General features: G+C 44.1%; 5 protein-coding genes and 1 long non-coding RNA gene across 15 annotated transcripts; all 6 read right to left on the reverse strand.

Annotated features, from left to right (window-relative positions):
• Positions 1-15,693: 15,693 nt before the first annotated feature.
• On the reverse strand, positions 15,694-21,365 carry LOC121712116. 8 transcript variants are annotated; one of them, XM_042096114.1, is made up of 6 exons: positions 20,812-21,365; positions 20,544-20,712; positions 19,415-19,639; positions 18,914-18,969; positions 18,640-18,770; positions 17,579-17,744 (listed from the first exon to the last, which is right to left on the reverse strand). In XM_042096114.1, exons 1-3 carry the CDS (start codon positions 21,305-21,307, stop codon positions 19,480-19,482), a joined length of 825 nt encoding a protein of 274 aa, XP_041952048.1. In that variant the 5' UTR covers positions 21,308-21,365; the 3' UTR covers positions 17,579-17,744; positions 18,640-18,770; positions 18,914-18,969; positions 19,415-19,479. The 8 variants fall into 8 exon arrangements, with proteins under 8 accessions (XP_041952050.1, XP_041952048.1, XP_041952046.1 ...); XM_042096112.1 differs by having other exon boundaries at positions 18,904-18,969; XM_042096109.1 differs by having other exon boundaries at positions 18,843-18,969.
• Position 21,366: 1 nt separating this feature from the next.
• On the reverse strand, positions 21,367-25,524 carry LOC121712115. 3 transcript variants are annotated; one of them, XM_042096107.1, is made up of 10 exons: positions 25,455-25,524; positions 24,989-25,054; positions 24,728-24,858; positions 24,558-24,650; positions 23,225-23,757; positions 23,011-23,141; positions 22,856-22,928; positions 22,675-22,779; positions 22,221-22,588; positions 21,367-21,554 (listed from the first exon to the last, which is right to left on the reverse strand). In XM_042096107.1, exons 5-9 carry the CDS (start codon positions 23,752-23,754, stop codon positions 22,228-22,230), a joined length of 1,200 nt encoding a protein of 399 aa, XP_041952041.1. In that variant the 5' UTR covers positions 23,755-23,757; positions 24,558-24,650; positions 24,728-24,858; positions 24,989-25,054; positions 25,455-25,524; the 3' UTR covers positions 21,367-21,554; positions 22,221-22,227. The 3 variants fall into 3 exon arrangements, with proteins under 3 accessions (XP_041952041.1, XP_041952039.1, XP_041952040.1); XM_042096105.1 differs by having other exon boundaries at positions 24,999-25,064; XM_042096106.1 differs by having other exon boundaries at positions 24,989-25,064; positions 25,455-25,489.
• On the reverse strand, positions 24,792-28,297 carry LOC121711203. Its single transcript, XM_042094564.1, has 6 exons — positions 28,266-28,297; positions 26,855-27,597; positions 26,587-26,755; positions 25,529-25,679; positions 24,928-25,064; positions 24,792-24,858 (listed from the first exon to the last, which is right to left on the reverse strand). Exons 2-6 carry the CDS (start codon positions 27,402-27,404, stop codon positions 24,792-24,794), a joined length of 1,074 nt encoding a protein of 357 aa, XP_041950498.1. The 5' UTR covers positions 27,405-27,597; positions 28,266-28,297.
• LOC121711204 lies at positions 27,456-29,406 on the reverse strand. Its single transcript, XM_042094565.1, has 6 exons — positions 29,333-29,406; positions 29,096-29,226; positions 28,941-29,013; positions 28,760-28,864; positions 28,266-28,655; positions 27,456-27,597 (listed from the first exon to the last, which is right to left on the reverse strand). The coding sequence occupies exons 1-6, from the start codon at positions 29,404-29,406 to the stop codon at positions 27,456-27,458; spliced, it is 915 nt and encodes a 304-aa protein (XP_041950499.1).
• Positions 29,407-29,711: 305 nt separating this feature from the next.
• Positions 29,712-38,210, reverse strand: LOC121712117. The gene is made up of 5 exons (XR_006032516.1): positions 38,043-38,210; positions 31,557-31,775; positions 30,736-31,082; positions 30,566-30,658; positions 29,712-29,745 (listed from the first exon to the last, which is right to left on the reverse strand). It is a non-coding gene; the product is annotated as an uncharacterized LOC121712117 (long non-coding RNA).
• A 1,678-nt stretch (positions 38,211-39,888) lies between these two features.
• Positions 39,889-41,116, reverse strand: LOC121711205. Its single transcript, XM_042094566.1, has 4 exons — positions 40,587-41,116; positions 40,390-40,520; positions 40,074-40,108; positions 39,889-39,960 (listed from the first exon to the last, which is right to left on the reverse strand). The coding sequence occupies exons 1-4, from the start codon at positions 41,114-41,116 to the stop codon at positions 39,901-39,903; spliced, it is 756 nt and encodes a 251-aa protein (XP_041950500.1). The 3' UTR covers positions 39,889-39,900.
• Positions 41,117-70,258: the final 29,142 nt, after the last annotated feature.

Raw genomic sequence — 70,258 nt, forward strand, 5'->3', positions numbered from 1 at the left:
AAACAGTTCATTAAAGGTTAGTATCAAGAACACCGCAGCGCAATGCATTCAATACTAATGCATATTAAACTGTTCTTATCACAAATCAAACGCCGAGATAAGACTCTTTAAACAGGCAAAGTGGTAGCAGTCAGGAAAATGTGGCTGCCTTAGCTGTAGAACCCAGCTGGGTTGTTAGCCGTTTGTTATGTAGGTCTACTACTTATCTTTAATGAGCTAGAAACTCGTCACAGCAATTGAGACTTTAAAGCTATTATTGAAATCGTGTAGCAGGAAATAGCCTACAAGCTAAGTTAGAACCCACTGCATAGCCCCTGGTGACGCACACACACTGACTAGCAGGAGTAGGCTAGTCAGTAGCCTACTAAAATCAAAACAGTAGGCTAGGTAATTTAGCTATATAATTACCCTTGGCAAACAGCAGCAGTTTGTAGCCTAGTACCAACTTCATGTGTAGGCTAGCCTTTAGCCATCTGCAATGAGGGAAACTAGTTGCTTGCTAAAACAAACGAAGTGGCAAGGGATGTAACGTGTCAGACTTTACAAGCTGGGGCCCACGCAAATCACGGAATACAGGCACATTGGCTACTGAAACAAATTTGAATGACAAACAACTTAGGATAGACAACACGTTGGTTAACATGATTCCAAGCAAACTTTACCAAAGAACCACGAAGGACTGGAAGCCTGATTTATCAGAAATGTCACGTCTATATAACATACAATGTTCAGGTGTGATTCACGGGATATTTAGCCTACACTGACTTCAGTTCACCCTATGCCTCCAGACAACCAGTAGGCTAGTGGCTACTCCGTGAGCCTGTAACTATTAACACAGCCAATGCGACCGAAAAGTCGTTAGCTAAAAACAGGCAAATAGCAAACAAGTGCCTTCATCTAGTAAGCTATACATGTTTGTGACATGTATCTCAACATTTAGCAGGAACGAGTGGGCTTTACAAACAGCTCTAATACAAAGCAACAAGATAAGAACTACCTCCCTCCAGTAGTTTCCCATGCAACCTAGACCATGAAAGTCTGTAACAGATAATAGGCAGCAAGTTCTGCTTAACACAATCGAGCAAACCGGTAGTCACTGCGAGCGGAGTAACACCGATGCTGCAACTTCGGCAGGTAGACTGTGAATAAATAACCTGACTGATTGAAGAAGGAGGCGTGGCAAATTCCGTCACGCTCCTCCCGAACTTCCGTTTGTAAAACGCCATTAAGATTCCTATAGTAGGCTACTTTTTCTGTCATACGTGACAGAAAACAACTTGAGTAGGCTAACCAGGGCTCTACAGTGCGCCCATTTCACTCGCACATGCGAGTAAAAATGATGCCGTGCGAGTGCAAAAAAATATTTAGGCGCACTGGTGCGAATGACTTCTAACCATGTCAATGTTTGTCTACAAAATACACCGCAACATCGAGAAACATTACTGGTGCAAACCATAGAATCACGTCGCGAATGCAGCATAAAAACCTCCCATCACCTCCTTACACCTCCCATCAACGTTAGCAGTTTCGCGTTGTGACTCGCTAGTAGTCGCTTCTATCAAATCCAAGAGGGCGCAGAAAAAGCGGAAAGTTAGACTAGCTAGCCAAGATGCAAAGATTGAAGAAATTAGTTCCTCTATCCACCGAATTAATTGGATATAGGAGGAACAGGATGAGATTCTGAGAATGCAGTGAGAGAAGGAAAGGTAACCTAACATGCCTTTTAGCCCAGTTGACGTATTGGCTGCAATATGCAAAATATAGCTGTAGCGAACGAACCGGCATAAAAGGACCCTCCCGTAATACTCCCATTTTATTCAAAGGTAGAACGCTACTGACAACTCCAGGCTTATACGCATGTATGTTTGTTTACACCGAATACAAGCTGAAGTGCAAAACGAAAGTAGGCCTAACGTTTGCCTACTGCCCCCATCAATGCAGATATTTCAAATAAAAACTAAAAGTATAAAACATACATCCTTGATTAGCCTATGTTGGGTTTTGTGGAAGAGAAAATGGACTGTTTTAGTAGTAGTAGTCTATTAGGCAGTATGCAGTCAGATAGGTCACCATGGGCATATTTGGATTAGCTATAGATGGATTCACAAATAAATAAATTAGCCTACATTTGGCAGGATACTTGATATACAGACTAAATGCAAATATGGCAATGCATTATATTATTTTACATTAACAAAATGTAGGAAAATAGAACAGACTGAAAATAAAGTAGGCACTGATCTTTAAAATCCTGTTTCCTGTAGCCTAAATGTTGTCAGTCATTCTTAATATTTGCAATTGGTGCACTGGCATGTTTAACTGTTAGCTGCAGTATAATGTTAGATTATGTGTAAGTTAAGTACAGAACTGACTGTGCTCCCAAATTTTTGTCTGTGCTCCTAAATTTTTTAACTTGGGCGCACAAGTGCTCCTGAATTTTTTTTTTAGTGTAGAGCCCTGCTAACCTCTGCCAATGTCAGGCTATCAAAGCCATAGTTCTCATTACCAGAGAAGTCTTGCAGCACACATTCTCTGCTTCTGTAGGCATTCTGGTACAATTTCAGCAAAATATAGCTAGGTAGGCATGTTTGCATTTAGATCTATATATATATTGGGCTATGACCAAGTGGTCTTTCAATGATAGTATCATGGAATTCAAACCATAACTATCTAGCTATTACGATACCATTAGCAGGCTAGGTCAGTGGCTGAACTGCATTTAGGGTGCTTACCTGTGTTGTGAAGTAAAATATCTACTAGGAAGATTGCAAAGACTTTTGACTGTGTAAAGAAATAGGTCTTTATTTTGAAACGTTTCCAACTGTTTATTACTTTTGTTTGATTGTCACAAACGTTTACCTCTTTTAGGAGAAATTTTAAGCTGACAGGCAATTGTTACCATTCTATTAAACCAACGTTCACCGACAAACGATCAGGAAGCGGTTCTTCTTCCTACTCGAATACTAGGATCAAACACATGAAGTTGTATCTCCGAAGACATTTTGTGCAACAGTTTTGACTCTAGTTTTAGCCAGGTTTTAGCACTGTAAAGTTGAATATGGAGCATAGCACAGGCAGAATCGGATGAGGACGCACTGGAGGAAGCGTCACAGTACTGTTAGCCAATCAGAGGTGAATTCATTAACATGTCATTAATATTCATGACTAGAGGCGAAATCCAGTCGTTCCTCCCCGCCCACCTTCCCCACCAAACTAGAACAGCATGAAACAGACGCAGGACAGCATTTTTTTCACCAAAACCGGCTCACAGGGCATTCATCAATACTACAGACCACTGCAAAATTAATGAAAAAACGATGAGATGAGACCTTTAAACTGCCATATTGTGGCGAAAAGTTGTAATAAAATTCACGCAGCTCCATGAGTCAAGGAAAGCGCGAATGAAGTAGCCACTTCTAAATAGGACCCACTACACAGTAGATTAAGGTATGTTGCTAAAGCAGCCATAATGGAATGAAGGTGTCATTGTTTGGATACTTCACACACAAGTGCTTTTTAATTTCACAGACTACAACTACCAAGCTGGAATCAAAGCACATAGATTCCCCTCTCACACCCTACACGCACTTAAAACAAAATAAACAGGCGTCTCAGTCTCACGCATGTATAGGCAAAACTACGACGGAGTATTAGGGCCACACATGAAAAAAAAAAAAAATTTGCCATGGCGAGATTAAACTCGACATGTTGACTTTAAAGTCGACATTAAACTCGACATTTCGAGAATAAAGTTGAAATATAATGTCAACTTTAATCTCGACGTGTCGACTTTAAAGTCGCCATGTTGACATTAAACGACATTTCGAGAATAAAGTTGAAATATCATATCTACTTTAATCGAAGTGTCGACTTTAAAGTCGACATGCTGACATTAAACTCGCAATACTGTTTAAACATAGCCTACACTAACACACAATATGTTACATGAAAAATGGGCTTGAAATAGGTGTTATTTCAGATAAATTGCTAGATTGCAGATATTTAGATAGATTGCGTCTTGTCTGTTAACTACTCATTGCCGTCATCGTGAAGTGCTGTCTCGCGGTTATGGAAATACCATGCACTATGCCGTTTAGAATAATGATATAATGTTTCTATACAAAATGTTATTTCACTCTGTTTTACGTGGGTAAGGCCACTGCACATCCAAATTACTGCCCTTCATAAATAACTGCCCTTTCACAGGCCGTCACTCTCCATAGGATAACATGGCAAAACTCATTTTTCTAAAACTGCTTTTCCATGTCTCACCTGCAATACATATAGGAGGCTAGAAACACAGGTATAGCCTAAGCATATATTTTGATCCCGTGAGGGAATATCTGTGCATGCACTTCATTTATGCACTATGTGTGCATGTAGGTAGGCTACTAGCCTACATGGGGTCGGGAGGACAGCTTCATTCGTCCCAGTCATTCAGCAATAGGCTGTTTTGCATCCATTACAAACAAGCAACGTGAAAGTCTAGGATTGGGGAGAGCGCCTAGTATGCCTAGTCTAGTGCATAAGCATGAAGTTGAACCTTTTAGATGAAAAAAACTCTTTAATAATATGCCTACAATAAATAAATAAACCGCTAATGACGTTTAGGCTACTTTTGACCATCGCATTTATCGCCTGTAACTCCGTGATAGGACCTAACAGCAAAGGCTGAGCAACGGAGGTTAATATGTTCTATGTTTTGTCCACATGATATAGGCCTATGTCTAATCATTGTTGCACTCGAACACTCTGAATCATTGCTGCACTTTTTGCATTGTTTCATTCGTCCTCCTTTCAATCGTCCCGAGCGGTTGTTCTCTCTCCAAACTAACTTTATTCTCAAAATGTTGAGTTTAATGTCGACACGTTGAGACTAAAGTTGATACGTCGAGATTAAAGTCGATATTACATTTCAACTTTATTCTCGAAATGTAGAGTTTAATGTTGACATGGCGACTTTAAAGTCGACATGTTGAGTTTAATCTCGTCATGGCAAAAATATTTTTTCCTTCATGTGTGGCCTTAATACTCCGTCGTACAAAACTGTATCAGACCGGTGTAACGTTGGTAAATCTTCCATTGCACAGAATGATTTTTGTAGCACGTGCAACAAATGACAGTGGAAAGATACAATTACAGTGCTGCTATCAATTTGCTTAGTATAACCGCATTTATAGTTTTCTACAAATGCAATCAATGAAATTGGCCTCAATCACTCAACCAACGCTAACGGTAACATTACGTAGGTCCTTATTGATATTATAAGATTAACGTACCTGCAGTAAAAACCAAGCATGTCCATAAACATCCTCAGATTTATTTCGGCTTCCAAGAAGAAATGGGAATTACATTTCATGTGAACATCGTCCTATCCTTATTAGACGTTCTCTGCGGTAAACTACAGTCCTTGTAGGAAGCGTCCATTGTTTTTCCAACCCACTTTTAACTTCCAACAAAATGATGTCTCACTGCAACGATGCGCCATCTAGTGGACAAATGACTACTTATCGCCAATACTGGAAATGCAGCCATGATGATGATGAATATTTTTGGCTTTCTTTTAATCCTACTGAATTTGTAATTATGTATCGGCCGTTCTAATACCGATAGTATGTGGGTGCATGTGTATATGTGTGCACCGCCATCTACAGGCCAATGAGTGTACATTCACTAAATGTACACATAACCTAATTTTTTTAGACCCCCCATGGATGAAATTCTACGAAACTTGGCATACCCCCAGAAAATGCCAGGTCAATCATACACATACAATTTGGTGCAGTTCTGAACATCTTAACTGAAGATAGGGGCGATTAAAGCAAAATAATATTGCATTTTCATTTTTTACCGGGGGGGGTGCAAATAACAAATGAGTGATTATGGGCCAGGTTGATGTGGGCCCTTGAGAGCAACATACCATAAAAGATTCTTCATCCTCAGTGCCACGGTTCAGGTAGTTATTTAGGAAAAACTGCTTTTTTTGCGGTTCGGGGGGCCCAGCACGGGGGGAGTGGCCCCCGGGGACGAAACAAAATTTTTCCGTAAAAGTCTAGTGGGACTACATACCCACCAAATTTCATGTGCACCGGTGTTTCGGTGTCCCTGGTATCGTTGACCAAAATTTCAGGAAGTAGATGACGGGAAAAAACGTTGACAATCATTATATGACCGCTTTGCTAGCGGCCGTCATAATAAGACGATATAATTTGTATTAACCCCCACAGTCATAGTTTTTGTCTAAGGTTATTTTCAAGGTCAAGGTGAACTTTATTATCCCACAGGGGGGAAATTCATGTGGTCATTCAATGCGCCCTCCTCACAACATATTCTCTAAGACATATACACCATAGACAAACCAATAGACATGTGTAAGGGAAAGAAAAGAATAACAATGCTGCAGAAATTGACAGTGACAAAACAAAAATGACAATTGGCCTACTGCAGAAATGACAATGACAATCCAACATCAGACATTGACATAGCATGAGAAAGACTAATATTGTAGCTAAAAATGTAAAAGAGTCATACAAAAATAGCTAGGAAGCTAGCTAGGAATGGTTGTCAAGGAAATTGTGGAATTAAAGTGCATGCAATGTGCTTGGCTATTATAGAGTCTGAACGCTGTGGGCACAAACTAATTCTCTGTTGTAAAATTCTACCAGTTGACCTATTGCTTCTCACAAATTTATGATAGAGATGGTGAGTGGGGTCATTGAGGATTTGGTCAGTCTTTTTTAGGATAAGCTCATTGTACAGCTGAGCTGCCAACACCTGGTCAAGTCTGATGATGTTGCTGGCCACCTTGATCATACGCCACAGTCTCGTTTGGTCCTTAACATGCAGATAAGGCCAAAGGACAGAACACTCAGAACTCTATTTTGTATCGTCTTAATCTGCCATTGTTATTATTTATAAAAGGTTGTGTCTCTGTCTTGGAATTCTTGGAGGCCAAGATCCAGTGGCAAGAAAAGATGATAAAGGATCTTGAGGAAGAGCGAAATTTTCTTCGTTCACAAATCCAGGGGGATAAGAAGAAATTAAGTGAGTAATACTGTTGCAGTTGGTCACCGAATTTAGTGCAGTCTGCAGTGCGTCCCCTCCCCACCTCCCTACAGGTGTAGTCCTGAAAGGTCTCGTCATACTGAATATGAATTTGGATGACATTGACAGAATTATGGGCTGCAGTAGGCTATCCGACAAACACGGGACGTCTCTCGGACTTTAAGCGGACATTCAAAACGTTGATTGGTCCCCAACGTCACGTTCTCTAGCAGACGTCACCAGAACGATATTGACGTCCGGAGCAAGTTCTCCTTTTGGTCCTTATGTGATGTCCGGTGTCTGACCGTTTGGGGACGTCCCTGTTAAGTCTCTCGGGGACATCAAGGGGACGTTTGTTTGCTAAGTGCACACGAAGCAACGGAGTTGAGAGAGCTCTGGCTGCAGCCTGCAGGACGGAGACATCCACGTCCATGTGCGACTTCATGTTATGGCGGCCTTACATTGTACGATTTTGGTCTGTTTTCACAGTCGGCGACTAAATTTCCAAAGTCGGACAGAAATCATGGGAGTTGTACTGGAATCGCGGCGCGCTCCCGTCAACTAGATCGTTAAGTGTAAGGTACCAATCTTTGCGATTTTAGTCAGTCGGAGTCAGTCCTTTTCTAGTTTTGCCGTTACGACAATATCAAACATGTTTGATATTATCGCAAGTCTTTCTAGTCGTGGCACATACTGTGATGTGAACTATAAAAACCAATAGTGACCTCTCTCCAACACCAAACAGGAAGGGGCAAAGTAGGCGACAGCTGTAGCCTATATGATTATTTGTTATTCTTATAATATTTGTCATTTCTTATACATATTTAGTCGGCTCTTCCATGTGACAGAACAACTCTATATCGGTTAGGGATTTCACGAATGAAACAATGCTGCAGAAACATGAAAATACAGTATTACTTTGAGTTTAGTAGGCTATCATTTCAGTTTCTGTTTATCTATTGCACGATGGGTAATAATTTAAAGGAATCTAGTTGCAGTCTTGTAAATACCTGCAAGATCCGTAGTCATTGTAAAATCAGTCTGTGACTTAAAACTCTACTACTTGTGTTTAGATGTGAGAGGGTCTGAGACTGTAGTCTTTCAAAAATCTTTTTCAATCTTTCCAAAGTCTGTCAGTGTAAGGAGGGCTTTAGGGTGTTGGCCATTTTTCCATCACTAATGGTTTTATGTGGTGACTATGGTAAAGGTGGTAGTACTTAGGCCCATCAATGCCTTGGTAATTAGTTTGAATGAGCTCAGCTGTTGCATGATCAGCTGACCATGCCTGTGTCCTATGTATATGCTTGAGCCACTATTGAATGCCATTTGCCTGAGGAAGACCCACAGTTACATTGCAGCACATTAAACGTATGGGAGAAATAGCATGCAGACACCTCATTCTTTTAAAGGAACACCAGGCAACATTTTTGTGTTAATTACTTATCTTCGTTAGTCGGTATATGGTTAAATGACTCATTACAGGGCGAATGAAGACTCTCGCTCTCTCTTCTGTATCTTTGACATAAATGTCATTAAATAAAATAAAATTGAATGGTACAGGGTATTGGATATGGCATTTTCAAACCTGAAAAAGAAAACATAAATCACTGGTTTCAGTGCTTTGAATGAGAAATGTTTCTCTTCTCTGCTTTAGTTTAAATAGAGCAGTAACAGCCAACTTTTTCCAGCAGTGACCATAAGTGTTATTGTGCACACAGTAAAATAGCAGCTCTGAGACAGGGCACTTCCTGAACTCCTGTGCAAACATTAATCAGTAATCACAGTCACACTATTGAACAACCACCCAGGCGCCCAGCAATAAAAATAAAACTGCACACTGCACACACAGTAACGAAGCCAACTCAGACAACTGCTGAATCGTGCATGCCCCACATTGCATCGCCGAATCGATTATTGTTGACACCAATAGTGTAAAATAGCGATGTGGCATCTTGCCCTGTTAGCATCACTGTAAGCCCATTCAGTGATGATGCAAATAACAGTCTTGCTGGAAACACCACCAAGTTGATTTCGAAAGATCGCTTTCAATCAAAAGTTTGATGTTAGGTTGTTTTAAAGAACTATGCAGGTCTGGTTATTCCTTCGCTGTTTCTGGGTTTTCGCTGGATTTGGGATTGTATTTTTCACGACATAGCTCCCCCTGCAGCTTCGGTAGCAAGTGACTGCTACGCTAAACCCCCACTATAGCTAGCGAGCTAGCCATCAAGAAACCAAGCTAAACACATACAGGACTCGCAATAAAACGGTCGAACAAACACATTGTTCAAGAGACTATCAAATCACATTACAAAAACGAGGTTCACCCAAGGGTAGGCTACTTACAATTTCAACAGCAACAAAGCCAAGTCGGAGTCCGTTTTGCAATCTGACTACATTTTCGAGGCGCGACTGGATACTTCTGCTAAAGGGCCTCCTTACACCAAACTACTATGACAGAGATTTGGGAAAGACTCTTGAAAAATTGTAGTCTTTTGAATAAAGCTTGAATGAGAAGCATTCGTTAAAAGACTCCAATCTTTCAAGAATCTTTCCCAAATCTTGTCAAAGTTGTTTGGTGTAAGGAGGCCCTAAGTCACATCCGGTTTTGTTCGGACCGGGAACAGAAATTTGCATATTCAGTTTTTCAGCAGAGAAGCGACAGGGGGAGACTAAGCGCCCACCAAACGACCCAGAAAGTGTTGTAGAACCATCGGAACGATTCTCAACCTGCATAATTAAGGTCATTTTTGCTAAAATTGTTGCAAAGTGCTTCTTTAACTACGGAGTCACACTTTAATTTGTAAAACAGGCCCTTATTTTACCTTAAAATGACATTTTAAGGTAGCCTGGGAAAACCCAGACGAACATCCGGCAAATTTGGGATTTACTCTGCAGATCTGTCTGGCCATAAACCCATTCAAGCCCATTTCCAATGTCCCTAAATCCAGGCACCAATCACAACCGTTGAGGCGGGCATTACACAATGACGAAAAAACAAAGACCTGTAGACCGTTTAACACATTTCATCCAGTCCTTCTAGGTGCAGCGTTCGCAGGTGCTAGGCTAGCGCAAGTCATCAGTATGTGTTAGCCTGCCACTACACCCGAGGCAGACTATCGATATAAATGTCAATAGATATATTGTTTTCTCTAATACAGCCCAATCAACCATGATATGGATCGGGCGACATACTATCTTAGTCTTGGTTAAGTTATGCAGTGAGCTGTAGCAAAAGTCTGGCTTATTTTCTCAGAGTTAGACTTATATTTAATTTGTTGGTCCTATTTGACAACACACAATGGTCATATGGATTACAAACCTTCGATGTAGCTATAGAGTTTGATGACATTCAGACGTTGCTGTTTCAGATTCACACGTAGCCTAACTTAGGAAATAGCCTACTGCTTGTGTAACGGAGGCGAACTGAGCTAGCATGCTAGTTGCCCATGTAAATCCTCACACCCCTAACCTTAAGAATGCTTCTAACTGCGGAGTTGGAAGCCTGGGCGCTCAGTGGTTAGAGCGTTCAACTCCCATGCCGGTATGTGTTGAGGTGGCGGGTTCGAGGGCCGTGAGTGGCAGACGAATTACGATCTCTGTTACACTTGTTCAGCAGCCTGTTGCAACAGATGTATTGCTATAATGATTATCTTGATTGATTGACAAAGAAGCTGTCACAAGACAACATACGCATTGATTTAATGGGAAGACCGAAGGCTATTGTACATATACAAAATGACATTAGACATGAATCTCAAATTGGTGGCTTGATAGTCAGGGTATGTTTTGATTCTAGCTTGTCATTTTAGTGAGCAATTTGAGGCCCACAAGTGATCGTCATCACTTTTGCCCATTATAATCACGATGTGTTTCTGCTCACAAAAACAAACAACGTCTGAAGTGGGGTCATGCCAGTTTGTTACTGATTGTGATGCAAAATTACTGGTGAGGCAAAATTCTGTATTATTCAAAGCTTGCATTTGAATAATGTGATTTTTATTTTATTTTTTTAGGTGTGCTTGTATGCTGTGCATACTGTATACAACTTTCTTACTCTCTATTTAAATACTACTGGGCTGTTGTGACAAGTATTGTGGGATCAATAAAGTCTTATCTTATTCACTGTGTTTGCTCATGGCATGGGCTATCACCAGTTATTAACATGGACATCAGGATAGCTAGTAAGTGTCGCTCTCTGTGTAGTGGTATTAGTAGTTACTACATTGAACATTTTGCCTGTGAGATTCATGTTGGAAACCCAACAATCTTGCTTTTACTTTGAGACTTTCCTGTCTGCACATCATTATGTGTGGATGCTTCAGCAAACATGGGTCTTGTTGAATATTCACATTTTTATTCAGGGCTAAAAAGGGAAAAGGGGGCAGGGACGTGTAGGAAAGTCCCCAGATGTGCCAGATGGTACTCAAACCCGCAAACCTCAGTTCCCGATCCCGAACTGCATGACTCAGCCCTGCACACACCCAGACTCGAGCCTGCAAACAGCAGCACCTCAGATCTGAAGTCGAGGATGCTAGAAATCAAGCTAACAAGCCTAGGCTGCTAGCTCTCTTGCCAGCACTTAGGTGTCGGGAGGGAAGTTTACCAACGTACATACTGCACAGCTACGGACCAACTGGGTACCGTTACACGTGCTCTCAGGTAGGATGTTTTTCCACATTGAAATTGATCAAGAATTGGTTGAGGGGCCCAATGTCACAAGAAAATGTGGAGGCCATGCTGGTGTTGTCAGAGAGATCCTAATGAACCAGGGGTTGGTTTCCCAAAGCCGCCTCAATGCTATGTTTACCTTAACATTTTCACGTACTTTGCTACAAATGTCTTCAGAACGTCATTCCTTGATAAGAATGGTCTGGAACACTCTTGAAACTCTTAGCTGCACCTTAGCGATGTTTTGGCTTGTGATGCTAGTCACCACCACTGTAGCCTACAGCAATCTTTAGAAATCTCCATTGCACGTGCAACTCAAATGGATTATGATGATGTGATAGACAGGGTTGTGGAGAACACATAGCTGTCAACATTGAGCATTGAAAATAAGGGAGATTTCCCGGGTTTCTCACCCAAAATACGCGAAAATGTCAACATACGTCCCCCAACATTGGAAGGGTTGCAGTATTACTCCGTTTCACAATTGCAAGCCTGTGCATTAGTCAGCTAATAATGTAGCCAACAAAGTACCGGTACTTTATTCATGCCTAACATTTTGGGCAACTTTATACAGCTCTAAAAAGGCTAAAGTTTTGTATCGATTCCTATGTGTGCTGTCATTTGCTCTCCTGTGCAAACAAAATGTTTGCGTTGTAAGTAGCCTACTGCGTAATAATTCTTCATAAAGTTGAACAAATGGTTATACTTGGTATTGGCATTTGGTTATATTCTAAAAACATAAATACCCTGTCATGCAGTTTATGGGCTACAGTGCAGAGAAGCCAACTTGGAGTGAATATACAAACGGGGAATTCTTTCTCTACTTGCGAGAAAGCACAGTGCGTACGGCCGTATACTATGGAGGCGCAACTGAATCCTGCTCTCATGACAACCACGGCGTCATCTAAGGTCGCCTTCAAGCAAGCAAAACGATGCTTTGAAAACATCTGTTTTGCTGGAAGGGCAAGGGGTTAGCAACAGCACAACAGTACAGAGACTGACAGGTCTGATGGTAGAGCTAATGTTATGAGATTGTTAAAATACGGAATAATTTACGGGAAAATATTAAAACAGGAAAAGAGCGGGAAAAAGGTTAAAATATGTAACAAACACGGAAAAAACGGAAGGGTTGACGGCTATGGGAGAACAACTTGCTAAAAGTGAGTTGTTCAGAACCTCTTATTAGTAAACTCTGTTCTTAATGCAATGTTCTTAATGCTCGAATTCGTGTGTAAAACAGACCCTGGTGATTTTCATGTTGAGACTTCCTAGTGTTTTAAAAATACCGATTTTTAAAGGGTTCATAATATTCACAACAAGACAGGTTGCATTTTTGTTACGTTTTCGTAGCGGACACTTGCCATAGGCTCCAATGTAAAACCATTAACTTGCTAAGTACCTACCTGTGTGGATCTATATGTTGATCAAATTGTCCAGATGCTCCTACTTTTGTCCCACAAACAAATGGTGGCTCAGATGTTGTGTAGATATCAGTCACAGGTGGGCAATAACTAGCTAAGCTAACTAGTTAAGCATTAATATGGAAACTGAAATGGCTGTTTTCTTGCTGATCTGCACTGGAAAATCAACTGTTAACACTCTTATAGTAAAAAGATTCTGAGCATTCTCATGCAAACTTAGCCAAAAAAGTGTTAATTTATTTATTGCTTATTTTGACCCACTTTTATAGTTTTTTTTTTTTTTTTGGTGTGTTCTTAGAAAAAAGTTATATGCACCTCTGGGAGACAGTCTGGCGTGTGGCTGCCCTGTCTTAGCTTGATAAGCCATCATGATGGACAAAAAGAGTAGCCTGGATGGCCAACATGAAAAAACAACAGAGGACAGGTATCTGGCTGCAGTAGCAGTACAGAGTTCTGAACGGGCCTAAAAATTACAAACTGACCCGGCTTGTGGCTTTTAAAGCCCGGACCCGTTGTAACCTGACACATCAACATGAATTATCTGCCCGACCTAAAAGATACGTTTTGACTAGGGATGTAGCGATTACCGGTATAATGGTAAACCGCGATAAAAACGTTGGCGACAACAATTACCGTTTTCTTTTGAAATATCATAATTATCATGGTTGATTACCGCGGTGTTGAAACCGTGTGTTTAATCCTTCCCAGCTTCATCCGAGCCTGCTTTTGACATACAGTAGGCCTGGTACAATGAAACAAAACTTGTACTACTGATTCTGTTGTCTAATTGATGGTTTTAACTGTGATTCGAATTAGGCTAAACCTGATTTTAAAAGGCGGAACATTTTCACCACAAAACGTGCACTGTATCATTTAGCCACTCTGCGTCTTTTTATGTTCGCGCCCACATTAAAGGTGCGATTTGTAGGATTGTTACCGAACGTTCTGTAGGCCAAAATCAAAACACTGGTGAACGTTCTCAAGACTACCAGACGCGAGCCTCTTCTGGGTTGCTAGATGTAATGAAGACTTAGCTAATAACGTTAGTTGACCTGCAGCTGCTTTAACGTTTCTCCAACTATGACCCAGCTACACATTACGGAAACAGTGAAAACAAAATACCTCTCTAACCAACGTAACATATTTATCTGAAGTTAGCGATGCAGATGAAGTTTAGCCTAGGCTACCTGTTGTGGAGAAATATGGCCAGCTCTGCGTCAGACTTGATATTCTTCGTTTGACGAAGACGTCACCATCTCAGGAAGCTCCTCAGATGTCCACTTAGGCCCTAATTTGTTTCTTGTTTTAATTTTGAAAATGTTCCTGCCTCTCGTAGGCGTTCATGACTACAACTGACAGCTGTTGACAGTTGGCCTTTGCTAATTTGGCAACCCAAATAGGAGGACGCGCTAGCCCATTATTAATACGCTATTCTAGAATTAATCGTTCAAAACATAAATGAAAATTCCAAGAGATTCCGCCCCGTAACTCATTTTTTTTCATGGGTTTTTACGGGTTAGAGTAATGTTGTCAAATAAGCCATTACTTCAATTCATCGTGTTTCCTTACTCTCTGACAACATATGGTGATCATTTTTGGAATGGTTACAGTTTATTTTCCATTTTTTCCTACATACTGGACCTTTAAATCCATTCCACTCACGTTATCAGGAGAACACAGTAGCCTAAAGTTTTATTTTGAACACTTACTTTGGTCTCACTCATTGAATCCAAATAACAGAAATAGCAAACTCCAAGTCATGGTAGGGTAAAACCGTAATCCTGACTCAGTGAGCTGCCTGCTACAGTGGTGCTCGGGGAAACTGACCTAAAGGCATGAGATATAAATAAAGTGGAGACGTTGGGTTTTTGAACAATAAAATGATTTATAAAAAATAATTAACTATGTACACACAATTTACGATGTACAATGTCCAGTCAGGGTGGTGGGAGTGTCTCATAATTTATGAACAATAAAATGAATTAAAATAATAACTATATAAAAAAAAAAATATATATACAGTGTCCACTCAGGGTGGTGAGAGTGGCCCCTCGTGTTCACAGGTAATAAATTACTCTTTTAGTCTAGGTAAAATTAAATGGATGCACACACTGGTACACACAGATTAAAACAATTTAACGAGATTGATACACACCCTCTGGCTCCAGCTCCACACCCTCTGGCTCAGGCTCACAGTTCTTGGTCTTCTGCGTTGCCTTCATATTGTCTCAGTGTGGTTAAAAGAAATGTTGCACCTGTATTTGTACTTTGTCAGTGAAGGGAGCTGGACACACCTCTGGGAGACCGTCTGGCGTGTGGCTACTCTGCCTTATTGTTTTAGCTTGATGGGCCATCATGATGGACAAAAGGCCTGGACGGCCATCGCGAGAGACAAGAGGCCAAGTGTGTAAGTGTGAAGTGTGTGGCTGCAGTAGCAGTAAAGTTATGTTGTAACTGACTTAAAGCCATAAAATATAAAGAGGAGAAGTTTGGTTTAAGAACAATAAAATGATTTATTAAAATAATAATAACTATATAACAGACTATATACAGTGTCAGGGTGGTGGGAGTGGCCCCTCGCGCTCTCGCCGCTTTAGTTCTTGGAGCCACTGTTGCCCTGTCGGCCCGGGCGCAAAAGGTCTCCCGTTTGTAGCGGCTGTGGCCGTACTCCCTGGTCTTAGGCTGGCCACAGTGCCTACATTCCTGCATTGGAATCGGGAGACCTTTTTGAAGGGCTTGAGGAGGAGCCATTCTTGTGTCTCCAGGCAGTAGAGCGGGGGATGGCTCCAGCGATGGGTGGAACGGTGGCTGCAGCGGTGCTGGTCGAGGGAGCCGGCGTGCCACTGGTGGACGAGATGGTGTCCATTGCGGAGGAGGAGGATGTGGCACTTTGGAGGGCGGCGATGACGTACAGCTCAGGGGCCAGACCAGAGGCGTCTGCGGGCAGGCGGTGCTGGAGGGGGGTGGTCTGGCTGTTGGGGCAGGCAGGCGCTCCGCTGCAGTCTGGGGAGCGCTGGGCCCTGGGACTGCAATGGTAATGGTGTCCCACATCATCGCCTTGCTCCTCTGGTTGTGCCTTACAAGAAATAAAAAAAAGACAGAAAAAAATACATTATTAATCACGACATAAAAATCATTATCAACATCAGTGCTGTGAGCCAAAGTATATTGACTTACCACATCGACAGGATCTGCTGATTAACAAACAGCTGGATCCGGGTGCTCGCCATGAGGGCAGGTCAGTTGACCACGTTGTCCTGGATCTGTTTGTAGTCCCTCATGACGGCACCTCTGCAGTTGGGCACTGTAGCAACGCAGCGCTGCTCGTAGTCCCCTCTCGACTGCCGCTCCGGGTCCCAACCCGGCACAAACCAGGCGCGTCCGCCCAGGCTTCCGCTCCACCTCGCCGCCTCTATCTCTCCAGCAGCAACAGGGCCCCGTCTCGGGCAGACCAGCAGCCTGGGCGAGGGCCAGAGGTGAGCCGCCAACTCACGCGCGTATTCCCCCGGTATGGGCAGCCGCTCCGGGCCCTCCCCAACTTGCACTGCTGCCCGCGCGGCTCCCACACTGCTACAGTCCTCGCTGCTGCCGAGTTCGTCGGCGCTCTCGTCTGTCGCCGGCCTTAACTCGTATCACGTAGCTGTAACAGAGGGGGAAAAACACACAAAATCAGCAAAAACACACACACTACTTACGTTCGACTCTCTTGGTCCCGCGCGGCAGACGGGGAGCCCTCGCAACCTGCGATGGGCACAGAAAAATCAGCAAAAACACACACACACAATCAAAATCAACACACACACTACTTACGTTTGACTCTCTTGGTCCCGCGCGTCATACAGCCGGGCGTAGGAGGCAAGGGCGTCCTTGTTCAGCATCTGGGGCGTAGTTGTGGTGTCCCCTCCCTCTCTCTCCTTCTGGTGGGACGCCAAGATCTTCAGCGAACCCCACGTTGTTACTCAGCAGCCACTGGAAGGTTTGGCCGCGGTACTGGCCGATCTGGAGCTCACTTTCGGCCAGCACCGCTTGTTTTTCAGGGCCTCCATCCTGGACCGAGCTCCCACCTTCTGCTTGCGTATCCATGCCACGTAGCTCTAACAGAGCAAAGGGGGGAAAACACACAAAATCAGCAAAAACACACACACTACTTACGTTCGACTCTCTTGGTCCCGCGCGGCAGACAGGGAGCCCTCGCAACCTACGCCTGGCGACGGGCGTCACTATGGGTGGGTACAGCCCGGCGTAGGAGGCAAGGGCGTCCTTGTTCAGCATCTGGGGCGTAGTTGTGGTGTCCCCTCCCTCTCTCTCCTTCTGGTGGGACGCCAAGATTTTGACGGCGTACCCCACATTGTTACTCAGCAGCCACTGGAAGGTTTGGCCGCGGTACTGGCCGATCTGGAGCTCACTTTCGGCCAGCACCGCTTGTTCGCTGAGGTCCCCGTGTTTGCTCCAGGCTCTTGCCCTCGCCTCGGCTCGAACCACATCGGCCCTCTTCACCTGCCCGCCACTGGCAGAGCCCTGCTTGACAAAAATTTCAGCGGCTGCAGAGGGCCGAAGGGTGAGCTCAGAGGACGAGGGCTCAAAGCGGAATACGGGGTGGAAAGACATTGTCTGAAAGATAAGAAGAAACAAAACACTTCACTGACTAATTGTACTGTTAATACACATTACCTGTTTGCCTCCCCTGGGGTGTTGGGATAACCCTGTTAATATCAATGTTAATGTCAGGATATCAGCCCATTAGGTTTTACAGTAGCTGGACAGTGACCTATTGCCCTGCCCCCCACCCATTAACGTTAACTTAACATACTGCCAAAGGAACATAGCGGTTGCGTTTTAATCACAAAATACACAGGTTTACAGCATTTATATAACAGCTACCCAAGGGTCTAAGAAAGTTAAAAACGTCGTCCCATTGTAGTTTTATGGTTTATTCCGAACTGTACATGTCTCGTTACGAGGCTTTGTTTTCCATTCATTCCTATTGGAAACGTTTGCGGTTACACTTTAAACATAAAATGTGTGTATTTAAGCTTTGAATTTCGTTATACCATTTATATCACAGCTACCCAAGGGTCTTACAAAGACAACCACCTTTTCAGATCTTAGTTTTATGGATATTTTGCTTTTTTTTCTTTGATTTGACAGGTACATTAAAGTACATTACAGCACATTAAAGTCATTTAAATGGTAATGACATACCTAATTGCTAATCGCAATATAAAGTTTGTTTAAACTTTGCAGAATATTAAGCTGTTTTAATACTGATTGTAATTGCTGTTAAGACATAACATAGGCACAATTTTTAAAACCCAATGTGGCCCTTGAGCCAAAAAGTTCGCCCACCCCTGAACGTCCGTGAACGAAATTCAGTCGGAGCAGAATTTAGTAGACGAAGGCCACGGCTGGTGGGGTGCCCCTGTACGTGCCTGACGACACATGTCAGCGTTAGCACGGTGTAGTACACATGCATTACAAGTGTATTCACATCAACATGTATACTTACGGGGAGAGTTGACCTCAGCACTCAGGCACTACAGCGTCAGGTGGTGGATCCGAGGAGGAGGCACCTAGCTCCTCAGACGGCCTATCCTGGACTCAGCCATCACCGTCAGCTGCCGTACCCAATCCAGATAGCTGTAAAAGAGCAAAGGGGGAAAACACACAAACACACATTAAATCAACAAACACACACACACTACTACTTACATTCGACTCTCTTCGTCCTGCACGTTGTACAGGGACCTAAAGGTGTGGTGTGAATATGCACCAAACCCCACCACCGTGTTGCCCAGCTCTTCCATAGACTGGGAGCCAGAGGGCACCACCTGATCACCTGACATTTTCTGAAAGACAAAAAGAAACAAAACATTGTAATACACTGCACTGACTAATTGCACTGTTAATACACATTATCTGTTAGCCTCACCTGGGGTGTTGGGATAACACTGTTAATATAATAATGTCAGGATATCAGACCATTAGGTTTCACAATAGCTGGACAGTGACCTATTGCCCTCCCCCCCACCCAGTAACGTTAACATAACATAACATACTGCCACAAACACCCATTAACGTTAACTTAACATAACATACTGCCACAAACACAAAATACACAGATTTACACTTGGGATTTCGCTACAGCATTTACATCACAGCTACCCAAGGGTCTTACGAAGATAACTACGTCTTCAGATTTTAATATTATGCATTATTCCGACAAAGGTATAAATCATAACATTATCAACATCAGTGCTGTGAGCCAAAGTATATTGACTTACCACATCGACAGGGTCCGCTGATTAACATCAAACAGCTGGATCCGGGTGCTCGCCATGAGGGCAGGTCAGTTGACCACGTTGTCCTGGATCTGTTTGTAGTCCCTCATGACGGCACCCCAGCGGTTGATGCGGACCCCGGCGAGCGTCTTGCCCTCGTGGCTGTGTGCGCGGCAGACTGCGATGGCGATGGTGTCCCTTATCATCGCCTTGCTCCTCTGGTTGTGCCTTATAAGAAAAAAAAAACAGAAAACAATACATTATTACACTGCATTCCAAATTATTATGCACACATACATTTTTGCTCAGATTTTCCGAAAAAGTTGATGCAAATGACAGTCAGTATAATGTTCAAGTCATCAACCGTTATATAATAATTCAAATTTTATTGAACAAACCTCCCAATGAACCCGTCTGCTCTGAATCAGTGACAATTTTCACAGTACGATCATCATGTATGTTTTCGAGAAATATCCAATGTTTTCATACCTTGTCCAAGGTAGTGCACAATTTCACGCTTTTCAGCAGCAGAGAGATCCTTTTTCTTTCCCATACTGCTTGAAACCTGTGGCATGCTTAAGGCCATCCTTAAAAATATTTTTGTTTGCAGTAACAGCCAAACATTTTTTAAAATGGGTCGGTAGGTAGGTCAATATTTTTTTTTTTTTCAAGATTCAAAGTAAAAAAAAAAGTTCAATTTTGGTCATGGTGATAACCTAGGAATGAATTTACACAAATGTGCATATCGTGACGTAACTGACTGGGTCTTCAACCCGTGCCTTCAGGCGAACCATTGCAAACCTCATTCTGATGCAGGTTATATAGACCAGCCTTTCTCAAACTTCTTTGACCTGAGGCCCGGTCATGGCAGACTTTTGGGTCATAGGGCTCATCTACATGTACCCAGAAAGAAGGCTACAATAGCTCTTGGCCACGTTATATTGAAATTTGACTATACAATACTCAATGCTATACAGTGTATTATACAGTCTCTGCTCTGTTTCTAAGGAAGTTCCAAAAAACAACGTCGTTCTATTAAGTTTCGTTAAATAAATAAATAGCCTTCCAACAGGTTGAAGCGGAGCTTTGATACCAACGTTATCGATTAGTTTCATTGAATGAATGCTCATACCACCACTTAATTGTAGGGTGTTGGTTGAAGCGGTGCTGCAGTTGGGCACTGTAGCAACGCAGCACTGCTCGTAGTCCTCCCTCGACTGCCGCTCTGCCACGGTCCTCGTTCCACCACACCAGGCCCTCCAGCAGGTACACCTGGAAGTGGACATCACTCACAGATGCACCTGGAAAACGTAAAAACGTGGGGGAGGAAAAGAGCAAAGACTTAGTGAGAAGAAAAACAAAAAAAAACATGTTAATGTGGTGGGAAAAAAAAGATTTACCTGGTATGAAGCGGCACTTGTGCAGGTGGAAAGACTCCAGGGAAGTGGAGCCTCGAGCACACCTGAAGACGGGAAGCATCACACCACCCTTGGTGACCTCTCCCGTCTGGGTGTACAGCTCCACCCCCTCTGGGTCGTGGATGCAGTCGAGGTAGCGGCGCTGTATGCTCCAGATCTCCTCCATGCAGTGGAGCAGTCGATCAATGGGACGCCCGTGGTGTCCGTCAGCTTCCAGAAGGTGTCCCGCATGGCGGCGACAATGGCGAGCGAGCTCCTTGGCTGACAGTTTGATGTGGGCGTCCTTTCCCTCCACAGACTGCTTGGCCTCTCTCAGGCGGGCGACGTCCTCGTCGTCCCACTCGAAAATGGCGAAGGAAATCCTCACCATGAAGAGGCCATAGAGCTGGTGGCGGTCTGTGGTGACACCCCTCGCGAAGCGTCGCATGAGGTGCCACACGTCAAGCCTGACCACCAGCTCGTGCCACTCGTGGTACATCTTGTGCACTGCTGACGTTCCCACGGTGACACAGTAGTCCCGGTCAGCGTACTTGACCTTGGGGCCTTTGCGGTACCGCTCCGGATGCAATATCTTTCCGTGCCCTCAGCTTTGCGGAGCACGGAAAGATATTGCATCGACCGCGCCATCCACTTCCTGGTGTGCTGCTCCACCAGGGAGGCGAGCCACACCGTTGCCCAAGGTGCGCTCCTTTAGCAGCCCACTCACCGCTCTGTCGCAGGACAACCTGTGATGGAAACAGAACACAGAGTGTACAGAGAATACAGACAAATATAGTTAAAGAGGCCCTATGCAACAATTTTAGCAAAAATGACCTTAATTATGCAGGTTGAGAGTCGTTCTGATGGTTCTACAACACTTTTTGGGTCGTTTGGTGGGTGCTTCGTCTCCCCCTAGTGCTTCTCTGCGGAAAAAAAACGAATATGCAACTTTCTGGTCCCGGACCAAAGAAATCCGGATGTGACTCGGCGGAAGGCCTCGAAAATGTAGTAAGATTGTAGTTTCTAAGAAGACTGCAAAACGGACTCCGACTTGGCTTTGTTGCTGCTGAAATTGTAAGTAGCCTACCCTTGGGTGAACTTCGTTTTTGTAATGTGGTTTGATAGTCTCTTGAACAATGTGTTTGCTCGACCGTTTTATTGTGAGCCCTGTATGTGTTTAGCGTGGTTTCTTGATGGCTAGCTCGCTAGCTAGTGGGGGTTTAGCGTAGCAGTCACTTGCTACCGAAGCTGCAGGGGGAGCTGTGTAGTGAAAAATGCGAGCCAAAATCAGGCGAAAACCCAGAAACAGCGACGGAATAACCAGACTTGCATAGGGCTTCTTTAAGTACAGAGAACAATCAACAGAAAAAAATGCATGTTGAGTGAATGTTGAATGACTTAAAGTGACATACTTGTACGTCAGAACAGCTGGAAATTGTTCGCGGTGCGCCATCGATGTCCAGCTGCTCCAAGATGTCCTGCGACCAGCCTGCGACCTTCTTGTGACAGGAGGGGCACTGAAGATAATCTGTACCCATATGGTACCACCCACTCCTGTCCAGGACCCTCCGGACGGTCCTGTATAGTCCTGCGCCCACAGGCAGGGCACGTGAGGTGGTATGCCCACATCCTGTAGGGCATCCACAGAAAGACTGGGCGCTGGAAGAAGGCGGGGGCTGCGTGTAGAGGGGCCGGGCGCCTGGCGGATACCACCACAGCTTCAGCCCACCCACTCCTGCTGCTCTTCAGGAAGCGTCTGCCTCCAGCTGAGGGGAAGCAGCTGAAACACACAGACAGCAGAAACACGCAGTTAATGAGCTGAATGTGCAGCAGACAAACACACATATACACACACATCATACACACCTCTTTGCCGGAGGCAGTCTGCTGAAGAGCCACTCCTGGTCCTTCCAGTGGCTGTTGAGAGAGAGGAAGAGGGGACCACGGCTGGTGGGGCGTCCCTGTACATGCCTGACAACACATATCAGCATTAGTACTTGCATTACACATGCATTACAAGTGTATTTACAATAAAATGTATACTTACGGAGAGGGAGAGTCGACCTCGACGGCGGCGGCAGCAAGTAGTTCAGTGTCGCTCGGGTCCGAGGAGGAGGCGCCTGGAGGCAAAGAATAACATGATGAAGCACTGGTGTGTTGTGAAAAGCACCTCACAGGCTGTTTTGTAGACGGTGCTGTTACCTGGTGGTGGGAGGACATGTGCTGGCTCAGGTGCGGTCTTGGGCTCCTTGTCCCGAGCCGGCACATACATTTTCAGGGCCTCCATCCTGGACCGAGCTCCCACCTTCTGCTTCCGAATCCATGCCACGTAGCTGTAACCGAGCAAAGGGGGGAAAACACACAAAATCAGCAAAAACACACACACAATCAAATTCAACACACACACACTACTTACGTTCGACTCTCTTGGTCCCGCGTGTCATACAGGGACTTGTAGGTGCGTTGGCTGTGCGCACCAAACCCCACCAGCATGTCGCCCAGCCCCGCCCCTGCAGACAGGGAGCCCTCGCACAACCTACGCCTGGCGACGGGCGTCACCATGGGTGGGTACAGCCCGGCGTAGGAGGCAAGGGCGTCCTTGTTCAGCATCTGGGGCGTAGTTGTGGTGTCCCCTCCCTCTCTCTCCTTCTGGTGGGACGCCAAGATTTTGACGGCGTACCCCACATTGTTACTCAGCAGCCACTGGAAGGTTTGGCCGCGGTACTGGCCGATCTGGAGCTCACTTTCGGCCAGCACCGCTTGTTCACTGAGGTCCCCGTGTTTGCTCCAGGCTCTTGCCCTCGCCTCGGCTCGAACCACATCGGCCCTCTTCACCTGCCCGCCACTGGCAGAGCCCTGCTTGAGAAATATTTCAGCGGCTGCAGAGGGCCGAAGGGTGAGCTCAGAGGATGAGGGCTCAAAGCGGAACGCTGGGTGGAAAGACATTGTCTGAAAGATAAGAAGAAACAAAACACTTCACTGACTAATTGTACTGTTAATACACATTACCTGTTTGCCTCCCCTGGGGTGTTGGGATAACACTTTTAATATCAATGTTAATGTCAGGATATCAGCCCATTAGGGGTGTTGGGATAATACTTTCAATGTCAATGATAATATTAGGATATCAGACCATTAGGTTTTACAGTAGCTGGACAGTGACCTATTGCCCTGCCCTCCACCCATTAACGTTAACTTAACATACTGCCAAAGGAAAATAGCGGTTGCGTTTTAATCACAAAATACACAGGTTTACACTTCGAATTTCGTTACAGCATTTATATAACAGCTACCCAAGGGTCTAAGAAAGTTAAAAACGTCGTCCCATTGTAGTTTTATGGTTTTTTCCGAACTGTACACGTCTCGTTAAGAGTCTGTGTTTTCCATTCATTCCTATTGGAAACGTTTGCGGTTACACTTTAAACATAAAATGTGTGTATTTAAGCTTTGAATTTCGTTACACCATTTATATCACAGCTACCCAAGGGTCTTACAAAGACAACCACGTTTTCATATCTTAGTTTTATGCATATTTTGCTTTTTTTTCTTTGATTTGACAGGTACATTAAAGACATTTAAATGGTAATGACATGCAATATAAAGTTTGTTTAAACTTTGCAGAATATTAAGCTGTTTTAATACTGATTGTAATTGCTGTTATGAAGACGAAAAAAGAAATAACTTAGGTGCAGTGAATTTCTTTCCTTGCTCTCGTGACTCCTGCTGAATGAATGAAATTAATGAATGACCTTAGGGAGTGCATCTGTGAACTTTAACGAAATTCAGTCGGAGCAGAATTTAGTAGACGAAGGCCACGGCTGGTGGGGTGCCCCTGTACGTGCCTGACAACACATGTCAGCGTTAGCACGGTGTAGTACACATGCATTACAAGTGTATTCACATCAACATGTATACTTACGGGGAGAGTTGACCTCAGCGCTCAGGCACTACAGCGTCAGGTGGTGGATCCGAGGAGGAGGCACCTAGCTCCTCAGACGGCCTATCCTGGACTCAGCTACCACCGTCAGCTGTCGTACCCAATCCAGATAGCTGTAAAAGAGCAAAGGGGGAAAAACACACACACATTAAATCAACAAACACACACACACTACTACTTACATTCGACTCTCTTCGTCCTGCACATTGTACAGGGACCTAAAGGTGTGGTGTGAATATGCACCAAACCCCACCACCGTGTTGCCCAGCTCTTCCATAGACTGGGAGCCAGAGGGCACCACCTGATCACCTGACATTTTCTGAAAGACAAAAAGAAACAAAACATTGTAATACACTGCACTGACTAATTGCACTGTTAATACACATTATCTGTTAGCCTCACCTGGGGTGTTGGGATAACACTGTTAATATAATAATGTCAGGATATCAGACCATTAGGTTTCACAATAGCTGGACAGTGACCTATTGCCCTCCCCCCCCCCCATTAACGTTAACATAACATACTGCCACAAACACAAAATACACAGATTTACACTTGGGATTTCACTACAGCAGTTACATCACAGCTACCCAAGGGTCTTACGAAGATAACTACGTCTTCAGATTTTAATATTATGCATTATTCCGACAAAGGTATAAATCATAACATTATCAACATCAGTGCTGTGAGCCAAAGTATATTGACTTACCACATCGACAGGGTCCGCTGATTAACATCAAACAGCTGGATCCGGGTGCTCGCCATGAGGGCAGGTCAGTTGACCACGTTGTCCTGGATCTGTTTGTAGTCCCTCATGACGGTACCCCAGCGGTTGATGCGGACCCCGGCGAGCGTCTTGCCCTCGTGGCTGTGTGCGCGGCAGACTGCGATGGCGATGGTGTCCCTTATCATCGCCTTGCTCCTCTGGTTGTGCCTTATAAGAAGAAAAAAAACAGAAAACAATACATTATTACACTGCATTCCAAATTATTATGCACACATACATTTTTGCTCAGATTTTCCAAAAAAGTTGATGCAAATGACAGTCAGTATAATGTTCAAGTCATCAACCGTTATATAATAATTCAAATTTTATTGAACAAACCTCCCAATGAACCCGTCTGCTCTGAATCAGTGACAATTTTTTTCACAGTACGATCATCATGTATGTTTTCGAGAAATATCCAATGTTTTCATACCTTGTCCAAGGTAGTGCACAATTTCACGCTTTTCAGCAGCAGAGAGATCCTTTTTCTTTCCCATACTGCTTGAAACCTGTGGCATGCTTAAGGCCATCCTTAAAAATATTTTTGTTTGCAGTAACAGCCAAAAATTTTTTTAAATGGGTCGGTAGGTAGGTGAATATTTTTTTTTTTTCAAGATTCAAAGTAAAAAAAAAAGTTCAATTTTGGTCATGGTGATAACCTAGGAATGAATTTACACAAATGTGCATATCGTGACGTAACTGACTGGGTCTTCAACCCGTGCCTTCAGGCGCACCATTGCAAACCTCATTCTGATGCAGGTTATATAGACCAGCCTTTCTCAAACTTCTTTGACCTGAGGCCCGGTCATGGCAGACTTTTGGGTCATAGGGCTCATCTACATGTACCCAGAAAGAAGGCTACAATAGCTCTTGGCCACGTTATATTGAAATTTGACTATACAATACTCAATGCTATACAGTGTATTATACAGTCTCTGCTCTGTTTCTAAGGAAGTTCCAAAAAACAACGTTGTTCTATTAAGTTTCGTTAAATAAATAAATAGCCTTCCAACAGGTTGAAGCGGAGCTTTGATACCAACGTTATCGATTAGTTTCATTGAATGAATGCTCATACCACCACTTAATTGTAGGGTGTTGGTTGAAGCGGTGCTGCAGTTGGGCACTGTAGCAACGCAGCACTGCTCGTAGTCCTCCCTCGACTGCCGCTCTGCCACGGTCCTCGTTCCACCACACCAGGCCCTCCAGCAGGTACACCTGGAAGTGGACATCACTCACAGATGCACCTGGAAAACGTAAAAACGTGGGGGAGGAAAAGAGCAAAGACTTAGTGAGAAGAAAAACAAAAAAAAACATGTTAATGTGGTGGGAAAAAAAAGATTTACCTGGTATGAAGCGGCACTTGTGCAGGTGGAAAGACTCCAGGGAAGTGGAGCCTCGAGCACACCTGAAGACGGGAAGCATCACACCACCCTTGGTGACCTCTCCCGTCTGGGTGTACAGCTCCACCCCCTCTGGGTCGTGGATGCAGTCGAGGTAGCGGCGCTGTATGCTCCAGATCTCCTCCATGCAGTGGAGCAGTCGATCAATGGGACGCCCGTGGTGTCCGTCAGCTTCCAGAAGGTGTCCCGCATGGCGGCGACAATGGCGAGCGAGCTCCTTGGCTGACAGTTTGATGTGGGCGTCCTTTCCCTCCACAGACTGCTTGGCCTCTCTCAGGTGGGCGACGTCCTCGTCGTCCCACTCGAAAATGGCGAAGGAAATCCTCGCCATGAAGAGGCCATTGAGCTGGTGGCTGTCTGTGGTGACACCCCTCGCGAAGCGTCGCATGAGGTGCCACACGTCAAGCCTGACCACCAGCTCGTGCCACTCGTGGTACATCTTGTGCACTGCTGACGTTCCCACGGTGACACAGTAGTCCCGGTCAGCGTACATGACCTTGGGGCCTTTGCGGTACCGCTCCGGATGCAATATCTTTCCGTGCCCTCAGCTTTGCGGAGCACGGAAAGATATTGCATCGACCGCGCCATCCACTTCCTGGTGTGCTGCTCCACCAGGGAGGCGAGCCACACCGTTGCCCAAGGTGCGCTCCTTTAGCAGCCCACTCACCGCTCTGTCGCAGGACAACCTGTGATGGAAACAGAACACAGAGAGTGTACAGAGAATACAGACAAATATAGTTAAAGAGGCCCTATGCAACAATTTTAGCAAAAATGACCTTAATTATGCAGGTTGAGAGTCGTTCTGATGGTTCTACAACACTTTTTGGGTCGTTTGGTGGGTGCTTCGTCTCCCCCTAGTGCTTCTCTGCGGAAAAAAAACGAATATGCAACTTTCTGGTCCCGGACCAAAGAAATCCGGATGTGACTCGGCGGAAGGCCTCGAAAATGTAGTAAGATTGTAGTTTCTAAGAAGACTGCAAAACGGACTCCGACTTGGCTTTGTTGCTGCTGAAATTGTAAGTAGCCTACCCTTGGGTGAACTTCGTTTTTGTAATGTGGTTTGATAGTCTCTTGAACAATGTGTTTGCTCGACCGTTTTATTGTGAGCCCTGTATGTGTTTAGCGTGGTTTCTTGATGGCTAGCTCGCTAGCTAGTAGGGGTTTAGCGTAGCAGTCACTTGCTACCGAAGCTGCAGGGGGAGCTGTGTAGTGAAAAATGCGAGCCAAAATCAGGCGAAAACCCAGAAACAGCAAAGGAATAACCAGACTTGCATAGGGCTTCTTTAAGTACAGAGAACAATCAACAGAAAAAAATGCATGTTGAGTGAATGTTGAATGACTTAAACTGACATACTTGTACGTCAGAACAGCTGGAAATTGTTCGCGGTGCTCAATGTCCAGCTGCTCCAAGATGTCCTGCGAACAGCCTGTGACCTTCTTGTGACAGGAGGGGCACTGAAGGTAATCTGTACCCATACGGTACCTCCCACTCCTGTCCAGGACCCTCCGGACGGTCCTGTATAGTCCAGCGCCCATCAGTTTGCGCCCACAGGCAAAGCACGTGAGGTGGTATGCCCACATCCTGTAGGGCATCCACAGAAAGAATGGGTGCTGGAAGAAGGCGTGGGCTGTGGCGGGGGCTGCGTGTAGAGGGGCCGGGCGCCTGGCGGATACCACCACAGCTTCAGCCCACCCACTCCTGCTGCTCTTCAGGAAGCGTCTGCCTCCAGCTGAGGGGAAGCAGCTGAAACACACACAGCAGACAGCAGAAACACACAGTTAATGAGCTGAATGTGCAGCAGACAAACACATATACACACACATCATACACACTCACATCATACGTACCTCTTTGCCGGAGGCAGTCTGCTGAAGAGCCACTCCTGGTCCTTCCAGTGGCTGCTGAGAGAGAGGAAGAGGGGACCACAGCTGGTGGGGCGTCCCTGTACATGCCTGACAACACATATCAGCATTAGTACTTGCATTACACATGCATTACAAGTGTATTTACAATAAAATGTATACTTACGGAGAGGGAGAGTCGACCTCGATGGCGGCGGCAGCAAGTAGTTCAGTGTCGCTCGGGTCCGAGGAGGAGGCGCCTGGAGGCAAAGAATAACATGATGAAGCACTGGTGTGTTGTGAAAAGCACCTCACAGGCTGTGTTGTAGACGGTGCTGTTACCTGGTGGTGGGAGGACATGTGCTGGCTCAGGTGCGGTCTTGGGCTCCTTGTCCCGAGCTGGCACATACATTTTCAGGGCCTCCATCCTGGACCGAGCTCCCACCTTCTGCTTGCGTATCCATGCCACATAGCTGTAACCGAGCAAAGGGGGGAAAACACACAAAATCAGCAAAAACACACACACTACTTACGTTCGACTCTCTTGGTCCCGCGCGGCAGACAGGGAGCCCTCGCAACCTACGCCTGGCGACGGGCGTCACTATGGGTGGGTACAGCCCGGCGTAGGAGGCAAGGGCGTCCTTGTTCAGCATCTGGGGCGTAGTTGTGGTGTCCCCTCCCTCTCTCTCCTTCTGGTGGGACGCCAAGATTTTGACGCCGTACCCCACATTGTTACTCAGCAGCCACTGGAAGGTTTGGCCGCGGTACTGGCCGATCTGGAGCTCACTTTCGGCCAGCACCGCTTGCTCACTGAGGTCCCCGTATTTCGCCCAGGCTCTTGCCCTCGCCTCGGCTCGAACCACATCGGCCCTCTTCACCTGCCCGCCACTGGCAGAGCCCTGCTTGAGAAATATTTCAGGGGCTGCAGAGAGCCGAAGGGTGAGCTCAGAGGACGAGGGCTCAAAGCGGAACATTGGGTGGAAAGACATTGTCTGAAAGATAAGAAGAAACAAAACACTTCACTGACTAATTGTACTGTTAATACACATTACCTGTTTGCCTCCCCTGGGGTGTTGGGATAACCCTGTTAATATCAATGTTAATGTCAGGATATCAGCCCATTAGGGGTGTTGGGATAATACTTTCAATGTCAATGATAATATTAGGATATCAGACCATTAGGTTTTACAGTAGCTGGACAGTGACCTATTGCCCTGCCCTCCACCCATTAACGTTAACTTAACATACTGCCAAAGGAAAATAGCGGTTGCATTTTAATCACAAAATACACAGGTTTACACTTCGAATTTCGTTACAGCATTTATATAACAGCTACCCAAGGGTCTAAGAAAGTTAAAAACGTCGTCCCATTGTAGTTTTATGGTTTATTCCGAACTGTACACGTCTCGTTAAGAGTCTGTGTTTTCCATTCATTCCTATTGGAAACGTTTGCGGTTACACTTTAAACATAAAATGTGTGTATTTAAGCTTTGAATTTCGTTACACCATTTATATCACAGCTACCCAAGGGTCTTACAAAGAAAACCACCTTTTCAGATCTTAGTTTTATGCATATTTTGCTTTTTTTTCTTTGATTTGACAGGTACATTAAAGTACATTACAGCACATTAAAGTCATTTAAATGGTAATGACATGCAATATAAAGTTTGTTTAAACTTTGCAGAATATTAACCTGTTTTAATACTGATTGTAATTGCTGTTATGAAGACGAAAAAAGAAATAACTTAGGTGCAGTGAATTTCTTTCCTTGCTCTCGTGACTCCTGCTGAATGAATGAAATTAATGAATGACCTTAGGGAGTGCATCTGTGAACTTTAACGAAATTCAGTCGGAGCAGAATTTAGTAGACGAAGGCCACGGCTGGTGGGGCGCCCCTGTACGTGCCTGACAACACATGTCAGCGTTAGCACGGTGTAGTACACATGCATTACAAGTGTATTCACATCAACATGTATACTTACGGGGAGAGTTGACCTCAGCACTCAGGCACTACAGCGTCAGGTGGTGGATCCGAGGAGGAGGCACCTAGCTCCTCAGACGGCCTATCCTGGACTCAGCTACCACCGTCAGCTGTCGTACCCAATCCAGATAGCTGTAAAAGAGCAAAGGGGGAAAAACACACAAACACACATTAAATCAACAAACACACACACACACACACTACTACTTACATTCGACTCTCTTCGTCCTGCACGTTGTACAGGGACCTAAAGGTGTGGTGTGAATATGCACCAAACCCCACCACCGTGTTGCCCAGCTCTTCCATAGACTGGGAGCCAGAGGGCACCACCTGATCACCTGACATTTTCTGAAAGACAAAAAGAAACAAAACATTGTAATACACTGCACTGACTAATTGCACTGTTAATACACATTACCTGTTAGCCTCACCTGGGGTGTTGGGATAACACTTAATATAATAATGTCAGGATATCAGACCATTAGGTTTCACAATAGCTGGACAGTGACCTATTGCCCTCCCCCCCCACCCATTAACGTTAACATAACATAACATACTGCCACAAACACCCATTAACGTTAACATAACATAACATACTGCCACAAACACCCATTAACGTTAACATAACATAACATACTGCCACAAACACAAAATACACAGATTTACACTTGGGATTTCACTACAGCATTTACATCACAGCTACCCAAGGGTCTTACGAAGATAACTACGTCTTCAGATTTTAATATTATGCATTATTCCGACAAAGGTATAAATCATAACATTATCAACATCAGTGCTGTGAGCCAAAGTATATTGACTTACCACATCGACAGGGTCCGCTGATTAACATCAAACAGCTGGATCCGGGTGCTCGCCATGAGGGCAGGTCAGTTGACCACGTTGTCCTGGATCTGTTTGTAGTCCCTCATGACGGCACCCCAGCGGTTGATGCGGACCCCGGCGAGCGTCTTGCCCTCGTGGCTGTGTACGCGGCACATGGCGATGGTGTCCCTTATCATCGCCTTGCTCCTTTGGTTGTGCCTTATAATAAAAAAAAAAAACAGAAAACAATACATTATTACACTGCATTCCAAATTATTATGTACACATACATTTTTGCTCAGATTTTCCGAAAAAGTTGATGCAAATGACAGTCAGTATAATTTTCAAGTCATCAACCGTTATATAATAATTCAAATTTTATTGAACAAACCTCCCAATGAACCCGTCTGCTCTGAATCAGTGACAAATTTCTTCACAGTACGATCATCATGTATGTTTTCGAGAAATATCCATGTCATACCTTGTCCAAGGTAGTGCACAATTTCACGCTTTTCAGCAGCAGAGAGATCCTTTTTCTTTCCCATACTGCTTGAAACCTGTGGCATGCTTAATAATGTGGAACATCCTTCTTAAGTAGTTTTTTTTTTATTGAGCTCACCTGACAAACTAATTATCACAGGTGTCTGAGATTGATTTCAATGATCCAAAGAGCCCTGAGATCCATCCATGAGTTTAACTGAAAAACAAAAAAAAATAAATGTTTAACACTTAAATCCAATTTGCATAAAATTTAGAACACAGTGTAATCATGACAACAAGTCCACAGCTCAGCGAATATGAGCAGGGGCGTCGCTAGCTATTTAAAACATTCGGGGCTAGAGCCCAGAAGTTAGAGTTCTTTTTTGTTCAGGGATTTCTCCCCCGAGAGATTTTGAAAATCGTGCTGATGAACATGCAATTTTAACCTACTTTGAGAATGAAAAGGAAGGCCAATTGTAGCGACTCACGTCACGGCATTCTGAATATTTTGATCTTTAAAGACCGTGTAAGGAGAACGTCTCTTCTGCCAAAGTGCACCACATACAACACCCAAAATATGACATTAAAATAGCCTGTAGAATAAACATCGTCATGCACCTCTGTCAAGTGCACAGGTGTGAGCGTTCGTCTCGGGATAAACATTTGGACGTCATCCCCTTCAATTAATGGGCTATGGGTGCCTTGAAAGCAATTCATTTGGGTTGTGTATCACAAACTTTTGCCCAAAGAAAAAGTTCCATTCTGTCAAAATCAAGCCCAACATGCATTGCTTGGAATGCTTGCATATCCAGTGATGCCGGGAAAAGCGTGTTGTGTGGTTGGCTGTTTTAACAACAGTAGGATACAGACCTAGAATTAAACCGTTTGTGAAATTCACAAACCTTTGTTGCACATTGAGTGTCCATGTTTACAGGCTTACGGATTACACAGAGTTCCTTGTGGAGTGGAGGACCAAGATGTGCGTTAAAAGTGGATGAAATACATACGATTAATAAAATAATCCTGAATACCTGTAAGAACATGTATTTTACTGCTACAAGTGGTCGTGGCTAATAGTTATTTGCAACTTCTGAAGCTTGTGAACATATTAGCAACACAGCTACTAATGATAGCATTCAGCTTATTGTTGTCATTAATTAATACACGTCTTAATACATTATGTTGTCAATAAATTACCTTCATTGGTAAGTTTTGGCCACTGCCTGACATCATCTACCCAATGTTCCCTTTCACCTGACATTTTTTTTAAACTTTTTTTTTATTTTTTTATTTGCAAACATCATTGACATTACAGAAAATGCAACACTACGACATGCACATGAATACTACATACGACAAACAGACGTACATTACATAAACACATACTGTAACTTAACAAGACATCACATTGACTTGGCTTCCACAAACATAACACAACATAACATTAATAACAGAAAGGCTAAGGATGATTTGCGTCCAGGATGATTACAGATATGATTATCAGGGATGAAATTGATGACCGGAATGAAAAGAAGGGGGGATGGGGGGGGGGTGCGGATGGTAGCTCTAAGAGTGTGAATGAGGTGGTGTTGGGATGGGGGTGGGGATGGGGGGTGAGGGGTAGTGAGTATGTGAGGATGTATGTGTGTGTGTGTGTGCGCGCATATGTATAAGGCTGGCTTGCTGTTGGGCCAAGAGGAGAGAAGCTGGAACATAGAGAGGGAGGGTTTCAGAGGAGAGGAGTTGTAATTATTCTATTAATGATAAGTATAATAATAGGAATAACTGATTGCCTGGTTGATTGCCTGACTGATTGCCAACCTGGGCACCCATTAATGGCCACAGTTCCACCCAGCCCCTGCAGTTATACTGCGACGAGCTGACAGGGGAGGACCTGCGTGCCACCTAAATATGTACAGTATGTGAATGGCTAGGTTGAGGGGTCTATCTAGAGTGTAGCATTAAAAGAAGTGGGCATGCATGGTGAATATCTGTCAGGATTTCCCCATGCACACCACACTTACCCTGTGTAAGATGTATGCCTCAACAATGTGTGCATTAAAATAAGTGAGGCATGCAGATAGACACCTGATGAGGCATCTACCTGCACTCCACTCTTACCCTAGCCTGTTTTGTAGTTTTTGTTTATGTATGTCACCTAACATGTAGTGCGATTAAAAGAGAGTAAAGCGTGCTGTGTGCTTCCAGGACAAGGCGTGTGCATGAGCGTATGAGGAGGGTGCACACCGGGGGCCCAGGGCCAATAGATAACCCACAGGACCCAACCAATGCCAAAACCACACAGCGACCCGCCAGGACCGAGTCTCCCAAGCCATCCAATGGGGCCCCGGCAGAATAACGATGGGAGAGGCAGAGAGAAAGAGTGAAATTAGTAAAGTTATCAGAGAATGTAAATAAAAGGGGGAGGGAAAGAAGGGGATGCTATTTATATTACTACTACTAATAATAATACTACTACTACTAATAATAATAATAATAACAATAATAGTTCCAGCTACCCTCCCCTGCCTAGTGTTCGATGATATGTGTATCTGTTGATGAAGTGTGTTATGATCGTGTGGAGATGGAACTCAGGCAAAGAGGGTCAGGACTGTAAGTAGGTGATAAAGGGGTACCAAGGAGAGGTTGTATCTTGAGTATTGATTAAGTTTGTAGTTGATAGGTTTTCTAATGATATATAGTCTGTTAACAAGTTTTTGCAATGAGTGATGTGAGCTTTTTTCTTAGATTTCCAGTTCATGAGGATTGTTTTCTTGGCGATAGTCAGTGCTACCAGCAGTGTTTTATTGCAGGAGTTGCTTAAATTGACTGTGGATGTATCACCAAGTATGCATAAGGAAGGGGATGCTGGGATGTGACAGCCAAAGATGGAAGAGAGAGATTTTGTGACACTCACTCAGAAGTGGTTGATTGGAGTGCAATGCCAAACCGCATGAATGTATGTATCTGGGTTATTTTGTGTGCAGTGAGTGCAAAGATCCGAGCCAAACCCCATTTTAGCCAATTTATGTGCAGTGAAGTGGAATCTGTGAAGAACCTTGTATTGTATTAGCTGTAGATTACTATTCTTTGTTATGAGGTAGATGTTTTTGCACATTTTGGTCCAGAAGTCGGCACCGGGAGTAATTGATAAGTCTGATTCCCATTTGTGATATGGCAGGCCAATTGTTTTTTCTGAACGAGATATAATTTTGTAAATTTGGGAGAGTATTTTTTTGGGAGAGGGAATATTAAGCAGCTCTGAGATTGGTGGGGGAATGTCAAGGTTAGCTGTCTGGACTTTCCTAGGATAGATGATTTAATTTGCAGGTATTGTAAGAAGTGTTTACTCTCGATGCCGTGCTTCTGGACCAAACAGGAAAATGAGGCCAGATTATTGTCTTGAAGAATGTGTTGAAGGTGAGTGATGCCCTTTCCCATCCATGTGTGAAAGTTAAGTGTTTTTTTATTGACGGTGAAATCTGGGTTATTCCAAATCGGGGTGCGAATTGATGGTGCTATAGGTGAATCAGTGATGTGGTAGAATCTCCACCAGGCTGTCAGAGTAGCTGAAATTGTTGGGGCTTTGAAGGATGGATGTTTTTTGACCGACTGACTGCAGAAAGGGAGATCTGAGATTTTAATTTCTTTACAGATTGTTTGTTCTAGGTCTAACCAGGTGTTGTCTGAGGGGGTGGGGTGTAGCCATTTGTGGATGAAGTGGAGCTGGTTGGCCAGGGCATAGTGCTGGAAGTGTGGGGCCTCTAGTCCTCCCATTGCTTTTGGTTTTTGGAGAGTGGCGAGTTTGATCCTTGGGGTCTTATCTTTCCAGTAGAATTTAGTGATTAATGAATCGAGAGACTTAAACCAGAGGGTGGTGGGCTGGAATCATAGAGAATAGATAGTTTATTTTGGGCAGTATTGTCATTTTGATTACTGAGATTCTGCCCATGATGGATAATGGGAGGTTCTTCCAGCGTTGAAGGTCATCATCTATTGAAGTGAGTAGAGGGGAATAATTTAGGCTAAATAAGTCTGACAGCCTGGGGGAGACTTTTATCCCTAAGTAAGTGATATAGTTAGTGCAGAGTGGGATAGGTGAAGAGTTGGCTGTCACATCCCAGCTGTTGGGATGTAATGGGAGAACTGCAGATTTATTCCAATTGATTGAGTATTCAGAAATTTTAGAGAATGTGTCAATGAGTTTGATGGTTTCTTCTACTGATGTTGTGGGGTCTTGAAGAAAGAGAAGAATGTCGTCAGCATAAAGGCTGATTTTGTGATGCATATATGGAGTCTGGACACCTTTGATGAGGGGGTTCTGACGGATGGCAGCTGCTAGGGGTTCAATGAAGATTGTAAATAGTGAGGGGGAGAGTGGGCACCCCTGTCTAGTTCCCCGGTGAAGAGTGAAACTTTGTGATGTTAGTCCATTGGTGATTACTGTGGCTGAAGGAGAGGTATATAGAAGTTTAATCCAGTTAATGAACGACTCCCCGAAGCCAAACCTCCCTAATGTGGAAAACAGGAAATTCCAGTTCACCCTATCAAAAGCTTTTTCTGCGTCCAGAGTTGCTATGATGGTATTATCTTGAAAATTTGTAGAGTGATACATTATATTTAACAGTCTGCGGGTGTTGGTGGATGAAATTCTACCTTTAATGAAGCCTGTTTGGTCTGGGTGGATAATGGATGGGGTGACCTCTGCTAATCTGTGTGCTAGCATTTTTGCGATTATCTTATTGTCCACATTGAGGAGAGAAATTGGTCGGTAGCTGGATGGCAATGTTGGGTCCTTATTGGGCTTGAGGAGCAGTGAAATTAAGGCTGTGGTGGAACTAGTTGGAAGACGTCCTTTCTGTTTTGATTCATTAATCATTCTGATGAAAAGTGGAGCTAAGATTTTGACGCGATCATGTATCAAAATAGTAGTGCCCCTACGATTCCCATTCAAAAGGCCATTTCACCCGAAAAGGACAAGACGGACAAGCTCAAAAGTGGCGGTTCGAACGTAATTATGCCTTTAAACGAAACTTTGACTCGGGTACATTCACTAAAGCACCCTAGGATGCATTGTGGCGAGAGTTACACTTAAACAGTAAAAAGCAAAAACTTTTTTTACAGCTTTCTGAATGGTGTTGACAAAATCCGAAACTGAGCTGTCTTCAGCTACCAGAGAGCCCTTCAAAAAAATGAAGAGTGCTCAGAACTGGAATAAAGAAGAAAAAGGATAGAACATTCATCCATAAAATAGATAAATAAGGTGATAATTCTATAAAATCACTAGAAGAAAATAAGGACCTTCTGTTTCGCTAAAATCTACAATTTTCTATTACCGTCTGCTGACACTGCCAGCATTTCAGGGGTGCAAGCAGGACAGGTCAAAGGTGCAATGCAGTACATCAGATCTCCCTTGAATGAGCAATAGGAATATTCAACAATATGATATATAACACTTTCTCTTCCACCACACATGGTATGATGTTCCAGCAACTTTGCAAAAGCTTGTCTGGAAAATGCTGGCGAGATAACTTTCAGCTGGTGAAATGAGTTGAGGAGGTCCAGTGTGGAAGAGCTGGTGGATGCTGTCCAATAACCACTCTTTGGAAGGTCCATGAAGTCAGGAGACCATTGCTGCTGACATGTTCGGCATGTAAACAGCGGCTGATGCATGTCATAACGCCCTTGTTTTAAAAAAATAAAAAAAATACGAGGGATGACGAGGCCTCTGGGGCTCCTGGAGGAGAGCGCTGTGGTATGCGAGGAGACTGATCTCCTCTGGCTCCTCCTCCTCTTCCTGGAAGCCCTCATCAGTGCGGTCCTGCTCCTCCTCAGCCTCGTCTGTCCCATCCGGAGCGCCTGGATCCTCCAGATCCTGCAGCACAGCGCCCGACTGGGAGTCCACCCATAAGACTTCCCCTGCAGAGAGAGAGAGAGAAAGACACACACACATTAGCAGATGCCACAAGACAGCAGCAGCACTGTCTGTCGCTGATCTCTCTGTACCTGTGTACTTCCTGGGCTGTGTGTAGGATTCAACCAGCGTGACCCCCTTGAACTCCTGGGCCAGCTGGTTGAAGCTGTGCTGCAGTTGGGCATTGTAGCAACGCCACACGTTGTCCTCCCTCGACTGCCGCTCCCCCACGGTCACCGCACCAGGCCCTCCAGCAGGTACACCTGGAAGTGGACATCACTCGCAGATGCACCTGGAAAACGTAAAAACGTGGGGGAGGAACGGAGCAAAGAGTTAGTGAGAAGAAAAACAAAACAAAACATGTTAATGTGGTGGGAAAAGCGGCACTGGTGCAGGTGGAAAGACTCCAGGGAAGTGGAGCCTCGAGCACACCTGAAGACGGGAAGCATCACACCACCCTTGGTGACCTCTCCCGTCTGGGTGTACAGCTCCACCCCCTCTGGGTCCTGAATGCAGTCGAGGTAGCGGCGCTGCGTGCTCCAGATCTCCTCCATGTGGGCGTGGTCGATCAATGGGACACCCGTGGTGTCCTCCAGCTTCCAGAAGGTGTCCCGCATGGCGAGCGAGCTCCTTGGCTGACAGTTTGATGTGGGTGTCCCGCCCCTCCACGGACTGCTTGGCCTCTCTCAGGCGGGGGCGACGTCCTCGTCGTCCCACTCGAAAATGGCGAAGGATAGGTCTGTGGTGACACCCCTCGTGAAGCGTTGCATGAGGTGCCATACGTCCTCCTGTGGTGCCGTTCCAGGTGCCCTCAGCTTGCGGAGCACGGAAAGATATTGCATCGACCGCGCTATCCACTACCTGGTGTGCTGCTCCACCAGGGAGGCGAGCCACACCGTTGCCCAAGGTGCGCTCCTTTAGCAGCCCACTCACCGCTCTGTCACAGGACAACCTGTGATGGAAACAGAACACAGAGAGTGTACAGAGAATACAGACAAATATAGTTAAAGAGGCCCTATGCAACAATTTTAGCAAAAATTATCTTAATTATGCAAGTTGAGAGTCGTTCTGATGGTTCTACAACACTTTTTGGGTCGTTTGGAGGGTGCTTCGTCTCCCCCTAGTGCTTCTCCGCGGAAAAAACGAATATGCAACTTTCTGGTCCCGGACCGAAGAAATCCGGATGTGACTCGGCAGAAGGCATTGAAAATGTAGTTTGTAGTAAGATTGTAGTTTCTAAGAAGACTGAAAAACGGACTCCGACTTGGCTTTGTTGCTGCTGAAATTGTAAGTAGCCTACCCTTGGGTAAACTTCGTTTTTGTAATGTGGTTTGATAGTCTCTTGAACAATGTGTTTGCTCGACCGTTTTATTGTGAGCCCTGTATGTGTTTAGCTTGGTTTCTTGATGGCTTGCTCGCTAGCTAGTGGGGGTTTAGCGTAGCAGTCACTTGCTACCGAAGCTGCAGGGGGAGCTATGTCGTGAAAAATGCGAGCCAAAATCAGGCGAAAACCCAGAAACAGCGAAGGAATAACCAGACTTGCATAGGGCTTCTTTAAGTACAGAGAACAATCAACAGAAAAAAATGCATGTTGAGTGAATGTTGAATGACTTAAACTGACATACTTGTACGTCAGAACAGCTGGAAATTGTTCGCGGTACGCAATGTCCAGCTGCTCCAAGATGTCCTGCGAACAGCCTGTGACCTTCTTGTGACAGGAGGGGCACTGAAGGTAATCTGTACCCATATGGTACCTCCCACTCCTGTCCAGGACCCTCCGGACGGTCCTGTATAGTCCAGCGCCCATCAGTTTGCGCCCACAGGCAAAGCACGTGAGGTGGTATGCCCACATCCTGTAGGGCATCCACAGAAAGAATGGGCGCTGGAAGAAGGCGTGGGCTGTGGCGGGGGCTGCGTGTAGAGGGGCCGGGCGCGGATACCACCACAGCTTCAGCCCACCCACTCCTGCTGCTCTTCAGGAAGCGTCTGCCTCCAGCTGAGGGGAAGCAGCTGAAACACACACAGCAGACAGCAGACAGCAGAAACACACAGTTAATGAGCTGAATGTGCAGCAGACAAACACACATATACACACACATCATACACACTCACATCATACGTACCTCTTTGCCGGAGGCAGTCTGCTGAAGAGCCACTCCTGGTCCTTCCAGTGGCTGCTGAGAGAGAGGAAGAGGGGACCACAGCATGCTGACAACACATATCAGCATTAGTACTTGCATTACACATGCATTACAAGTGTATTTACAATAAAATGTATACTTACGGAGAGGGAGAGTCGACCTCGATGGCGGCGGCAGCAAGTAGTTCAGTGTCGCTCGGGTCCGAGGAGGAGGTGCCTGGAGGCAAAGAATAACATGATGAAGCACTGGTGTGTTGTGAAAAGCACCTCACAGGCTGTTTTGTAGACGGTGCTGTTACCTGGTGGTGGGAGGACATGTGCTGGCTCAGGTGCGGTCTTGGGCTCCTTGTCCCGAGCCGGCACATACATTTTCAGGGCCTCCATCCTGGACCGAGCTCCCACCTTCTGCTTCCGAATCCATGCCACGTAGCTGTAACAGAGCAAAGGGGGGAAAACACACACACACAATCAAAATCAACACACACACACTACTTACGTTTGACTCTCTTGGTCCCGCGCGTCATACAGGGACTTGTAGGTGCGTTGGCTGTGCGCACCAAACCCCACCAGCATGTCGCCCAGCCCCGCCCCTGCAGACAGGGAGCCCTCGCACAACCTACGCCTGGCGACGGGCGTCACCATGGGTGGGTACAGCCCGGCGTAGGAGGCAAGGGCGTCCTTGTTCAGCATCTGGGGCGTCGTTGTGGTGTCCCCTCCCTCTCTCTCCTTCTGGTGGGACGCCAAGATCTTAACAGCGAACCCCACGTTGTTACTCAGCAGCCACTGGAAGGTTTGGTCGCGGTACTGGCCGATCTGGAGCTCACTTTCGGCCAGCACCGCTTGCTCGCTGTTGTCCGCATACTTGCTCCATGCTCTTGCCCTCGCCTCGGCTCGAACCACATCGGCCCTCTTCACCTGCCCGCCACTGGCAGAGCCCTGCTTGAGAAATATTTCAGCGGCTGCAGAGGGCCGAAGGGTGAGCTCAGAGGACGAGGGCTCAAAGCGGAAAATTGGGTGGAAAGACATTGTCTGAAAGATAAGAAGAAACAAAACACTTCACTGACTAATTGTACTGTTAATACCCATTACCTGTTTGCCTCCCCTGGGGTGTTGGGATAACCCTGTTAATATCAATGTTAATGTCAGGATATCAGCCCATTAGGGGTGTTGGGATAATACTTTCAATGTCAATATTAGGATATCATACCATTAGGTTGGACAGTGACCTATTGCCCTACCCCCACTCATTAACATTAACTTAACACATTGTCATTGGAAAATAGTGGTTGCTTAAGCACAAAATTCACAGATTGGCAGTACACTTTTAATTCCGTGGGGAAATTGTGGGAAATTATCGCGGACTCAGGTAGTTTTGCATTACCTTGCTGAAATCAGTAGCAGCTAGCGAATGAATGAACGACTTTACAGTGGGAGAGACGTCCATGAACTTAAGCTTAAACTCCGCTCTGGGAAATTCAGCCAATCACGAACCAGAATTTTGTAGAACAAGCCAGTGAAACATTGCAAGGTTTTGTAGGGCGGGACAGCAGCAAAATCACATTCTTCTCTGTTGAAGTACACCGAGCAACCGCCAGAGGGAGCACTTGACCACGCCATTGCATTAGTCACTGCAGCACACCAAACTACCACCAGATGGCATCTTTGACCATGGAAATCAGGCCAGTTTGCCCTTTTCAGAAAATAAAGTTATATTTGTCTGATTATTAGTGACGGACTGAAACTAATTTTATTGAGGCTTCAAACAAAAAAGTAAGACATGAGAACAGTTTATCCTGAAGAATTACAAGCTGCCCCAGGCTTTATAATGAACTGTCAGTCAAGCTCCAAGTGCTTAAGTTACAACATAGAGTTAGCGTGACATCAGTGGTGGCATTGTAGCGCTAACAAAAATGGGGGAAAAACATTTGTCTTTGTTACTCCATAAGATAAAGATTTTTATCTTAACAAAAAACAAAACAAAACACAAATGACTAAGCATACACAAATCCGGCAAAAGACGGAAGTAAAGCAGCGCTGCCATTACTGCGTTGCCTTGCTGCTAAGGAAGTAGCGTGTTGGTCCTGTAGGCGGCTTTTGCACACCTTAGCTGTAGATGCAAAATGTTCTTTTTCTTTAGTTTTTTTAGTACGTATGCTGCTCAGTGATGCCGGGAAGAGCGTGTTGTGTGGTTGGCTGTTTTAAAAACAGTACGAAAATACAGGCCTGGAATAAAACCGTTTTTGTGAAATTCACAAACCTTTGTTGCACATTGACTGCGATGGCATGCAGTATCTGGCCAATCCATCCGCAGCTCATGCCAGTGCCCTGTAGTTTGCGTTCTGAAGCTCATCGCATGCCAGACGATTAATACAATAATCCTGAATACCTGTAAGAACATGTATTTTACTGCTACAACTGGTAATGGCTGATAGTTTGGGCAGCCGTGACTACTGATTAGCACTTCGGACTTGTAACTGGAGGGTTGCCGGTAGGCGCGGTTGAAATGCCCTTGAGCAAGGTACCTTACCCCTCACTGCTCCCCGCGTGCCGCTGTTGTAGCAGGCAGCTCACTGCGCCGGGATTAGTGTGTGCTTCACCTCACTGTGTGCTGAGTGTGTTTCACTAATTCACGGATTGGGATAAATGCAGAGACCAAATTTCCCTCACAGGATCAAAAGAGTATATACTTATATATAGTTATTTGCAACTTGTGAAGCTTGTGAACATATAAGCAACACAGCTGGGTCATTCTGTGTCAAATCAGATAAGGTTGTTGCTGCACCGTCTCAGATTTTGTTCAAACCTTGTTTATATCATCAATGGGTCCTAAAACCAAGGCCTGTGAAATATTTCTGTGCAAATCTTCTGTCTTCATATCTTTTTCAGGCCTTGAAATTCTTTATTTTTACAGCTTGAAAAACACATGCCACATGCCATGTTTGGGCATCAATATCTTGGCAAATATATTCCCTAGCCTCCCCAAATAGGGTGGAAGACCAACTCATAATAAGCATGTGTAAACAATTTCATCCGTACTAAATGTCTCTTGACTTTCGAAAGGGCCCTAGATTTCAGAAAAATGTGCATTAAATGTGATATTGAGGGTATTAATTTCATTTGGTATCAGTCACTATTTCTTCTTCAAATACATCAGTTTATTAATGTTTTCCTACAATTTGAAGTCTCCACAATAAATGACCATGACAATAATAAGGATAAAACAAGGCTTGTTTGTATTTCTGTGTCATTTTCATGCAACTGAAATGGTATGTGGGGTAGTAGGTATAGTTATATTCGGTATAATGGTATATGGGGCAGGTATAGTTATAGTCGGGAAACTTGCCAGTCAGCTCGTGTCGATGGCCCCGCAGAGCAATCTCAAGACCTCATAATAGAGCACCTTACCATGCATATTGAATCACAGGGTCAGTCCCTGCTCTGCCACTGCAAGTGTTTCATGCTTATGTATCCCTTAGTACATTCATGGATTGTTTATGTAGTATATTTTATTGTTGTATTATTCATGTGGATTTTTTTCCCCATCATCCTGTGTGTTGTTGTATTCATAACAAGTTCTCAGTGAATGTATTGTTTAGAGTTGTTTGCATTTGATTATTAAAACAATTTCTCATTTGCAGGTATGTTGATGAATGTAGCCTTTTTCCTCCTGCCTTCCATCTTCAAAGAGAATACTTCTCATCTGTTCGTCATCAATAAGGTAAGTCAATTGTTTGACTAACGGGGACATTTTGTAGTTAATGTTTTGGTAGTACATGTAAACAATTTGTGAAAGTTGCGCCACCAGGAGGAAGCAGCCAGGTGTGCCACAGCAGTCTCCCAAGCTCAGCAAGGCCGCTGGACGAAGTGGGAAGGTGTGGAGAGGAGGAATATCACATGGAGCGATCTGTGGAGCATGGAGTCCAATAGGCTAAGCTTCATCATTAGAGCCACTTATGATGTCCTACATGTCTGGTATGGAGAGGACCCAGCCTGTCTCCAGTGTGCAGCCCCGGCAATCCTCAAACACATCTTGGTGAGTTGCAAGACCAGCCTAACGCAGGGAAGATACACCTGGCGCCACAACCAGGTGTTGAAGTGCTTGGCTGCCGAACTGGAGAACAGGAGGGTGACCACCAATGCCATGTCTCAAAACGGCCAGACTACAATCCCACGGAAAACAACTTTTTCGTTCGGGAAGGGGAGAAGAGGGACCAAGTCACCTCCTCCGGATCCAGGCCCACTGAACGCAGCCTGGGATTGGGAAAAGCGTGTGGATCTCACCCAGAGACTCACCTTCCCACCCGAAATTGCAGCTACCAACCTGCGCCCAGACCTGGTCCTCTGGTCCAAATCCTGCCGGCGTGCCTTCATCGTTGAGCTGACCGTCCCATGGGAAGATGCCATCAGGAAAAGTTTAGGACATTATTTTCATCCCGAAGACAACTTTTACTCTGAAATGTTTGTTTTCAGGCGCCGTTAAACCCTACTCCTACAATCGTCATTCACACCGATGATGACCACCCACTCAGTGTCAGTGCTGAAACTAGCATTGAGATGGATGGACAGAAAGTTATTCCAGAAAGCAGAACGTTATTCCAGAAAGACATTGTTATTTGCAAAGCCGGTGCTGGATAAACAAATAGTGCGTGCGACAGAGGAAAAGTTCTTTGGTGTTGCTTTAAAGACAACACCACAACAAGACATTTCACTTGTGGTGCACATACACTGCAGATCCTCTTTATCAGGGGACACGAGAAGCAAAGTGGAGTCTCCACCTATCAGGTGTGCGTTCCATTATGCCATGGTTCTTCTGTTATGACAGGATCAACTATTATGTGGTGGATTATGCTGCTCTTTGTGCCATTTAATTGCCCCTCGGGGATGAATAAAGTCATTTTAATTGAATTGAATTGAAATATGCCCGCTACCTGGATGGAAATGGTCAGTTTAGGGTACAATCATCCAAACATAAACCGCCAGCTCCAATCAGGGGATTTTGTCGCCCAAAGACAGCAAACATACACAGCATGTGATCAAGTCATCAAGCAAACCGCAAACCGTGACTCCAAAACTAAAATAATAATAATAATACATTTAATTTGGAAAAGCGTCCTTCAAGGTACCCAAGGACACTGTACAATTAGGTATAGGCAAGGAAGTACATAAAGCATGCAATCACATCCATGGTTGGATTCACTGACAGTATGGAGAGTACATACAGGCAGGGACAATGACAGAACAAGCATATAGAAGGCTACAAAGTAAGGTAGGCATTTATCAGCCCATAAAGAAAATGAAGCTCAAGACCTTCAAAGACACTGCAAGTACAACAGTGCCAAAAGCAAAAGATAGAGAGATATCCCTAAAAGCAGATTGCAATCTTTTTGCCAGATTAATTGTAGTTGGGACCTCAAGAAAAATTGATGTGAGTGAGATGCTTATACATAGTTTAGGGCCCTTACCTTTGCATTACACTGCAGATGTTGACTAGTATTTTAAACAGCTAATTTCTGCCGTTCTCTTCATGTCATTGTCCCGTTTATGCATCTCATTAACTTTTGCTTTGAATACAACACCCATTGTTGATGACGCAATCTTTGGTTCAGTTCAAAACTGGTGGAAATGCGGGCTGGTTCACTAGATAGCACCACGGTTCAAAGAATTTTGAACGGAACCGGTTCAAGAGTAGGTTCACTGTAGGTGGAAAAACGCCCATACAGCAGCAAAATCATTCTTCTCTGTAGAAGTACACCAAGCAACCGCCAGAGGGAGCACTTGACCACGCCATTGCATTAGTCACTGCAGCACACCAAACTACCACCAGATGGCGTCTTTGACCATGGAAATCAGGCCAGTTTGCCCTTTTCAGAAAATAAAGTTATATTTGTCTGATTATTAGTGACAGACTGAAACTTTTAATTTTATTGAGGCTTCAAACAAAAAAGTAAGACGTGAGAACAGTTTAACCTGAAGAATTACAAGCTGTCCCAGGCTTTATAATGAACTGTCAGTCAAGCTCCAAGTGCTGAAGTTACAACATAGAGTTAGGGTGGCATTATAGCGCTAACAGGAACTTTATTAAGCATTGACACTGATCTGAACAACACAACACTACACAGAATACCGGTAACTTCAACATTGAATATTTCGATATGCTTGTTACAGTGCAACTCAAAGTGGTCAATCAATCTATGTTATGTGACACTCAAATAGGTGATTAATCAGTCCATATTGCATTCAAAATGAAACATCTTTTGAAACAGTATGTAGCTTCCTATATTCATGGGGGTAGGCGAGTTATCAGCATCCCACACTCAAAGCACAACTTTTATTATCACAAGGCTTTATATTAGAGGCAAATGATAATTAAATAAATGCTAATTTCTCCAACAGAAATACAAGAACACAAGCGTAATCAATGGCATTACGCAGGGCTTGAAAGTATTCCGGCACCAAATCGGATCTGATCAGTTCAACTGGTTGCATCAGGCAGAAACATTTAGGGAAATGAAAATGTTGCTCAAATGATATTGTCTTGCACATAGACTTTTCAGAGAATTACGGTTGCAAGCTGAATTCAGAAATCCAGTCTTATCACTTTGCGGGAAGCCAAAAGCAAGTCATACTGCCTACTGCAGTTGCCTACACATGAAAAGGAACTCAAAGCTATGCAACTCTGTCACCATCATTAAGGCATGTGTCACCGGGTGACGCACAGCAAGCGAAACCAAAAGGGGATGCCAACGGGTTCCACCTGGAAGACTTCAGGGGTCGCATGACAACAAAGAGTTCATTAGTGTTTAACACTACTCAGGTGTGTAGAGGGAATACGAGAGCAAGATGATTGACAACCCGAGATTAAAAAGCACCTAGCTCGTCAGTCTTACAGGTGAAGGGGCAGGCAGGAGGGTGAGAGCGAGAAGAAGACGATGGTGAGCTCTGCCTGACTGGGCTGTTGAGTATGGACTGTTGAGTATGGGCTGTTGAGTATGGGCTGTTGAGTATGGACTGTTGAGTATGGACTGTTGAGTATAGTGTGTTGAGTATGGGCTGTTGAGTATAGTGTGTTGAGTATGGGCTGTTGAGTATAGTGTGTTGAGTATGGGCTGTTGAGTATGGGCTGTTGAGTATGGTGTGTTGAGTATGGGCTGTTGAGTATGGGCTGTTGAGTATAGTGTGTTGAGTATGGGCTGTTGAGTATAGTGTGTTGAGTATGGGCTGTTGAGTATAGTGTGTTGAGTATGGGCTGTTGAGTATAGTGTGTTGAGTATGGGCTGTTGAGTATGGTGTGTCATCAGTGGCATTGTCTGCTCTTCTGTGCATCCTTAGAGTGCATCACCCCTTTCTTCCAAAGGATGGGAGAACCCTTTTAAAAACGGCAACCAAGTACACTCTAGAAAGGTTGGCTGGTGGGGTGTTTTTCTATTTTGGTATTTTGAACATGTTTCGCAAAACCTTTGAGCATTTGTCTTCCAAATTTCCAGATAGAAACGTGTTTATGTTGCAGCTTAATTTTGATGGATTGCTGCTGTTTAAGAGTGCGTCGACTCAGTTCTGGCCAGTGTTAGGCCTGTTGCGTCACAAAGATTATGTTTCCAGCAGGCCACTGTTAATTGCTTTGTTCTGTGGTGAGACTAAACCAACTTCATTGCAAGAGTATCTTGGTGCCCTTGTTTGACAATTGACAATGCTGAGAGAGGGATTTATCATAGGCTCAAAAACCATGTTTCTGAAGGTAAGTTTGGTCATTTGTGATGCTCCTGTTAGAGCCTTTATCAAACAGGTGAAAGGCCATTCAGGTAATGCAGGATGTGATAAGTGATTACAGCCAGGTGTTTATACTCGTCACCGCATGACATTCCCAGAGGTAAGTGCTGCTGATGGGACTGATGAGTCACCCGGAAGACTTCAGGGGTCGAATGACAACAAAGAGTTCATTAGTGTTTAACACTTCTCAGGTGTGTAGAGGGAATATGAGCGCAAAGATGATTGACAACCAGAGATTAAAAGCGCCTTGCTCGTTTACCAGTCTTACAGGAGGGTGAGGGCGAGACAAAGACGTTGGTGAGCTCTGGGTGTCCCTTGGAGTGGGAACAGCAAAGCGTCAGACAACGTGACAGAATGAAATGAAAGCGATATTCGTGACAGTAAGGGTGAGGAGTAAAGACAGACATCTACAGGGGTCTTCGCCTGTGGCGTTGCGAGCCTGTTAGGTTAGGCCCACTCCAGGACATTGCACTATTGGATGCCAGAGGGGCGAAAACGTTCGCCCTTGCGGAGATAAGTGAATGTAATGGAGGCGAACTGAGCTAGCGCTGTAGAGCCGGGTCATGGGAGTGAGGATTTAGGGAGGTGAGTGTAACGGAGGCGAACTGAGCTAGCATGCTAGTTGCCCGTTTATATCCTCACACCCCTAACCCTAAGAACGCTTCTAACCGCTGAGTTGGAAGCTTGGGCTTTTAGCTCAATGGTCAGAGCATTCAACTCTCATGCCGATGTGTGTTGAGGTGGCGGGTTTGAGGGCCGTGAGCGGCAGATAAATTACGACCTCTGTTACATGAACTTGCTCTTTTGCCATGGTTATGCCACTGATTAACAGAACGCTTATGCCGGCTTAAGACGGCCCCAAGCCAGCTCCTATCACAATGAAAATATATTTACTAGCTTGCCCTGTGTTTTTCATAGCCCCAAGCTAGCGGCTAACACTCTAGAATTACTTACTAGATAATGGAACATTTTAAAATGTGTCAATGTGTTTAAACATTAAATATGTTAAGTATGATTACAAACTGTTCTAAGAATATGTTTTAGATTGAAGTAAGTACATTAAAGCTGCAGTCGGCAAGTCTGAATGAATGTTATGAATGTTTACAACTCTCATGCCCCTCCCCCACTACCACCCCCTCATCGAGTTTATGCTCGTCAGTGCGTGTGCACCAGATTTTCTGTGAAGGGTTAGGGTGGTTTGGTGAAGGGTTAGGGGTTGAGGAATCGTTTTGAGGTTCTCTCTACTATGGATGACCATGGTGAGTCCAACCAACAGGCCCGGCTAAGCAATATTTTAAGCTGCTTCAAGCAACACATCACTCTGAAATCTTGAACAAGGCGTCCAGGGATGGCTCCCTTCCCCCGGGGATGATTAGACAGGTTTTTTAATCTTACCAAATTCATTAAGCCATCTTCCCCAAGTAGTGATACTGCTAATAAAATTGCTCTAATGACTAAAGAATGGATGAATGGAATCCTTAGGATCCTTTTAGAACATTATGATTCCACAATCTCAACTCTTTTGAGTAACCTGGGACGGCTAGACCTGGACGACTTTGACAAGGCAGTGAAATGGGCCAAAGTTAGATACAAGAGGAAATTCACTACTACTTCTGTTGAGACGGTGCGGGGTCTGTTACAGGGTTGACTAGGTAGTTCCACTTCTCTTCTCCCCCCACTCCACGTTTCAGTGATCCTTAGGATCTTTTGGGTTGATCACTAACAGTAGGCTAAATCTGGCGGAGGTGGTGGTTCAGAGCACTCCCCGTGCAGTCTCGAATGAGGCTGGGGTTGTTACATCTCCAGGGATGCAGCAGGGGGATATGGGGGCACAGTCTTTGGTTGACCCGAATTTGGCTCTTTCAGATACCTCTGATCACTACTCTTCTCTTTTGGGTAGGCCTTCCAATTTCCCTTTAGGGTGGTTGATCATCCTCCCCCAGCTCCTGGGACTCTGAGAACCTGAGGGGCTGGGGGAGGAGGCCGCCATAGCACGACAGTGTTCGGACCGTACGGATGCTACGCACGAATATGACCAGGACACTCTACCGCAGGTCTAAGTCCATAGGTTGCCTCAGCCCATCGGTACTTTGGTCTTGGACCCTCACCTGGAATCAAATGGGCCTCCTCGGACTCAAGCACCTAGTACATTGACAAATCCAAAGAACCAAGAATTGGATGTTGATTTGATTAAAAAATAGTGCTGTCAAACAATTAAAACGATAGCTAATAAAGGGCATAACAAACATAAAATACTATATTCATTATCTTTGAGTTCAGTTGAAAATAAGGAACTTTTTGACATGAGTGCACTGCCAAGGCCTACACTCTATGGTGCACTGTCACTTGTCACACACATCAGCGCCGAAGTTTTTAACACGCAAACAATGGATGAACAATGGATTTTATGGAGCGGCGTTGACCAAATATAACTGAATCGTGATTTACACGGCGGCAAAGTGCGATGCTGGTGTGCAGAGTTGTATTGAAAAGAATGGAATCTAATGTACAGTAAATGAATGTCGAAAGCAGAGTGCATTGCACTCATGTCGGCATCGGTGTCCAGAGCAATTTAAAACACCATTCAGCTGACCGGGAGTTCAGAACTGCGTTGGTGTTTATTGTACGAATCTACTCTTTGGCCGGCTCATAAGCCCAAACAAGTGTGTGCAGCATGCCTTTACGTAGCCTACTAAAGGCGCATCATCATAAAGATGGAGTTAAGTGTAGCCTAACTCTTACATCTGCATCACGCCCCATTTTAGCGGAAAACAAGTTAACATACATATATCAATGATTCTAATGGGAAAGACAGATAGCCTAATCACACCTTGACGTTACATCTAGTTATTAATTTACAGGCCATTCAATAATTTTACTAACACGGCAGTTATAAAGAATTATGTGTATGTAACTTACTCATGTCGAAACGATGTAGGCTACATTACAACCCATTCAGCACGTACTAGCTACACTTACCATATCCCATGTAAAACGGTTAGCTTGCTAGCTAGCTAACTGTGGAACTTCAGTATAACAGGCATAGCCAATTATCTCACCTAGTTGTAGGAAAAAGGCTACGTTCATATTACAAGTGATAGAATGAATGTGTGACTTATGTTTAGTTGATGTTATGACATGTAAAGTTAAGCTTGCCGAACTTAAGTTATAGTCAGCCACGGGCAGTTTGACTGTGCCTACATTCGTGACACTCCTGTTAGTAGCCTAGGCTAAACTGGAAAGAGCAAAAAATAGGAACATAATGGTCACATTAATCCCATAAACACACAGATAACTGTTACACCAACCTTTTGTGCCTTTTCACATTTGTTTCAAGATTTAGTAAGTATAACCCCTTTTCGCTCCCCACTTCTATGCAGCATAGGTTTCCATTATCCAAACAGCTCCCTTTCCCCTAAAAGGGGGCGTGTACATGCAGCACGGTCTAGCTAGATCCAGTATGGTGTTGTAGTTGTTCTAACGTTACTAGTTGTTGCAACACCTTGTGAAAAAACGACAAAGTTTGTTACACCAAAAAGAACGATAATCTCGCGATTAAAAAAATTGACGCCGTTAAAATAGGTTTACGTTAACGCCGTTAATAACACGTTTAACTGACAGCACTAATTAAAAAGTATTTCAAACTTATCCAAGCCACTCATCATCATCTACAAATTCCAGAAGTAACATTGGAAACAAACAATTTTCCAATTGGCATGGCGCGTAAAGTATCCAAATTGACTTAATTCATTAAACCGGCTGCCCCGGATCCAACTATTCTAGCTAAAGTCAAGGCCATTACTGACCAATGGATGAAAAGCAATGTACTAGCTCTAAAAGAACATTACACTAATCTTTTTCAAAACACTTTTCGATCCCTAAGTCCTTTTCAATCTGAAAACAGCTTTTACATTGGTTGGATCAATTAAACTTGTGATAGGGGAACGGAGGATTGAATCTTGAAAATGTTCTTCAATCTAACATTACAAACCTTTGTTCACCTTGTTTCCACCTTCAGATTAACATCATCACAGCGGGCCATCTTAGAGAGAGGGCTTACGTTTATTCCGACAGCCCTAAGAGTTGACAAAAATCAACTTAGAAAAGATTTACATCACTATCTTAGAGCCCTCATCCAAAAGGACCGGCGGAAGGCCCTCAGGAACTGCTGCGGCGTCGTCCTGGCCCACTTCGACGGGGCATTGTTTTTGAATTTAACGGCAATGCCGAAAGTTAAAAAAAAACCTAACCCGATCCTCAAGCAGCCCCAGGCTTCCACGTTGCCACTGAGGCTCTAAACGAGGTGAGGGAAAACTTTGCCGAGCAGTTACAGCTTCTTTCACCAGAAGATGTACAACGGCCTAGTTTTATGAAATAGTGCCTGTCACTTACCGCAAAGTTCGAGGTCCTGCCTCAAGATCTCAACTTTGTACTGACGCTTGTGCCATCAACCACGCGAACCAGGATGATGAATACGTCACCCTTGTGCCAACCGTGACGAAGCTGGGAGGCTGGTTCGACCTTGGCTTCTTGGACCTGATGAAAGTCCAGGCCATGTCGGTGCACTTTGCACTCGACCTGATGGCAAAAGACAGAGACCTCCATCTACTGTGGTCCCGATTCGGGCTACAGCAGCTGGTTGGTTTCTCCTGCTCCAGCGTCCTTGGCATGCACGAGTGAATCAATGTCCAGACGGCCGTCCAGTGGACATAAAGCACCCCCTCCTGAAGGTGCTGAAACTGAGTCCTGTGAGGTTTGTTCAGCTTTACGTGCCGTCTCCTCAAGTGCACTTTGAGCTGAAGGTCAATCACCCCATTAGTGGGGTAATCGTGCTGTGCGACATACAGCATCAAAAGTCGCGGGAGGGGATGATGAACGCAGGGTTCACCCTTTATTACGACATCCTGTTATTACGACAACCCTCTATTACGACATACCGTTAGTACGACATGCCTCTATTTAGACATGCCCCTACTCGATTTTTTTTAGTACCGCTATTCCGACATTACCAATTACCACTTAACAATTTCATTTTATCTCTGCAGTTCCTGTATCCCATCAAATTCCAACATCCTAGATGCATGGATGAGCTGTAGTCATGTCATCTGCACCTGCAGCTACATCAACAATCCACCCGCCATCCACTCAAAACAAAAAGCATTAATTTAATTTACAGATAAAGCACTCAAACTAGTAACCTTCCACACCCAACGTCTACAACCCAACTGATTTTTACATTGCTCACTTGTAGTATACTCAAGGAAAAATATCTGTCACGTACCAAATGCCCTAAACCTTAACTCATTGAGTGCCAATGCGTTATGTGGCAAAAACGTAATATTACGTTTTTAGCTTTTTTTTTTTTAATTACGAAACTAGACACTAAAACGATTTTGGGAACTCTGTGATGAATGGAAATTAAATATATGACGATCGAAAACTCATGAAAACGCAAGATCTGGACATTTTATCTGGACATTTGATCTTAACTCGGCTTTTGATGGTTGCCGCTTTGTTTCGAATCACTCACTGATTAGCCTATCAGTGACATGCACGCCAGGTCAAAATCAGGTCATTTATTTTTATTTTTATCACTAGGTGGCAGGTCTCGTTAGATCTCTTCCCAGAAACTTTGCAGGTAACACTTCTCAGGTGCTGAAGGGAGAAATTAAAAAGTCGAAGAAAAAGATATTGCAGCAGGTGCGTTTTCGCCAGACAACGCTGGATGAGTCCACCTTTCTACTAAGACAAGATGACTGACCACGACGGGTCAAAAACATTACAAGGAGTGACTGAACACCGTGCTTAGGAGGGAGTTCCATGTCCACCATGAGCCGGGCCTAGCGTAGTGGGTGGTAGGCCGAGTCGCGCTTGCAAGAGGGCACGCCCTTGCCTGAGTGCCGAATATATCGGTAATAGTGACCCATAAAAGACGCAATATCTCCATTTCTAGAAAAAAAACAGGGATTTTGATGAAAACTAGCGACTGTTTAGCGTGGAATTTCTCAGGAACAGAGGCGTGTAGAAATACACGGTTTGCACCCACTGAGAGCTTAAAGTCTCACCTTTTATGTTGTTCATAGCTATAACACAGAATATACTGTGGCTGTACAAAAATCATCAACAATGTTCTAGATTGATGGCACTCTAGGACAAAGCTTCCGAAAACAGCTTGGCATTCAATGAGTTAAGCCCAATTTAGGATTAAGGATATTCTAGTACTACACATTCACTATTGAAACATTAACGTTAACAAATGAACATAACGTGACCTTGTCAGCTGCTCTGGGCAACCTCTGCTGACGTAGGGTCGCGATGTTGTGCAACACCATACATGCCACAACAATGTCACACCCTCTGTCGGCGATGGGCGAATCAGGACTGGCACCGTATAAGTAAATAATGTTATTAGGTTTTGTAAAAAGTTCAGAGCCAAGTGCAGAATCAGTTCAAAAAGTTTATTTAAACAAAAGAAACAAATCCAACAAAGAACATCCCATCACACGGTGAAAAAACTGAACAAAAAGCAGACCCTCGGCCACAAAACTGAAGAAAGCAAAGAGCTGACAAACCAAAAGCCAAAAGGGCCGAAGTAAATTTTTGTCTAGCACCTGAAACTAAGGAGTCTGGATGCCACACGAAAAGCTCTATTACTGAGAGTCTGAAGGCCACACGAAAAGCTCTACTGCCGGACAGAAAGAGGAAGAACAGAGAAGCTGTGAGAGTCCAGATGGAAAAGACATTTGCTCTTTGAAGACAGGAAGTTGTACATGACACACCAACCGTGGCAGACTTTATGGCAAGGTGCACTTCTGTGAAGTCACAGAAGTAAGTTTGATTATTTATTTTTGAGTTTATCATTGATAAAATGAATCTCTTGTTTACACTGATATACAGCTAGATGCCAGATGTTTAGAGCAGTATGTGTATGTGTTGTCTTGATCTGTGTGATAGTATGATGGAAGTATAGCTCTCAATCCTACTAATTATCGTATTTCAGATCAACACGAAATTCAAAAGAATCACGACTGTCCCACTTCAATCCATATTCCTGTCTCAGATAGACCATCACTCTGACAACCTGATAAAGCTGTTCCGAAAGAGAGGGTGACACATACTGTAGGGGAAAGTCTCCAAGCCATCATTGAGCAAATGACAGATGTGAGTGATACATGGTCTTAATCATGCAAACAAGATTTTGATCATGTTGATATCTCTTCACATAAGTATTTGGCTAACTTTGACTAACTGTTTCCAGCAGTGGTTGATTTAAATGAAAGTTGGATTACCATGCTAATCAGTGTGATATAGATGCTGGCCGGAAGTGTCTCCTGAAGGGACTTTGTATCTACATGGGGGAAGACCCTGAAAATCTTGTGCAGGAACATGTGGTATTTACATGAATTGCTGCTTTTCTCAACACTTCACTTATTGTATTACTTAAGCTGGCATGATTCATTGAGTAATGAGAATTAATGTTTAAATTAGTACAATTAATATGTAATTGGTCAAAGTATTCATTTTAATTTATTAGGTTTTCTTCCAAAAAAGGTGTCAGATATTGCTGTGATAATTAAATCAGAATGCTGTGATTATTAAATCCTCAATGCGTATTGACCAAAGCCATGCAAAGTAGTGGTCTCTCATCAATCTTTGATAAATTTGAAGAGATCTAGGAAAACAAATGGTGAAATCTAAAACATCACCACCTCCACGGCCCTAAGCCTACCGCCTTACCTTTGCACTACAATTTTTCAGGACGAGAGTCAATTTCACTGTTGGTACTGTGATAGGGACAACAACATTACACTTACGTGGTAGTGAGTAGAGGGTCCCTAAAGCCAAACCGAAGTATCCAGAGGTCTTTATGTGGTCGGATAGAGAGTCCAGAATGAATTTAATCAAGGCAGTACCTTTCCGGAAATGTTGCTGCTGCAGCTGGCTTCTTTAGGGGAAAATCCGTAGGAGTCGATTGGAGTCGACATCACGTCACGTGACATTTCAAAATTCCAACCTGTTGGTAAGCTAGGGTTTGCTGTTGCATACAACTTAATTTCAATTTTGAAAGAAATACTGGACTGTTTTTTTTTTTCCTTTTTTTTTTTTAAACGGCAACAAAATTGTGAATTTCCAGAGCGTGTTAGTCTACTCCACACTCGGCAATCGACTCCTACAGACTCTTAGCGGGTAAGCTGGCCCAGATGTCGGCCACCAACCTCAGGCCGTTCTCTCTAGTTGAAGGCCGTGGATTCCATGAAGTGGCACAGGCATTGTTGTTAATATGAGCCAAGTATGGTAATGTAGGGGTGGAAAAGGTCCTGTCCTCTGCTAGGACACGTTGAAACAGGTAAGCTAGCACAAACATACGGGCATTTTGTAGGCTCAAGGGTTATTTTGTTTTTATAGCCATGCGTGTTCACTTCTGGCTCCTTGGCTATGGCTATGTAACTATAGCTATTTGACGTCTTTAGAACACTAAACATAGATCTTTCTGTTATACACTGTGCATTTTCGATTATGTTTTATGATTGTTCTCAACTAAATTCTTGATAAAGGATAATTCCGGTATTTAGCACTTTGAGTCCCTTTTCTGATTTGTTTTGGATGAACTAGAGAGATGGACACCGACGTTTTGACAATTGGACCTGTCTCAACTTTTCTGACTCATTTTTAATCGCCTTTACTGCTTCAGAGTGGCTGCCTATGGGCATGCACAAACATGTCCTTAAAACAACCCTTAACGTTAGTTTTCAAAACTGTGCAACTCAGAAAAGGGACTCAAAGTGCTAAATACCGGAATTATCCTTTAAGTGTTTTTCTACAAATATCCCTCTATATAAAACATTCATAAAAATGAGATGAACGTTGTTTTTTCCCTTAATGCTCTTCGAATTGCCAATCAATAACAACAGATCTGTGGACAGAGGAGAAAGCAAACACTGCGTATATCACGGTCACTGTATACTATTCATGGTCGTGTCCTGGCTATGCGGGAGATTTATGGCGTAAAGGATCAGCACAATATAAGAAACACCGTGGACTCAATTCTCCAGGTAACCAACCAAAATACCACCACAGGTTTACGGAGCAAAAACAGACTCACACACCCAACATGACCTCTCTTCTACCGCTTGTATAAGGCATTGACAGCCTTTTCAGGTGCAAGCAATAGAGCATCACAGTCCCGCCTACAGCCGATTCCGGAAGTAAGATCTCAGTACAATTTCTCCATTGACAATTTGGGTATAAGCCATAAAAACGTAACCATACATGGTAGACTTAAAACCAGCTACGGCCGTACTAAGCGATTGTATACGCTCATATTGACGGCAAAAATTCATGGGGCACCAACCATAAAAACGTAACCATACATTGTAGACTTAAAACCAGCTACAGCTGTACTAATCGATTGTATATGCTCATATTGACGGTAAAAATTCATGGGGCACCAACCTTGTTTTGAGATAAATGTCTTTTATTCGCGATGTCTTGGATAAGTACGTAATTACCCATAATCCTGAACAATCCCTCAGTGATGCCTCTGGTTGAAAGTGCGTCACGGTAAAGTTTGAAACTTTCTCAGCGAAAATCCCTGACCAAGATGGCAGAGTCTTATACTGCCTATGGCGAAAATCTTAATATGATTAAAAACTTTCTAGACACACATTAGTCCTTGTATCAACAAGAATTGTGGTTTATATATCACACGAACAAACTTAGTCAAGGCCAATACACCATCAAATAGAACACTGTAAATGCTAGTTTAAACACTAACTTTTCAGGTAGCCGATAGGCTAATCATTAGCCTTTCAGACATTAGAATGCCATTATAATGCTGCTAACATTAGCCTACATTGCTACAACACAGGTATTAAACATATTATGTTTTAGTGACCTTGTTTCTTTGAACATGAATTGTTGTTTATAGGCAACATCAACTTTGTCGAGGCATAAAGAGCCTTGTATATCCTTAAACTTAAACTTTTTAACTAGCTAGTTAGCCCAAGTTTGATGCTACCACCGGCTAGACACTGCAGTAAAATGATTAGCGGTTTGGAAATATTTTGCTGTTTCAAGGACGGGATCAAGAGTGTCCAAAGGGGTGAAAACCACTTTAAATCAGGTCACATTATTACTGTTATGTGTCCGAGGGTCAGCTTGTGGATTTTGTAAGGGCCAGCAAGCCCCACCATCTTGAAATCTCCTGGCTGCTTCTTCTTATTATTATTACCTTTTCAAGAATGAATGCGACTCTAACCGCACAGACATGTTGAAATAACTGTTTTGTAGGTCTGGAGTTGGACAAGAGAGTTACTTTTTCTGATTTTCTTAAAAGTTTATACTTTTTGAGAAATAGGGGATTAAAAATGTCAAAAAGCTAATTTTCCCCCATAGACTTGTATGGCTGTGATGTCATAATGGCCTAAAGCCAGCTGCGCTCGTTAAGCTCCCAGAGTAGTTCCCGGGCTAATTAGAACACTGGCACAGGTGTCACCTGTGAATCCAACTGTCTCAGCTTCTACTGCATACAATCTGGCACTCTCTAAAACTACACATCCTGTTTAAGTGTTTCCCGTGTATCAAAACAAAAGTCACAGCCATATCTCATGCATTGCGCATTATATCTCCAGAACGGTTTGACGCATATGCTTCAAATTTGGTACAAGTGTTTGTATGGACTCAAAGATGAAGTGAGTTGATGTTGGAGGTCAAAGGTCAAGTCAATGAACACTCCGAGTGCAATGTCTCAAGAATTCCTTGACATGCGTGCCTGAAATTTGGTATGAGTATTTGGATGGAGTCAAAGATGAAGTGAATTGATGTCAAAGTCAAAGTCAGCTTTATTGTCAATTTCTTCACATGTTCCAGACATACAAAGAGATCGAAATTACATTTCTCACTATCCCACGGTGAAGACAAGACATATTTTACCAATTTAGGTCCACAGACAAACATAACATTCAAGTAAACAAAAAAGTAAGTAAATAAGTAAATAAAAAAGTAAGTAAATAAGTAAATAAGAGGGCACATATAATAATTAAAAAATAAGAGCAGCAAAATGTGGTTGAAATTGTGCATAGACAGTCAATAAAAATACTAGTGCAAATACAGGCCAATAAAAGGCTTGGGTAGTTCTGTTTGACCTAAGTAAGAAGAAAGTGGCATAGTGGTGCAAGTTATGTAAGAGCAGCAGAAGTGTTGTGTTTTCAGGACAACAACACCAGTTGTAAAGTGTACAAGTGTGCAAGTGGAGTAGTGCAGGCGGCCATTTTGGGTCCAATGTCCAGGATGTTATGTAGCTGAGGGTGGAGGGGGGAGAGGAGGGAGAGAGTTCAGCATCCTTACGGCTTGGTGTATGAAGCTGTTGGTGAGTCTGGTAGTGCGGGAGCGCAGGCTTCTGTACCTCTTCCCAGAGGGCAGTAGATCAAACAGATTGTGAGCGGGGTGACTTGCATCACTCACAATTTTGGTCGCCTTGCGGGTGAGGTGGGTGGTGTAAATGTCCTTCAGGGAGGGGAGTGAAGCACCAATAATCCTTCCAGCTGTGTTCACTATGCGCTGCAGGGCTTTCCTGTTGTGTTCAGTGCAGCTTCCGCCCCACACAGCGATACAGCTGGAGAGGATGCTCTCGATGGTGCCTCGGTAGAATGTGGTCATGATGGCTGGTGGAGCACTTGCTCGCCTGAGTTTCCGCAGGAAGTACAGGCGGCGCTGAGCTCTCTTCGCCAGTGATGCAGTGTTGGTGGTCCAGGAGAGGTCTTCACTGATGTGCACCCCCAGGAATTTGGTGCTGCTCGCTCTCTCCACCACAGCACCGTCGATGGTCAGTGGCAGGTGTTGGGTGTGACCTCTCCGGAAGTCAACAACAATCTCTTTGGTCTTGCTGACGTTCAGCAGGAGGTTGTTGTCCTTGCACCACGTGGTCAGATGGTCGACCTCCAACCTGTATTGAGTCTCGTCGCCCTTGGTGATGAGACCCACCAGAGTTGTGTCGTCAGCAAATTTCACTATGTGATTGTTGCTGTAGGTTGCAGTGCAGTCATGCGTCAGCAGGGTGAAGAGCAGCGGACTGAGCACGCAGCCTTGGGGGGCCCCTGTGCTCAGTGTGATGCTGCTTGAGGTATTGTTGCCAACACGTACTACTTGGGGCCTCTGACAGAGGAAGTCCAGTAGCCAGTTGCAGAGGTAGGTACTGAGTCCCAGTTTGTCAAGTTTGCAGATGAGTTGTTGTGGTATTATGGTGTTGAATGCAGAACTGAAGTCTATAAACAGCAATCTCACATATGAGTCTCTTTTTTCCAGGTGGGTGAGGGCTGGGTGGAGGGCAGAGCAGATTGCATCCTCTGTAGACCGCTTGGCTCGGTATGCAAACTGGAAGGGGTCCAGGGTGGGGGGGAGAATGGCTTTGATATGTGACATGACAAGCCGCTCAAAGCACTTCATGATGATGGGTGTCAGTGCCACAGGGCGGTAGTCATTGAAGCAGGATGGAGCAGTTTTCTTTGGCACAGGTATGATGGTGGCAGCTTTGAAACATGATGGGACGATGGCTTGCTTCAGGGAAGTGTTAAAGATATCTGTGAAGACATCCTTAAGCTCCCCTGCACAGTCCTTCAGCGCACGACCTGGGATGTTGTCTGGACCTGTTGCCTTACGGGTGTTGATAGCAGCAAGTGTCCTCTTCACGCTGTCGGCAGAGAGGCACAGGGGCTGCTCATGTAGAGGGGGATGGGTCTTCTGTGGGCAGGTGCTGTTTTGTGCTTCAAAGCGAGCAAACAAGCGGTTCAGGTTGTTGAGCAGAGGGATGTTGCTCTCACAGCTCTGTGGCGCGGGCTTGTAGTCCGTGAGGGCCTGAATGCCCTGCCATAGGCTTTGTGAGTTCCTGCTGTCTTTGAAGTGGGTGGTTATCTTGTGAGTGTATTCCTTTTTTGCTTCCTTGATGCCACGGGACAGGTTGGCTCTCGCTGTTTTCATGCCAGCTTCATCCCCAGCTCTGTAGGCTTTGTCTCTGGCCCTCAGCAGCCTGAGGACATCCCCTGTCAGCCATGGCTTCCAGTTAGCCCGAGTGATGATGTCTTTTGTGTGGGTCACATCATCGATGCACTTGGTGATGTAAGAGGTTACAGTGTCTGTATACTCCTCTATGTCTGTCCGGTTGTTGTAAGTGGCTGCCTGCTTAAACATTTCCCAGTCTGTTGTGTCAAAGCAGTCTTGAAGAGCATCGGAGGCTCCCTCAGGCCACACTTTTACCTGCTTACGAACCGGTTTGTTCGCTTTTACCCTTTGTCTGTATGCGGGCATTAGCATAACAGTGATATGGTCTGAAAGTCCAATGTGGGGGAGGGGGGTGGCTTTGTTGGATGTCAAAGGTCAAATGTCAAGGTCAAAAACACCTTGAGTGTTATATCTCAAGAACGCTTTGCCACACAAGGTCTTTTGGTACGAGGGTTTGTATGAACTCAAAGATTAAGTGATTTAATGTTTTTTTTCCAGGAATTTCCCCACCAACTTTAGCAGCTTTCCATCCACTATTGTAATTCCTCTGGCATTACATTCTAGTTAACCTAGAAATACTTCTTACATTTAACTCATTGAATGCCAAGCTGTTTTCGGGAGATTTGTTCTAGAGTGCCAGCAATCTAGACCATTGTTGATGATATTTGTACAGCCACAGCATATTCTGTGTTATAGCTATGAACACATACAATGATTATCTCGATTGTCTCGATTAAAAGGTGAGACTTTAAGCTCTCGGTGGGTGCAAACCGTGTATTTCTACACGCCTCTGTTCCTGAGAAATCCCAAGCTAAACTGTGGCTAGTTTTCATCAAAATCGCTGTTTTTTTCTAGAAATGGAGATATAACATCTTTCATGAAATATGAAGTGTTGCCTGTTACTTACTTGTGTAAACTTTCCGGGAAGTGATAGACCCACGAAAATGGCCTGGTTTTGACCTGACGTGTATGCGTCACTGATTCGACCCAAAGCGGCAACCGAGTTATGATAAAATGTCCAGATTGTGCGTTTTCATGAGATTTTGATCGTCATATATTTCATTTCCATTCATCACAGAGTTCCCAAAATCACATATAAGGTGTGTTAGAGTGTCTAGTTTCGTAATTTAAAAAAAAGCTAAAAACGTAATATTACGTTTTTGGCACTCAATGAGTTAATGAACATTTTAGTTAATAAACTGAATATGGTGATCGAAGAGCAGACCATGCACTGGTCCATGCATCAGCCCGACTGAGCGGTGATGGCAGTCAGACGAAGCACTGCATCATGTTGCTAACGTTCCGCTTTCACACACAAACACGATATAAAAAAAATACACGATGGTAAATATAAAATTCAATACCAAAACACTATTATTTACACAATTACGCCTGAAATAACTGCTATTAACTGCACATTCACTATATAAAAATTACTGTTTGGAGGAAAAGGTTTGTGTGGTGTCGTAGGTTGGAAATTGTTCAAATGGCAAAATCGCGCCGGTTATGGGATGACTAGTTCCTTCGCTCAGAAATGAAAATATGTCTTGTACCTTTGACTTTTTTTGGATTTTCTCGTCATTTTTTCACTCGAAACGATATGTTGTATGCTTATGAGTTACGCCGTAGCTGGTTAGCCTAAGACATGCTCTAAAACTCTTTAGTTATGGATTTTTCCAAAACTTCTATGGGAAAAATTAATGGGAAACTTACTTCCGGAAACTAAGCCCTCTCGGAAGAGGGGTGGGACTGTGATGCTCTATTAAGCAAAGGGGGCGGGGCAAGGAGAACAAGTTAATTGCAACCAATCTGGTGCTAAGCAGTCCATCCTGCTACACTAATAGACCTCTGAAGTTCGCCTACAAAAAAGCTGCCATCTCTGACATCTGGTATCTGGCGATTTTTCCTATGTGAAAATAACATGGGGATTTTTAATTATCGCACCTGTTAATCTCTTGCGGGGATGAAAAAGTCTGAAATGCAGAGGTTTTCATGAACACACTTTTGTCCTCTGCCTTCAAGTGGATACTGTGATCTCCGGTACATGAAGGCGGCACACTTAGATTTTTGCTGCCAGAGCTAACTTGCAATACAACTTGCCATAGGTAGTTAGCTTCAATTAACAACCTGATCTCCTTATATGGGCAAAGATGGCCGTTTTGGTTCTTTTTTGTAGGCGAACTTCAGGCCTTGTGTTGTCGATGGTCCCTCAGCTGTTGATGGGGGTCCATCAGCTGTTGGCTGAACAGTGGTTTCTATGTCCTCCGCCGGTAGGCCTACATCCACCTCAACCGTCTCAACATCGACATCTATAGATATTGTAACATAAGTATCAGAATACTAACGTTAGGTGGCAATCAGTTTTACAAAGCCTAAATTACAACGCATTTATTAATCAAGATGGAAATAGACAATAGCCTAATTTTAGTTTTATTGTTCATTGATTACATGTGATAGTTCAATAACGGTGTCACAACTGTGTTAACATTAACAAATGGTAGCTGCTAGGCCTAACTGTTATCTTAACATTAACATTACCTGGATTCGATGTGTCATCTTGAGGTGGAGGAGGAGGCTGACGGAAGCCGATGTCGACGCCACCGTCCTCTAAAGTGGCCAGACGATCGCCGAGCATTTCATTCATGACCTTATAAAATTTGAATGAAGCTGGGTCTGAACCACTTGTTCTGTTTTGGGCATATTGTACTGTTTTTTCAGTGTTTTCCACCTCAAGTGAACCTGTTCTACAGTCCTGAGGGGGAAGCCGGTGTCCTTTAGTCTGTTGGCTACAACTCTAAACAGGTCTGCATTGCGATGCTTTTTGCCGTCTAAACTCCCTACAATGTTTCATTCTGATAGACAAAACTCGGTCTCTTCATCGGTCCAAAAGTGGGACGATTTTGCCGCCATGGTTTTAAATGGTAGTTTAGTAAACTTTCGGCTACCTCTGTAATGTTTACGACTGCATTTCCCTGGTTACGTCCGAAACCGAGCCTGCACATATATCCAGCTGCGGTCAGAAACCAGGAAAAGGTGTATACATAGAACAGTATCCTGGTTTCTTTCGGAGTACTCTACCTAGCATAACCGGGTTACTCAAAACCGGGATAAGGGCTTATCCGGGTTCCTGAAATTGGGATATGATGTTTACATGTGCAAACACAAAACCGGGATGTACTTGCACTGGAAGTTCTCTGCAAAATCAATATGCAGAATGACCTCGTACTCTCTCAAGTTTCCCTTCAGGCCACAGAGAGCTGCATACTGATGCCTGATGTTATACACATGCTTTCCAAGTTTTTGTTTTAGATCTGTTGAAAAGTCTTCAAGTAAAGTATGCAGCGTGCCCTCTACTTTCTCCTTAACAGTGAGATGAACTGTGATTTTCTCTTTAGTTCCATCTTTCTTTTTCCTCTCCCTCCTCAGCTTTTGCCTTCCATGGCTGCCAAAATGTCTGGCTCGCAGCTCAAAGGCCAAGGTTTGCAATTCTTTGCCCAGTTGGGACATTCTCTGTACATAATAAGGGTGTCACGATTTCGATTTTATATCGAAATCGATTGAAATTACATCTCGAAATTCGAACTTAAAAGTAGAATCGACGATGCAGCCACATCACGTCCAGCATGTATGCCAAGACGCACATAAACACACATGCACGTGCTGAACTGCAGCGTCAACACTCAATTTTAGGCTGCAGCCAGTTAAAATATACACATCAACCTACCGAAATCAAATCACCGGTGTGGAAGTATTCGTTCATTCACGTCAATTAAAACTAACTTAGCCTACTCAACTTAGCAAGTGAAAAGATGATATAGTTACAGTCCAAAGTTACTTTAAGGCTCAAAATGCACATTGATAAGAACATATTCCATGAACACTAACCTTGGGTCTCTTCGGAGTGTGCTGAAACAATCAATCAGGTCTAACATTCTGTGTTATTTCATTTCACTATGTTCACGTCTCTGTTTTAGCCTAATGTTAGTTTTGTTTACATTACAACCTCGTGGTTGGAACGGTTTCAAAATAAAAGCCCCCCGAAACAGAAAAGGGCAAAAAGAGTAAATAACATATAAGGATAAACAGCATTAACAGTAATATAAAAAAAGATCGAGAATCGAATCGTGACTTAAAAATCGAAAATTACATCGAATCAAGGATTTGGAGAATTGTGACACCCCTAGTACATAACTCCTTAGTGTAGGGTGAACAGCACAGAGAGACAACCAAATCACTTTGTGCTGCAGCAGTTTGTCTGATATTAACTGCAGATTGGCATGCGTCTTGCATAGGCAATAGGCATGTATCTCTGTCCTTAATTGTGGGCTTTATAATCCAAAAAGGACATTCAACAAGTTATTGTTTGTTTGTGTGAATTTTACTCTCTCTCTCTGTGTCCTTTAGATGAGCTTGCCAATGAGAGGCAATATAGAGAGCTGCATGAGGACTAGTCCTCACTGAAAAGAGAGCTGGGAGGCCGTACAAGAGGAAAAGAGGAACTGAAGAACTCCAAATTCGGGTTTGATTCTATTTCAGACTCTGCACTCTGCTTCTTTATCAGTCCCCAAACAGCACAGGTCTTTTTACGGCTTTTGAGCATTTTTAAAAGAAGCACAACTATTTCACTGAAGGGTGGATCAACATGGGAGAACCACCTCCTGTTAGTGCTCATGAAAATCAGGCTTGGCCTCTTCAACAAGGAGATAGCATACCGATTCGGCCTTCCCTTCTCCACTGTTTCCAACATTTTAAGGGAGTGGGTACCCCTGCTGTCCTCCGTCCTAAAACCACTAGTAATTTGGCCCAGTAAGGAAGCAGTGAGCGCAAACTTGCCTAAATCATTTAAACCCAAATTCAAAAACTATATTTGTAAACTGGATGCATAATTGACTGTACCGAAATTTTTATAGAGCGGACATACAATTTGAAAGCCAGAACTGAAACTTGGTCCAATTACAAACACCAGAACGCAATCAAATATTTAATTGGCGTAACACCTGCAGGCTCCATATCCTTTCTGTCAGATGGGCGGGTTGGTCTGGCCTCAGACAAACTAATAACATTAGATTCCAACTTTAGAAACAAACTTGACCATGGGGATGTCATACTTGCAGACAGAAGGCTGCAGGAAATACAGCAGGAGAGAGGGGGGACCGGAACAAAGTGCCATTTTGATGTGCAACATCAAGCAGCTCATGCGGCAATATGAGACCTTTTAATTCGTCTCCCGACATTGTAGGCGACATGCTGTTACAGACGTTATTTGTTATTGACATTTGTTATGTCATGTTCTGTGTGAAAACATGTTAATTTGTCTCCCGACATTGTAGATGACAAGCGACATGCAACTGCTGTTATTTGTTACTGACATTTGATATGTAATGTTCTGTGATAACATGTTAACAAAGATTATAGCTTTCATATGAAAATGTATTACCATAAAACTTCAAAAAATAGCCAAGTTCCAAATAGACGCCTGTCTCTCTTAAACACCTAGAGTGGCTACAGGTTTGGGTTAAAGGCCGGTCTAAACATCAGGCGCTCACATGACGTTAAGGATTTTCTGGCGCATATGTGACGTTTAAGAAGCTAAAACGCCGTTTTGGTGTAAACGAGAGGCCAAACCGCAAGGAAATATCTGTGTTTTTCCCTTCGTGTAAACGGGGTCTTAAGCTGCTGCACAGTGTTGTCTGGGACGTCAGACTGCTTGGCCTGGGTCTGCTCTTTGAACTCAGCAAAGTCCATTTCCAGGAGGGCCATATTCTCCTTTAGCCGGTTGGTGAGGGTTGCAGGTGTTTGAGAGGCATGGACATGGTGTTAAAGTTCTCCGCTGGACTCTCATTCTCTTCACGGTCAGAGGAGACAGGCCTTCTTGGTGTTAACCTCACCTTTCGACACTGGGAACACTTCTTAAAAGGGTTGGCTTCATTCCCTTGGATCATCACCTTTCCTTTAGTGTAACAAGTGATGGTAAGCAGAGGGTCATCCTTATCAAGATATTCATCTTTACATATCTTTAGTCTGCCTCCTGAACCAATGCCCTCACTGGATACATATGCGTAATGGCTGCATAAAGTATCTTTCCAGATGTAGATGGAATCAGTGAAGAATATGATGATGTTCTTCTTCCTTCCTTTTTTTGCTGAGCATAGTTGGTGAAGAGGACCTCTGGGTTTTCATGTATCTTCTTGTGTTTCTCTCTTGCTGCTCTTACATTTAGCAGGGTACTCAACTTCCCTGCTCTTTTCTCTGAGAGCTGTGCTGTTTTGCTGCCTGTTGGGATGTTTCCATGATAAGAAACAATTATTTTCTATTAGGTTCTTCTGTTAGCTTTTTTGAGCAGTTTCGCCTTTGCAATGTTGACAACAATAGCAGTTGGTGATTGGCTGTTGATGACTAAGTAGTTGTTTTTGAAAGTGATATACTCTTCCTGATAAGATATTTCTTTCTCAATTTTTGGTGATTATTGTACACATTAAAATCATGTACATTCAAGGAACATTTGACATTTTTAGGCTTTGGAGTTATTCTCTGCAATTTGCGTGTCTGTTTATTCTAGCCTAAGAGAAGATGCACCGCATCATCAGTAATTGACGTCTCTTGAAAATGATGAGTGAGCAGGACGTCTCATTTCTCATGTCTGTCTTTCCTTCATTCCTCCATCCTCCTATCGTTCCTCATTTCCTTCACAAAATTAATTAGAAGGAGGGGCTAGGACAGAAGGAAGGAAAGATAGACAAAAACACAAATGATATGAACCCATAGAGATTACAGTATGTAGAGCTTTGAACGATTTCCTGGTTTTTAGCCGCTTGGAATGTTCGATTCGTATCTCAAAGCAATCTATTATACTGGTAAGTCTGGGATAATGAAGCAGAACCTCTGCAGGAACTGTACTCCTGATACACTCCCTGTCTGGCCAGGCAACCAAAAAAGAGACTTTGGCATACATTAAAATCCAGCCAATGAGAAAATATACCAAGGAAGGTGATGCGTGCTACTTTTAAGATATAGCACATTAGGTCTGTTGATGGATTTTGTCGTAATTTTCAATAATGTGATGAATACAGCTTGCACCGAGGATGTCGCACCACAAATTGCGCGAGGAGCTGATGCAGAGTCTCAAACCATGACAGGCCTGTCGTATCTCATCATTTCCCTTGACATTATTTGCTGAAACTCTCACCCTTTCCAGCTCCATCACCACATCAAGTCTTCTCTGCCTGGCTTCATCCCGCTCTCTCCTTAAATGCATGATCTCCTCATGGAGCTGCTCTCTCACCATGACGGTGACGATGGAGCCATGACGGAGATTCAACCAGCAGTTAATTTTCCATGGGAGGCACCAACGGTGTTTGTTTTGTCTCTAGCGGCACTGGATCGGTATCCTCTTCACTCTCCGGAGTCTCTGTGTCTGGCGTAGGGACTTGTTGAGACAGTTCACATGGAAGTTTTTTATGAGAGCGATTCTTCAGTCTGCAGTCTGTTCAGTTTCAACGTCGATTGTGTTCTTTGTGGAAACACTGATGCGATGTAGTCCGGGTGATCTTCCTTGTCACTTTTAATACCTACAGCAAAACGGTGTAAACAAACGAATGAATATGGGAGGTTATGTCTAAATTATATCTGACAGGAGTTATCAATATGACTATGTTGAAAGGGAAAGTTAGGCCTACTCGGTGCCAAGTGTTTCTTGGCAGACACGTTTTCATGCGACTATTTTAGGTTCGACCCTTATCTTGCTTAAGGCAGAATGATGAGGCTAATTATATATGCATGCCATTTCTGAAACAACCTTACACAGTAGTGTTGCGCGGGTGAAGTTTTTTTTTAACATCCGCACCCACCTGACCTGTCAGGAGAGTCGATACGCACCCGGTACAGAAAATGACACAGCAACTCTTCGGCATGATTGTCCCGTGTATTTCAATTAGCGCCAAGGCAGTGACTAATTGAGCCTGTGATTCTCTGTGCATAGTAAGGTATGGTAAGGTGCTCTGTGTGAATGAGTGTCTTGGTGGTAGTGCAATGGTGATAGTGGTCATAGTGATAGTGCAAATGAGTAAGTCCAACAGTGCAACAATGCAGAAATAAAGTAAAGTAAAGTCTATATATCTATATATTTAACTATTTAAGAAAATGTATAAGTGTGGCCACAGTTCGGCTGTGGCATGGAGGGGGGGTTATGCATATGTGCTAATGTGCTAATATAGCACGCAAACAGTGAGGCATAAAGACAGTGGTACAAGTGGCTAGTGGACAGACAGTACCAAACATGGAGGGGGTGAAGAGGCAGACAGACTATGCAGAGAAGTCTATCTCTCCTCTTCCCTTAAGTGAGGCATTGAACAGTTCAATGGCCCTGGGGACAAATGACTTTCTCAGTCTGTCAGTTGTGCAAGGCAGTGAGCGAAGTCAAAGTCCTTTTAGGCCAAGTCCCTCCACTCGGCGGCCATATACCAACGTTTTATGGGCACTCATCGGGCACAGTCTTTGGGTCGAACTGCTCGTGCGCAAGGCTTCACGACACCAATCTTGCTCCAGCGGCGAGATCACAACACATGATTGGCACGATGTCTTCACAACACACCATATGATTGGCTCAATGTATTCACATCACACCACATGATTGGCTCAATGTATTCACATGTCGACGTTTTGCCGAGGAAGGGGTGGGGTATGTGTAGACAACAGCCATATTGGCGTGACAAACTAGCCCCATGCATTTCTATGGAGTATTTTTTGAGTGCTGTGTCTCCACATTAGAAAGTCTCTGGCATAGTCTCCAGCTGATCAGGCTCTTCTGCTTAACAATAGTGCTGTGGAGTGGGTGACACTCATTGTCCAAGATGTTGATCCGTTTGTTCAGGGTCCTTTTTGTCAGATAGTGAAGTGATGCACTCCTGTTCAGCTCCCACTACAGAGCCAGCTTTCCTTACCAGTTCAGCTCCCACTACAGAGCCAGCTTTCCTTACCAGTTCAGCTCCCACTACAGAGCCAGCTTTCCTTACCAGTTCAGTTCAGCTCCCACAACAGAGCCAGCTTTCCTTACCAGTTCAGCTCCCACTACAGAGCCAGCTTTCCTTACCAGTTCAGTTCAGCTCCCACTACAGAGCCAGCTTTCCTTACCAGTTCAGCTCCCACTACAGAGCCAGCTTTCCTTACCAGTTCAGTTCAGCTCCCACTACAAAGCCAGCTTTCCTTACCAGTTCAGTTCAGCTCCCACTACAGAGCCAGCTTTCCTTACGAGCCTGTCAAGTCGCCCCCCATCCTTCTTCCTTCCTCCTAGATGTGATCTATAGTATTGAAGTTAAACGTAATGGTTATTGATGTTGAAGATTTTTTAACCTAAATTGTGTGTTATAACCTTATACCACACATTAATATAATCCCATTTAAAAACTA

Source organism: Alosa sapidissima, chromosome 6 (assembly GCF_018492685.1).
Source record: "Alosa sapidissima isolate fAloSap1 chromosome 6, fAloSap1.pri, whole genome shotgun sequence".
Taxonomy (NCBI): domain Eukaryota; kingdom Metazoa; phylum Chordata; class Actinopteri; order Clupeiformes; family Clupeidae; genus Alosa; species Alosa sapidissima.

What these genes read in the sequence shown, in the direction of transcription:
- LOC121711203 (XM_042094564.1), bottom strand. Translation starts at nt 27,404, where the DNA reads ATGTACGCTGACCGGGACTACTGTGTCACCGTGGGAACGTCAGCAGTG. An exon ending in CAAGTGCCGCTTCATACCAG is followed by an intron (nt 26,756 to 26,854) that starts GTAAATCTTTTT and finishes TACGTTTTCCAG; the next exon opens with GTGCATCTGTGAGTGATGTC. An exon ending in AACAGATCCAGGACAACGTG is followed by an intron (nt 25,065 to 25,528) that starts GTCAACTGACCT and finishes TTTGTCTTTCAG; the next exon opens with AAAATGTCAGGTGATCAGGT.
- LOC121711204 (XM_042094565.1), bottom strand. Translation starts at nt 29,406, where the DNA reads ATGCTGAACAAGGACGCCCTTGCCTCCTACGCCGGGCTGTACCCACCC. An exon ending in ACGCCCGTCGCCAGGCGTAG is followed by an intron (nt 29,227 to 29,332) that starts GTTGCGAGGGCT and finishes GCTCGGTTACAG; the next exon opens with CTATGTGGCATGGATACGCA. An exon ending in CCAGCTGTTCTGACGTACAA is followed by an intron (nt 27,598 to 28,265) that starts GTATGTCAGTTT and finishes TTTCCATCACAG; the next exon opens with GTTGTCCTGCGACAGAGCGG.
- LOC121712116 (XM_042096116.1), bottom strand. Translation starts at nt 21,307, where the DNA reads ATGTACCACGAGTGGCACGAGCTGGTGGTCAGGCTTGACGTGTGGCAC. An exon ending in CAAGTGCCGCTTCATACCAG is followed by an intron (nt 20,713 to 20,811) that starts GTAAATCTTTTT and finishes TACGTTTTCCAG; the next exon opens with GTGCATCTGTGAGTGATGTC. An exon ending in CACCCTACAATTAAGTGGTG is followed by an intron (nt 19,640 to 20,543) that starts GTATGAGCATTC and finishes TTTTCTTATAAG; the next exon opens with GCACAACCAGAGGAGCAAGG.
- LOC121712115 (XM_042096107.1), bottom strand. Translation starts at nt 23,754, where the DNA reads ATGTCTTTCCACCCAGCGTTCCGCTTTGAGCCCTCATCCTCTGAGCTC. An exon ending in CGGGACCAAGAGAGTCGAAC is followed by an intron (nt 23,142 to 23,224) that starts GTAAGTAGTGTG and finishes GCTCGGTTACAG; the next exon opens with CTACGTGGCATGGATTCGGA. An exon ending in GAGGTCGACTCTCCCTCTCC is followed by an intron (nt 22,780 to 22,855) that starts GTAAGTATACAT and finishes ATGTGTTGTCAG; the next exon opens with GCATGTACAGGGACGCCCCA.
- LOC121711205 (XM_042094566.1), bottom strand. Translation starts at nt 41,116, where the DNA reads ATGTCTTTCCACCCAATTTTCCGCTTTGAGCCCTCGTCCTCTGAGCTC. An exon ending in ACATGTCCTCCCACCACCAG is followed by an intron (nt 40,109 to 40,389) that starts GTAACAGCACCG and finishes TGGAAGGACCAG; the next exon opens with GAGTGGCTCTTCAGCAGACT. An exon ending in AGACTGCCTCCGGCAAAGAG is followed by an intron (nt 39,961 to 40,073) that starts GTACGTATGATG and finishes TGTGTGTTTCAG; the next exon opens with CTGCTTCCCCTCAGCTGGAG.